Source organism: Chamaea fasciata, unplaced genomic scaffold (genome assembly GCF_029207755.1).
Source record: "Chamaea fasciata isolate MVZ Bird 193981 ecotype frontalis unplaced genomic scaffold, bChaFas1.0.hap1 SCAF_2, whole genome shotgun sequence".
Taxonomy (NCBI): Eukaryota; Metazoa; Chordata; class Aves; order Passeriformes; family Sylviidae; genus Chamaea; species Chamaea fasciata.
In genome coordinates this window covers 110,780,449-110,852,537 of record NW_027094087.1, presented here as the reverse complement: position 1 = coordinate 110,852,537, position 72,089 = coordinate 110,780,449, and the positions used below count along the sequence as shown (strand labels likewise).

Here is a 72,089-nt window from a genome sequence, read left to right as displayed (position 1 = left end):
AAAACCAAGTAAATAAGATGATGCTGTGTCCTGCAAGTTTCACTGAGTTACTTACATAACATTCTTGTCAGTCTTCATACTTATGTTGAATAACAAATCTTAAATAAACAAAGCATTTTATTTGAGTTTAATAACAAATCTTGAATAAACAATACATTTTATATGAGTGTCGAGCATTTAAGGATTTTCAGAAGCTCCAAAGTTCCACTATCTTACCTTTGTAGAGAACTGCTCCCTTCCTTTTTTTCAGTGTGGACTTTTTAATAATTTCTGATAATGTTGTGATACATATCATTGGCAACTTCAAACACTCACTTTTTTACAGATAAATGATCTTAATTATACAAATTCATTCTGCCTAGTGGGAACTTTTTAATATAGCAACATCTTATACATTAACAGTAACTAATTTCCACATATATTATTTATCAATATTTTAGCATCTAGCACAGGTGGTGAGCTTTTCACTGGCTGAAATGGTGAATGAGCTCAGGTAAATTATACTGATAGACCATACGCACCATGTGCATGACTGCTGAAACCTAAGAATTTCACAAAGCAGAAAAAAAGTTGCCACATTTTTTTCCTCTCCAAATGTTACCAGTTTTGGAGCTCATTTCCTTTTGTGCACACAGAGACACAAATTTTTCAGCAACTTTATTAGGTGTATTTATTAAGGATAGAAAACTGGACCTGTTGACGTACTGCACATACAAAGCCATCCTGAAGTTATTAGTGTAACTAATAGGCAGATAAATGATTTCAAAATATGCTTAGAACAGGTAAGATTGCTTAAAGAGGAATCTTTCTGAATTCAGTAACTGAAAAAGGTGGCAGCAAACCCTGTAAATTCAGATCAGTGCAGACTAGAGGACAAAGAGGTGGTTATGCAAAAAATGAGAATTGAAAAAAACCACAGAGTCCTGGTGAAATTCCAAGACAGCAAAATACAATAATTTCTTTGGAGAATGTTTGAGAAGGTTTGTTTCTTTAACTTTATTTAAATTTTAATTTAATATGAGAGTTTCAGAAATTTTATTTTTGGTTTCCTTAAATTAGCAAGATCCTATCCATTTAGGAAAAACAGTGGTGGCATTTCCTCTACCTTGCATTAGACTGAAAATATACATGCTTTGTATAAAAGAGCTTTAAATTACATAGCATAATTTCCTGCCAAAGACTTGGATCTGTTCTTTACTAGGGCTAGTGGTTTGTCAGAATAAACCACACATGTTTTCATGGGGAAAATGCAAGGTGAGCATCATGAGCATGTAGTATCAAACAAGGCTAATTTTATTTAAATACAAATATTTTTTATTTTTTAAATACACATAGATATTCTTTTTTTAAAAAAATATTCTTTTTTTTTTAAATATATATTGAAGATTAAATAAATAAAACCCAACAATTTTGTTAAGTATTTATCTTTGCTTCAGTGGTAGTGATAGCAGAGTGGTATTTTTGCCCCCTCTTCACTTCTGCTGCTTTGGCTGTGCAGAGGAAATTGAGTTCCTAGTTCTGTGGGGTCAGGAGCTTCTGAGTGCACAAATGACTTCTCTAGGGGCTGCCAGGAGGTGAGGCAGGCAGCCCAGATCTTGGGCAGTGGGTCACCCTGCCAGCCTTCAGCCATCCAACAGAGAACTCCAGGGATCTGTGATGGATAAGACAAAAATCATTGCTGCTACAGATTTTCACAAAAGCAGCCTTGTCCCTACAGGGTCTAATTGCAGAATCATCGAGGTTGGAAGAGACCTGCAAGATCATCCAGTCCCACTCTCAACCCGGCACCACCATAATCACCCCTAAACCATGTCCTCAGGTGCCACATCCAGATGGTTCTTGAACACTTCCAGAGACTCCACCAACCCTTTAGGCAACTTATTCTAATGCCTGATCACTGTGTCAGTGAATTTCTTCACTAGCATCTAATCTGAACCTCCCCTGGTGCAACTTCAGGCCATCCTTTCTTGTCCTTTTACTTGAGACACAGCAGAGGACACAGACCCCAGCTCACTACAGCCTCCTCTCAGGGAGTTGTAGATGTCTCTGGGCTCCTTCCATGATCACAGCTGAGATAAAGTAATCTGACAAAACTGAGATAAGGTAATCTCACAACAGAGAGAATTTAACCACTTGCCCAGAGAAGTTTATTTCTGTCTGCCAATTAATCAATCAACCCTGATGAATGAATCTCCAGGAACTAAAATTTTCCTCTATGAATTTTGTCCTCTGTTAAGCCCCCTTCCATTCTAAGCACAGGTGTCACAGAACCAGAAGGTGTGGGTTTTCACTGACAGCAGCCTGGACAACACCAATCTTCCACTGCAAAGAAATGTCCAGCTCCATCTCCCCTGCCCTTCCTCCCCAGCTGCAGGCACCCTTCTCCCTCCTCATATTGGCTTTGGAAATTGTATGGCCTCAGGGCGAGCCCGCTCACTTGACAGGCTGACATATCTGGCAGTAAATTGTTCTTTTACTTGCATATTTATTTATGTGCAGTGTTGGATTTCCACCAGGTCAATTCCCTGAATTGATTTGCCCCAGGGCTACCTGATCACTAGAACCATCCCGAGGGAATGGGCCAGGAGCCTGTGGCTGGGAGAGGAGAGAGGGTGAGGGGCAGGGTCTCCTCTCTCTTCCTTGCAGGACTCAGCCAGATGTGAAACCATAAGCAGAAGATGAAGCTCATTGGCAGCTTGATGTCCTGCCTGCTCCTGTCATACACTGCTACCCCGTCCTTGCACCAGCCCCAGCAGCTGCAGGAGCTGCCTCTGACAAAAACCTGACCCTTCCTTGTTTCAGCTGCACTGGCAGAAAGGCGTTTCACTACAGGGCAGGCAGGCAAGAGCCCACCCACCCTGGTGAGAAGGAGCAGGCAGGGCAGGGGCACGGAACCACAGCAGATAGATAGGACACAGGTGGCTTGAGATGCTTTGGAAGGGCCTCTGAGATGTCCAGAAGAAATCATGAGATCTAGCTGTGGGACTGGCATCCTTGAGAGCCCCTCTGAATGTGTTCACGGTGTCCCTCTTCCCACATCACTCAGCACATCTTTCTCCTCTTAAGAAACAAATGTCTCCTGATGGCAGGAGCTGTGGATTGATTTAAAAACACACGAAGCCAGCTGAAAACAAAATTCGTGTGACAGCTATGACAAAACTGCAGCTCTAACAGTGATGGCTGCCTGGATGTCAAAGCAGTGCTGAAAGAGAGTCCGACTCAGTGCAGTGACACTCGTCAAACCCTGACATGATGGGAAGTATCCTTGCTGTTCACACAGGCATCCCAGTAGCTAGAACTGTCTTTCTGCATCTGCCTTACAAAAACTTGCTTCTTGAGCTACAAGGATCAATTCAGGTTTTTTTTTTCCCCTTCTGGATGATGAGCAAATGTGAGCATTTGAGTTTATCAAGACACAGCTGTGAGATACCTTTGACAGGGGATCTGCAAACCCAAATCCCCCAGTCTGATGAATATTCTCAAAACTAAGCACATTCAGGCTTCTGTGCACTGGATATCACACGAGCTTCCACAAGATGTGAGGGACTGGCAAAACAGCAGTGAGCTTAATTATGAAACAAAAAGCAACTCTGAGAGCAACTGTGCAGTAACTAAGGGTACCCAAACCCCAGAGATTAACTCTGTCTTCCTGAGATATGAAGGACTGGCTGTTACAGGCCTGGTTTATCACTGTGTTAAACCAATTTTATGTTGGTGTAAAAACAGGATGATAGAGCTGTGCTGAATGGACCTAAGAAAGCATCCCCTCTGTTCTGTCATCCACTCTCATAGATATAAAACCAGCTAATGATCGAGAAAACCAAGGGAAAAAAACTCTAAAAATGAAATGGTAGAAATGTCAGGTGCGGGGGAAGAGAATCATTACACTCCCTGATCAATGCACTTCTACTGAAATGATTCGGCCTGAGGGGCAAGAGAAATTTATTGGGAAGATAACATGCAGCAAGATAAAGACCTCTTGCAAAGCAGCATTAAAATATCTTCCATGAGTAATTAAACTAGGCTGAAAGTTTCTTGAAGACTCTAGAGTTAAACATACACCTTGTATGTTTGACCACCTCCATCTCATCACGTTATTTGATTTTTGCAACCCTTTGATCCCTGTTCTGTTGTTACTGAGCTTGTTGTACAGTACTTTATTGGTTTAGGAGACACTTTGATTCACAGTGACTTATTCACAGCATAATTCTATTCAAGAGAAACAAGCATGTGACTCTCCCTATGACAGCAGCACATTCCGAGTGGACAGCGTGGCGCACATTGCAAAATCTATATTCATCACAGAGCATGTGTTCATGCCATGAAAATTCATATTTCTTCTTTAAAACTACACAAGTCGTTCTCAAGCGTAAAAGGGATTAGGAAGTGCACTTGAAAACACTCTGAAGTTCAGGAAATGCCAAGGAGCCTCATTTCTAAGCGTGTCTATTTGCACAGGAACGTCAATATGCAGAATGACTGCTGGGCTAGAACAATGCAGGAAAAGAACTTGCAGAGAGGGGGCCAGTGTGGCTGGGACGGGCATATTGTGAGAAAAGTACACCTTGCATGGTAGCAGGGCTTTCAAATAATGGCTCAATTTAATTCCATCTACGATCATTAACTTTAGCCGTTTAAAATATTGCAAATGTATTCCTTATGAGATTGCTTCAAAGAAACACTTGGCTTGCAATAAGTCAGTAGTAATCAGTGGCAATGGTTCTTTTACAGTAAATGTACATGAAGTTTATGACTACAGAGTAAGACATAAAAATATCTATTTGGAATTTCCAAGTTTTATGGGTTTTCTCCAGAAAAAAATCCTTCTGAGGAGCCTATTCGCCCAAGTAGATATCTATATACACTCATTTACTGTAAGGGAAAGCAAACTTTTGTCTTCTGTAATGTTTACTTTGATTAACTATAGATGGTTTGCCCTTTGATTGCTGCTAATGTTCTGTGGAACCATTTGTTTTCCTGCAGAGTTAAGGGCGTTAAAGGAGGAGATATTGCCTTCTTTTTTAGCATAAATTAATTTTAAAAGAACTTTTGTTTAAAAGGGGATTTTAAAAGCCCTGAAGAAACAGAGATTGCCCAGTCTCTCACCTGTCAGCTTTGGGAGTGTACATGAGCAGGCACCTGGGACATGGACCTTATTAAGGAAGAAGGGAGAATATTTTTGTAAGGAGCACTCTGTTAAGTGCTCAGGACACACAGCACTTTCATATCTACTGGCAAAACCTGGAGGGAGCCTCTTCTAAGTTTACCTGCTATTTAGTCTGAAAGGTTTTAATAAAGACTTAATTGTAGAAGGGTTTCCAAGGAATGACTTGAAAGTGCATGTATCCCTGTCCAGGGAAAATAATGCTTCTGCTGCATAGTTCACAATTTTTGGGATTAAGGATGTGGCCGGTGGAATTTATGAGAAGTAGTGTAAATAAATACATCAAGATGTGATCATCATTTGGAGGTTGTTTCTCATAACTGCTCTTTACCCTCCTTTTGTGTTATTTGTTCTTCTCTGTTGTGCAGCCCTGACCAGTTTCCATTGAGAACTGGGGCAGAGACCTGGGGTCTGGCTGCTGGGTCCCCACAGCTGGGATCGGCTGGTCCCACCTCATTGTGCTTAGAGGGCTTCAGCCTCCCAACACAGCTCCTCAGGGGAAAGCAAACAAGGGAAGGCTCTGGTTTCCTTGTGAGTGTTCAGAGAGATGCTGGACCTGTTGTGTGTGGAGGCTTCACCACCCTACAGCGCTCTGCTGATGATCTTCTTTCCTTTGCCTTCTCTGGAGGAGTTTGTTGACAATGGACTATTTTCCACCTGAAAAATGGAAGCAGTTCTGCTGTTCATCGTCCCTGCTGGAGGCTTTCAATGGCAGGTGTGCTGCAGCAGCCCTGGAGGGCTTGAGGAGCCCGCTGCTCTCACACCAAGTCAGAGAAAGGCATGTGGGCTTGAAGAGCCTTTTGAGAGGCTCTTGAACCTGAACTTGGCTGCTTCTGCACCTGTTGTGAATGAAAGCAAAGAGCCAATCGCCCTAACCAAGTTCATGTTGCAGAAAAGGGAGTTTAAATCCTGAAGCTATACAGACACCTCCACTTGGTCACTGGCCTGTTTTTTTATTCCAGCACTTTGGTAGGAATGTAAATTACAACCAACAAGGAACAAAATGGTTTCTGTTCCTAAGTAGACGCTTCAGTTAAGGCCGTCAGATGCAAGTTTTAATTATTGTTGAGGTAATTGAATACCAACTTTTTTTGCTTTTGTTTCAGGCTGTAATTATCTCATTTTACACCTTCATGGTCACTGCTTGTTTTCATGGGGAGATTTTTTGCAGTCCCTCACACTGACTTAAATAAAATCTGAAATTACTAGTACCATAATTAGGACTGAAACTAGGAACAGCTCTCCCTAATAACTGCAGATATGATGAGTAACTGTGATTTATGTTGGCTTTTTATCACCATGAGTTTTACAAAAAAGCAAACAAACAGAAACAGGTCAGCATCCCCACACTTGCTTTTTGCCCAGTCTGTCCCCTCCCCTCCTGGTTTCTCTGAGCTGTGACCACACAATGGGAAAGGTGAGGGCTGAGCATGTCTGTCTGTCCATTGTTGCTGCACCTCTCCAGTGTAACATGGAGATGAAGCACACTGGATCCCATCCTCCTCATCCCCTCCTCCCCTGTGCCACATCCTCAAGCACTGTCCTGACAGCAGCTCACAAGAGTGTGAAAACTGAGCTGACAAAGCCAGAGGACCCAGTGGATGGGAACCCACAACACTGAGTGTGTTATGAAGCTACGAGGAGCCAACACTGAAAAGTTTGGCCCCAAATCCTCCCGAGTATGTCTGCTGGGCAAAGGTCCACAGCCACCTCTCTCATTTCAAGATATGGTAGAAGTACCTTAAAAAATTAAAAAACTATTATGTTTTTAAAAATAACTATATTTGAGGGAGTTGCAGCTTTGCTTTTTAGACACAACTGTCTAAAACCCCAGATGTTTCATGTTTAAATCACTTACCACGAACTTAGAGGTCTGATGCTGCACTCAGGCCAGTCCCAAGGTTTAGAGGCTTGGGAGCATCTAATAGACCATTCATGTGTTGTCACTCTGTCCTTTCAGTGGTGATTCAGACATTAAAATTCTCATTTTCATGATTTGTCTTTCAGTGGGCTTTTCATTATTATTAACATAAAAATTAACCCCAGAAAGTTATTAGGTGTATGAATGTATCATTAATACAAGTGCTGAATGATTAGGCAAGCTAAGAGTGCTTTTCCCTTCTCATGCATTTCCATGGAATATGAAACTGTAATATGCCTTAAAACCCTCCTTTAAAATCTTGCTTCACAATCACTGACTAAAATGATCAGAACATTTCCTGAAACAATGTGGTTTGCATAAGGTCACAGTAGAGATCAGAGGGAAGAATTGCACCATGCCCCAGTTAAAATATGTCTTTTAACCACTGAATTTGCTCTTTTGTAATTCTGAATATTTCCCCCAAATGAGCATAATCAAGATACCTCCACATATGTTACTGTGCATATATCTGTATTTATATACATACCCATATATATAGCAGATGCAAAGATTTTGGTTGTACCACATGCAAAAGCAAAGTTACTTCAGAAAATTACCCAGTAATAAAATGCAGTAATTTTTCTTAGAAAGACAAGAAAATGTGAGTAAAGATCAGATTTATGAAAGCAAAAATTTCATCTGGAAAACTCTTCTACAGTAAGCAGAATTGTTGTTCTTTATCACAATGTGGTCAGACAGTCACCTGCAGTGTGGCAGCTGAGCACCACTGAGCTCTGCGTGCCCATGGCTCTATACTCCTCTCATAATTGCTAACTGAGAGTTAGGGAAAGGTAAATTAAATAAAATCAAGAAAATATCAAAGAATCAGTCGTAACAGAGCACTGGAAACCATAGAGCCACAATGTGTTGTCTGGCTGATGGTGTATCCAAAGTTCATCTGGAAATTGAAAGGGGCCACAGGAAGACATCAAATACACCTGAGAGATAACAATGTAAATCAGGCTTTGTGGTAATTAAGGTATGTGCGGTGAAAACAGAGGCAGATGCATGGTTAGATTAGTGAGTTGTGCCAGACATGATTGGTGCTGAAACTTCAAGGATTGATTGCCAAATTTGTTGTTATTCCCTTTCTGGGCAGAGAGTTTGGAGTAGGAGAAGAGTCATTAGCAGCAACTCTCTCAACAAGTACCAATGTAAAACATGATTAGTAAAACACCTGGAAACATGCTGTGCAGCCCTCTGGAGAACTGGCTGCTTACATGGCCCTATAATTTTCTCTTACATTTTGTCTTTTACCTCCTGGTGTCCTAAAATGATATTTTTTCCACCTACTTTTGCCCTAACCCCTGATTTTGGAGACTGAAATGAAACATATGACACACCCTTCAGTTCTCAGGGTCAGTAAGAATATTCACTTGCTGAGAGTTAATCACACAGCAGAGGCATTTTGAATGGCCATTTTAACCCTGCAACACTCCGCCATGTACGAAAGAAAACTGTAGTAGCAAGGATCAGTGTTATTCCCAATGTTGTCTCCCCAGCTTTGTTTATGGCAGGAACCTGCGCTTTCAATTTATCATAGTTCCCTCCTGAAGACTGGTGTTGTCATGTAAAGCCAAAGAGAGCAGATGTTGTTATGACGGTGATTATTAACATTAATATTGATGTTTATAAATTAAAGCCTGTTTAGGGGAGCAGTCACCTGCCTGTTTTAGTTCCATGGAACTGGCAGGACCACTGAGGTCCCCACGCTTGATTAAAGGCTGTTTTAAATAGGAATTAACCTGAACATACATTTAATTGCTTCACTAGAAGTATGGAAAGTCTCATTTTCTTCAAAGGATGAACCTTTGTTCCTTCCAGCTGGACCATGCACGCATAAATCACTGAACAGCCAAAGAAGCCTCTCCCTGCAAAAATTCCTGGATTGATCAAACTTAACACCTAATTACAGCGCTGCTGAACCTCCTTACACTGAAGGCGGTTTGAAAGGCTGCCTGAAACATCATGGGTTGAGATGCCTTTGTCGGGAGCATTGTGCAGTGATGTGTAACGTGGGTAGATTCCTGTGGGATGTTGACAGTTTGTGGGAAATGCACGTAGGAGGAACTGGGTTACGAAGACCAGGGGGTTTAAATTTCTCTCTCTCACTCTCATTGTACTGCATGTGGGCTTGGAGATTTTTGAGGTTTGCTTTGTTTTGTTGGCTCTTTAAGGTATGGGGAAGGAAGAGCTTCTGGTTTGGGGAAAATCTGGCCACTACATGCAGTGTGTCATGAGCCACTCGTTCCTGAAGGTTTGAAACTGCACTGGTCCTACCCTCCCAAAAGGATGCTGGTTAATGCTCCTGAAGGCTCTAATGTTCCCTTTTTTTGTGGGTTTTTTTGGTTTTTTTTTGGTTTTTGTTTCTTTGTTTCTTTGTTGTTTTTTTGGGTTTTGTTTTGTTTTGTTTTGTTTTTTGGGTTTTTTTTCCTCATGGCATTTATATTGAGTGCTAATCACTTGTTAAGCTATGGATTTATGTAATTAATTTATTAGCTCTACAACAGTTCCTCCACTCTCTGCCTGCCAGTCTGTCTCTGCTGGGACTTGTTCATTTTTTTCCAAACAGTTACAAATAGCACTCACTTATTATTTTTCTTTTAAATAATTTGTTAGGCTAATATTTTTTCCCTTTCACACCAGGAGTGGATTTTCTCCTACGGGTTATCCCAGCCTGAGGCACAGGGCAGGCATGATGTGGGTCTGCATTGGCAGTGGGTTTTCCACATGCAAAAACACAGGGTTTGAAGTTCATTGGCCTACAGCAATGCGAGGATAGGGCCAGAGGCTTTGCCATTGGAAAAGGATGAATCTTACCTTCCTGAACAACTTAGGCCTGGTGTCAACAGGGCATGAGAGATCCAAAGTCATGATGCCATTAGTTATAGAAAAACCATTTTCATGGCACCCTCCTCCCATGCTTTCTGTTTCCTGTCCTGAATGAATGCTGGAACTGGCATGATATCAGAGCAGGATCAGTTTAATTGAGAGATGGTGTCTACAGCTTCTTCAAAAATATTTCTTGAACTTTATGAATTTGCATATTCTAGTTTTCTTCATATGCATTCAGTCCATTTTAGTTCTGCTCGAACAAAGAATTCAAGGGAATAGTTTTGTATTGGTGTTGTTAGAAAAAAATGCAGTCTTTTATCACTCTTTATGGATTTTTATCATGTAATGTTTCCACATTTTTTGAATGAGAGAAACGTTGAATAGGAGCACAGGATATTTCATTTGTATTAGAGTCATCATATTGAAACCCCTAATATATTCTTTCATATTTTGTCTTTAAATTAAATGGACCTAATCCTTTTTATCTTTTCACACAGAAAATTCTTCATTCCTCCATTTATTTTAATTATTTTTATCTGAATCCCTCCTGTTCTTGTATTATCTCCTCTAAAAGCACTGACCAAAACTGAACACCATGTCCTTGTTGGCAGTGCATTATTCATTTACCTATTACATTATGCTGTTTATAATGTTTTCCACCCTGTCTTACGCCTCATAATACAAAATTTGTCATTTTTTTTCCCCAGATTCAACACTCTACAGAAGCTTTCCTGCAGAGCTGTCATCAGGAGTGAACCAAGCCTTTTCCAGAGTGCAGCAGTTTATAAGTCAATGTGACTTTCCAAATTCTTCTTACTAATTGTTAATGCTCCTCACTTATCAGTATGTACTGGGCTGCCATTCACCTGGCCTTGTTTGGGTTGTCACCACGTTTTTCCTCAATTTTAGCCAATAATGTGTTCAGTTTTGGGCCTCTCACAACAGTAAAGACATTGAGGCTCTGGAGTGTGTCCAGAGAAGGGCAATGGAGTTGGGGAAGGGGATGGAGCACAAATGTCATGATCAGCAGCTGAGGGAGCTGGGGGTGTTTAGCCTGGATAAAAGGAGGCTCAGGGGGGACCTTATCACTCTCTAAAACTCCCTGACAGGAGGTTTGGACCAAGTAGGCATTGGTCTCTCCTCCTAAGAAAAAATTACAGGACAAGAGAAGAAAGTCTCCCTCAAGGGCAGGTTTAGATTGGATATTAGGGAAAATGTCTTCACAGAAACAGTTGTCAAGCATTGAAACAGGTTGCCCAGGGAATTGGTGGAGTCACCAACCCTGAAGGTATTTAAAAGACCAAAAACTGGTCTTCTATATGATATATTAATTATTATATATTAAAGTGTAAGCACGGCACTGAGGGACATGGTTTAGTGGTAGATCAGGCAGTGCTGGGTGAAGAGTTGAAACAGACTCCTTTTCCAACTCAAACAACTCCATGATTCTGCCTGTGTGTGTTCTGCAGATGCTCCCACATAAGCACACATCCCTTTCTCAGACCCATTTCCATCAGTAGCCCTGCTAGAAGACACGAGACACCCCAGCTCAGTTTCTGCCAGGCCATCTGAGTTCTCTGCTCTGCCTCCCCATCTCTCGTTCCTGTGCTGTCAACGCAGAGCTGGCACTGGGGCTCCTGCAGACACAGCTGAGCTCCCCTGAACCGGCTGGCCCAGGTGGAGCTGGCAGCAGTGTGGGAGGCTGAGAGCCTCCCCGAGGTAGCTGTGATGATCTCTGTGCTGATACGCCTCCCCTCCTGCAGCACGGGAGCTACACCAGCAAAGAGTGACTCACGTAAAGCTCCTCATCCTCCAGCTGCACCTCTGAGTGCAACTCCTGCATGGACTTCATATTTCAGCCTTGTGGAGGTTCTCCAGCATCCTGGGCTGCCATGTGTGGAACAACCTTTCCAGGGGAAAGAAAACAACAACAAAACAAAACCCTTTATCAGAGGCTTTTGGATAGTTCTATTGCATAATATCTACTGAGGCAACTCCACTGATTCTAGATTCTTTCAGGCCTCCATCTAGCAAAACTCATAATCCTTTCCTTAATAATATGCTACCACCAGTGGGATTTTTCAAACTGTGCTCACATGCAAATGCATGCTCCTGTATTAAACTCAGTGACATCTTTCTGTTTGAGTACTTGGCTGAAGAAACAAGCTGTTTCATGGAATGCAATCTTTACAGTTTAATTTCTAAAAGGTTCATTTCTGTAGCCTGCAGAGCAGGTTCTGTGGCACTGTGCTAAAAGGCTGCTCACTGATAGCGGGAAATGTTGGCTGCACTACCTTTCTACACTCTGGCCAAAAGAGCATGCAGATTAAGCAATAATTTAAGCAACATCATGAGGAATAGGGAGAGCACATGGCCAGTTAGTCACCAGAGGTACAGACGCACGCAGAAAGTAAATCCCCAACCTGTTATAGTAATGCACTTAGTTACTGGAAATGCAATATGAGCCTACTTTCATGAGCAAGGATGAAAGAACTTGTTTAACCTTTGTACAGCGTTTTCCACCCACACGCAGGAGTGACATCAGATGCTTCGTATAGGTAAAAAAACAAGTCAGCATTTGGGAGACTCCCAAACAAGAGACAGAGATAATCTCTTACCTCTAAGTCTGTGCATTCAACATGATTGTGGTGGGTCACTTGAAATTTCTTGCTGCTTATTCCTGGATCCTAATGACTCTGACAGAAAAAAACCCAAACCCTTCAGCCCTGCTCATAAAGCAGTGGATTCAAAGCACTTACTGGAAGGTATTTTATGTTTGTGCCTGCAGTATAAAGTAGGGCTTTTGCATTTAAATTGGGGGATATTTTACTGTTGAACATCCTGAAGTTCAAATCATTAGCACTGAAGAGGGATTTTCACAAGGCCAGTCTTTAGCTGGCCTTTTAGTGAGATCATAAAGCCTGGGAATGTGAGTTTGAGTGAGCATCACTGAGCCAGATAAGCAGGACAAGGCTGGAAGCATCTGGCTCTGTGCAGCACCTGGGTGGATTTCAGTCCACTTCAGTGCCAACTAAAAGATCCTGCAGGATTTCTGAAGTTCAAAATTTCCTGAGCGACTCCATGCTAACCTTTGTGCTGCTTTCAAAACATGCTGCGGCTTAGTTCCTTTGTGTCCCAACATGCAACAAGAAAGAATCCGGTTTTAATTGATGGTTTTGATTTTTGGAACAATCTGATTCCTCTTTCCTCCCTCCTGCTCACTTCCCACCCCCCAAAAATGCTTGATAAATAAACTTTGAAGTCCTGGGAGAAGCAGCATGTGTTGGTGAAGGGAGAAGGTGGGGGTGGCAGAGGTGGTGGAAGGAGCTGAGTTTGTCAACACAACAGCCAGGAAGCAAGTTATTTATGAGCCTTGTGGTGGAGAGGGGGCCAGCCCACATGTTTTTAAAAAAGGGCTTAACTAATCACATGGTACAGCTAATTCTGGTATTTGTAAATACATTTCACTCTCTCTTGGTGGATGAAAGGAGAGCTAAAAGAGGAACACAGTTCAGGGCATAACAAGTCCATCTCTATGCCCTGTGCAGGTGCCCAGGTTCCTCTGGCCTGCAGTGATGCTCCTGGAAAGGACTTTGCTGTCCCTAGGCAAAGTATTAATGGAGTACATGGGAACTGATGCTTTCTAAGAATTCAAAAATCCTAAATAATGGCTCTGACCATGCTCAGCCTAAATTCTGAATGCATTCTTAAAACCACAGAATATTTCATTTTCAGCAGGGTTTCATGACTGTCTCAAGGAGGAAGTTGACTGTGAGAGACATATGACCATGAGACTATACTTGGCTGGACTGACATCAAAAGAAGTGATTTTTTGACACACAAAGATTTTTAAATCCACTGATTCGGTACAGTCACATTTATATTTATCTTTTTTTCTGTGCAGAGCATATAATGAGCTATTCTTGTGGGTTGAACGGCGCTCTAAGTCCCATGATGGAGGCATGACACAGACCTGACACTGCTGCTACATTCCTCAATTCAACAGCCATGGGAAGGCTGTATCGTCCTCAGCTAAAAAAGGTCCAAAAAAAAATAATCTCCAGAGTGATAGTCTACAATTTAATGCCTGGCCAGGCAAATTCAAATCACATGTGTATTTCTTTATATATACATATACATACATACATACATATATATATATATATGCATAGATAGAAATATACGTATATAACACCAGTATTGCACTCTTAGATGCAGTTATATTTAACTTCACTTTCTTGTTGCAAAAACTTAAATCACACAAGTCCATCTCCATTTTTTTCCTTAAAGAGCAGTAAAAGACATAAACGTGACATAGCAGATATGCAAGTGTTTGTACTTTATTTTTATACTTGGAAAAGCAAATTATAAACAGATACATGTTTAATAATAATAATAATAATAATAATAATAATAATAATAATAATAATTTTAAAGCCATACTTAGATCTGCCTTGTTGAAGAAAAGGAAAGCAGAGAGAAGCTGCAATAGGTATTGCTGTAGAAACCTCCCTGAGTTATGTCCATTTACTGGTTAGAAAACTAAAATCTCTCCAGGGCATGCCCTGGCCTTCATCCTCTGGGTGTGATCCCAGTGGGATCCTGCAGAGCTCTGGAAGTGCAGCAGAGCTCCAGCTGGGGACGTGCCATCACTATCAGGAGCCTCACAGTTGGCATGGAATGAAATTTCTGGGTGAAATTCTGGCCCCGTTGACCATGGCAGGTGTTTTGCAACTGGATGAAAGGGAAGGAGAATTTAATCCTCTTTGTTCAGAAGAGAAGTTGGGAATCAAACTTAGTACCCAGGTACAAAACTGAAGGAATTTTATACTTTTGGGTATCAGGGAACCTGCTCTTGGTCTGGAAGGTCACTGGATTAATCAGGAGAGAAAGTAATAGAAAAAAAATCAGTGGAAATTTCACCGTTTTCCTGGTGTTCCAGAAAGGTGGGAAATTTGGATTAGTAATAATTTAAATGTGCCTTGCCTACAAGATTTACCAGAACTTTCCCACACCTGATACTGAGAGTATGTATCTGAAAACTTTTATCCTCCTTAAAACAAGACAAAACAAAAGACATCCAAGAGCAAACTTACAAAGCTACATTTTGAAAACAAAAAGTTTTAAGAGAAACAAACATCTGGAAAATATCTTTTAGAAGGCACTTTGGTACCCTAAAATGCAGGACACCCTGTCCCCTTCCAATACTGCATAAAAATGATGGAATTTGCTGCACCCCAACATCATCATGAAGGCAGCAGAACATCGGAAGGACATCGAAAGGGGCACTTACTTAAAAGTAACAATTCCTATTTAGCCTGAGAAGTCTTACAAATAGGGGAAGACTAAACAGATTATATATATATATATATGATCAATATCATATCATATATTATATATATATACGATATTATAATGTATATATGAAAATAGATATTTTACCAATCCACTCTGTGTCACTTTTCAGGCCAATTAGGACAGAATGCATTTGGGGATGCACAAAGAAATTATATTTCCTCTTAAGCTTAAAAATGGACTGTACAAACTTCCATTTCAGTCTTTGGTTTTATTTTTAGTCTAATATTTATATTCCTTCACAGAGACAATGTATCAGCAAAAGCTGTCCTGGCCCTATAAAATACAGAAATTGTCTCTAGTAATTTGCAAAGGTATCTGAGCCCAACATTCTTCACTGGACAGTTTGCTGAATGTAACCTTGTGCTGTTCTTCCCAGAGGATCACAAATAATGTCTTCACTGGAAGTACAGGAGACTTCTTGACTTTAAGACTCTCCCACATTCATATCAGGCTAATGTCTGTTCTGTGTTCTTGTGTTACATAAAATAAGTGAAAGCAAGCAACATCTGAGTTCCCAGCTATGCTTTCTGGCTGATATTTTCCCCAGGAATAAATTCAGGCAGTAGAATCTCAGCACTCCCCTCCAGTTCAGTTTGTAAACATACAATTTTATGCTTTCAATGCTGGAGTGCAATTTCTTGGTGTTTTACGTATGTTTTGAACAATGATCAAGAAATGATAAATTGATCTCATCTGCAGATACCATCAGTTTAAAATGTTATAATAACTTTGGCTAATTATTTAAATTGATTGCAAACAATTCTAATGAGACCTTTTTATGTGAATTTATTTTTAAATGATACGTAATTATCTTAAATTGGGACAAGTGTTTAAACTGGCAAGCAAACTAATTGAGACAAATGTCTCAAAGCCATGATCTCTTGTCTAGGAGAGGAAATGTTAAAATAAGACTGACAGTGGATAAAACTATAGGATTTGTAGAACTTACTTACACAGAGAGTCTGTAACATCTTAATGTCAAACCAGTCAATCCATTTCAAGCAAGTACGTTCTTTCTAGGCTGAGTATGGATCCAAACCAGAAGTCTGTGCTTCAGGAATGCCTGGTTTAAAAATTATGATTCTCTACGCATTTTATGGACTTTGACCAGAACTGGATCAAAATTTCCATGCAGAGAAGTTCCAGCACCAGTGATCCATCCGTGAAGCTGTGTGCTAGCATTGATCAGGCTGTGTTGCAAGTGTTGTGAAACTGCAATATTTGTTTTGAAAAGGCCTGAGGCTCGAAAGCCTCAGCCGCTTTATTTTTTTTATTAACAAACTCCTTCTAGCACTGAAGGGCTTTTTTTTTTTTTTTTTAACAAAACATGGCCTTGACTTATTAATGGAAAATTATAATTAGACTCAATTTTGTGTTTTGTCTTTTAGATATCTGTAGGGCAGAGGTGGCATTTAATTAGGGAAGACACAGACCAGAGTTTTTCACTCTCAACCTATGAAGCCGTGGTGCTGCCCTGCAGAAATCTCTCACGTCTCCCATGTACCAGGCAACAGCAAATGAGCCCATGTTCTTCCTGCTCAGATGACCAGCTGGGTAACAGTTAATCCTGACATTTTAAATAGAACTGACAATTCAACAATAGTTGCTACAGCTGTGAGGGAGTTCATTACGCCAAGGGACTGCATCTACAATGCACAATGGAAGTGAATCTGGGGAGGATTTGAATAAAAAGGAGCTGAGCTGTTGGAGGGGAAATGTGGAAGATTAAATGGAGTCAGGAGCATGAAGGCTGCCTTTGTGCAAATATGAACATAGGAAAAGGGGTTGTGGATGGAACTGAGTTTCACCAGGGAGGTGGGATCCCCATGCACAGCCTCTGTGGGCTGAGTTTCCCTTATCAGACCCGGATTTTGCCAAAGTGCAGCACAGCATGAGGAAGCTGCAGGCAGAGCTGTGGTACAGAGGAGAAGCTCAGGAGGCCAAATAAACCAGCCAAATAAATAAAGACAGTGTTGGACACCTAGAAAGAGCACATGTTGTAGCTCTTTTCCGTTCATTTAATGGATCCTAGAAGACAAACTCTCTGTTCAAGATGATCTGTCAAGGCAGATTTCAACCGTGCTGTATCGACATCCTCAGAAGCCCCTTTGCCTAGATGTTGGTTGATTACTAATATTAAGAGAGGTGGGCAGACAGTAATTCACTGCAGGCTAGAAAGCATAATTCAAAAGTATATAAAAATGTGTATTAGGCTACTGGGTGAGCTGTGCAGTTGGTGTTGCATGACCCAGCCTAAGGAGAGATGTATGAAACAAACCTGCACGCAGAGTCCTTAGAAGGCAGGGAGCACATTAAACCACATCAAGGCCTCTGTGAGCTCCTTCTCAAATGTTAACAGGCAGCCTTCTTAAAGAGCAGTGATGATAAGAGAGGCAGAGACAGAAAATGTGATTGGCTAAATGTAATTTTACTGCCAGAATGCTCTTTTGAACTGCTTACTGTAGCTTCCCAGCAAGTTATTTGCAATTTCAGCCTGTGTTTAGCAAAGTTTCATTTGAAACAAACGAACAAACAAAAGGGGCAGCTATAAACCTATGTATCTGCTGAGAAAATAGTACTAGCTGACAAGAGGAAAATATGACTTGGCCAGCAGTCTTAGCAGCTTTTGGTCTTTTGGAAAAACTTAGACTGGATGAAAAGAGAGGGAGTGTGTGAAAGGTGTCTGATGGTGTGTTGCTGAAGGGAGGAGGGATGAGTGGGTAGTTGTTTTGAAATCGTATTATTAAAATGAAATTGTCTTAATAAAATATTAGCAAAAAGGACTCATGTGTCAGTGATATCCTTCCTGAGCTAAAAGAAAGATAGGAGAGAAGCCAGCCCCACCTGCAGCCCATCAGCTCCCATCACTGCTGTTGGGATTAGAGGGATGCAGGGCTGTAGCCCCAGGTGAGATGCTGAAGATGAGACCCTTGGAAGCATCCCAGTGTCCTGGCTTCAAAACTGGTGGTGCACCACAAGCACTGGCATTGTTTCGCCCCTCTGGCATGGGATGCACTCCCACAAAGCAGGAAAACATCATGGAATGGTGTGGATTGGAGGGGACCTTAAAGATCCTCCAGTTCCAGCCTCCCTGCCATGGGCAGAGATTGAGTGGTTGTGATAACCTGAGGCTCCTGAGAAATAATCTCAGAAAGAGTTTTCTCAGAAATAATCTGAGAAATAATTTTGGATCAGCCAGAACTGTGCTTTAATTAGGCACAGTAGGATTGTTTGAAAAACCTGGCAACACACTGGCCATGGCTGATATTAAGAGAACCTCAAAAATTATGAGAGAGGCCCTCGTACATGGCTTTTTTTCATTGTTCTTTATGCAGCCCAGTGCCTTCAGAGAGCTGCTGTGCTGTTTGTTTATTATTGTCATTAGCTTTTATTAGATTCAATGCAACTTACCTCAGAGTCCCTCTGTGTTTCAGTTTCTGTTTTGACACCATTATTTGTACTGAGGAAAATTTCAATATATTGCAGAAATTATTATAAAGTAAATCATTAGAGGATAAATTATTAAAATTTCTTATACCATATTTTAATAAATAATGACCAATTGTTGAAAACATATTAAATGTAGATACTTCTGCAGCTGGCTGTGGGGAGACCAAGCAATTTTAGCAGCTATGAAATGTTTGTTTTAGTGGTATCTATAGGAAAATAGAGGATTTTTTTAATACAAACTAAGCCATACCTTGATTCAGACATGGTTTCGAGGTGAAGATCTGTAGCAGTTCTAGCAATTGGTTGAGTCTGCATCTATCTACCACGGTAGCTAAAACAACTCCTTTTAATAAATGTGAAAATGCTGTAGAGCTGAGTGATATTTGTTTGCTGTGCAATTAAACTGTTAAGGTCGACATTTCAATTACCATCATTAGCCCTCAGACCGAGCACCCCACTGAGAGGGATGGAATCAGCTTACAACCACACAGAGTGTGCTGGCTTCAGGCTCTCTGAAGAGCTGGGCACAGCTCCCTGTGCCAGTCTCCTGTTCACCCAGAGTCTGCAAGGTTGCTCCTATCCCCAAACAGGCTGGAAATGATGGTTTAATTCCCAGTACAACCCCACTTTTTCCCACTGCCAGCCAATTTCAACAACTTCAGGTGCTGAGAGCTGCGATGGCTGCTTGCACTCACTGCATTGCTTCAAGTGAGATCCATGTCCTCCTGTTGTCAACTTCTGCCCCAACTCACTGGAAGCTTTCTCATCATTCCTCTCCTGTACTCTCTATTCCCAAAATTTCTTTGCTTCTACATCTTGTTGCACATGTGCCACACCAGAGCCCTGTCCCACTTTAGAGCCCTGAGAGGCAGCTGGCTCTGGTACAGGACCTGCTGCATCTGCTGAGGGTGTGACAGACACACAGCCAGTATTTTTGTCTCTTTTTTGTCCTAAAGCCACTGCCCCTCCCCAGGTCCACGTTGGCATTTCCATGACCACCTCCCCTGGTCCAGCAAGGCACCAGTGATAAAGATGACACTGAAAGTGGGGGAGGAACAGCCAGCTGAGAAAGGGGAAGGTGGCACATTCAAAAGAGATGCCTTGGGAAGGCTGACCTGAAACAGAGACTGGACAGAGCTGGAGAATAAAGTAGGTATTTATTAAAAGGCCTTTAAGGGTACACCTTGGGCAGCACAAGAGCCTGACCCAAGGTGGACCCAAAATGGTCACAAAATGGACAGCCAGTCACGAGGTCTCACACTTTCAAAAGTTTTGGTCCATTGGCATATTGGGGTTTAATTGTCCAATTACAATTTCAGGTTGTGAACTCCCATCCTTCTTGTTTCTCTCTTCAGTCCACCATTGTTTGTGCTTTTGGGCCTGAAAGCTGTACTCCTTGTCCTTGGTCTTCAGAAGGAAAAGGATTTGTTTTGTCTCCCTACTCTGTGAAGAGAGCTGACTGACACTTAATGTGAGGCTCAGAACTACACCCCTAGGCAGCACAGAATCTGGAAAACATGAAAGCTAAAACTAAAGGCATCAAAAGCAGAGGTGGCAGTTTTGTAAAGCTGACACCAGCAGTGCCAATGCACAGATTACCCAATACACCTCAAAGGTTTCATCAGGAGAAGGCAAGAAACTCTGGTTTCAAGAACGGAAAATTTGGAGCAGCTCTGTCCTGTATGGGGTAATAGTTCAAGGTCTAACACAGATTTTTGTAGGGTACCTCACTTTTGTGTATCATCTCTGAAGTTACTCCTGACTCACATCCAGTTTAAATGCTCTAAATGCAGTTATGAAGGTGTCATCCTCACAGGAGCCGGAGGATGGATGGATCTTTCCAAACCTGCAGGCAGGACTATGCAGAGGTCTCAGGGAGCTGCAAAACCTCTCCATTCAGGATGCCTGACACTCTTCTTTCTCTGTAGCTTTTCTTTTGTAGTTCCCATTCTGCGGGGGTGGGATGAGAACAGACTGCCTAGGTTTTGTGTGCGTTTTACCAGGGATGGATTGGGCCTTTTGGGAGATTTCACCACATTATCATTGCAGCCAGATCTTCATTGTGTAAGGTCAACAATCGAGATTGTGGGGTGAAGAGATGCCCAGCATGAACCCCTGGGGTTCTGGCTGGTCTCCTCACTCCAGCTCAAAGCTGACCATGGATGAACTGTGTGGGTGTCTCCACCCTATGCTTCCAACCCCTGTATCACCCCAGCCCCAGATCCCAGGGAAGGGGGAATTGATTGAAACCCAGAATTACACTACAAGCATTGTACTGGCAGGCCTGCTACTCTGGAGTATCAAATTAAAAGTGACAATAACATTATTTGTTTTGCTTTCTCTCTTTACTTTATGAGCATTTTTCTCATTTTCAAGTCTGGCAAAACTGATGCAGAGATAAGGTGACTTATATAATGTCGCTCATGCAGCGAATATCAGTCAAAATAGAGACTAAGTAGCCTGAATCCCTCAATAAGCAGCTTTTGTCTCATATTTTGGCCTGACTTAGCATCATCTCACATCCCAAGGACTTTTAGGTGTATACTGTCTTCAGCAATGCATGACAGTGACTGCATGACATTTCCCAGACTCCTGAAATCTTAATACAGGAATCCAGTAGTGATTCTGATTTGCTTTTACGTGCACATCAAATCAAACCTCACCTCAGTACATAGGCACATTACAATGTCAGCTTTATCCCCATCATAACTCCTCTGTTTGCTTTAATGGCCCCAGAAACAAGGCTTGGCTGTGAAATGTTAAAGCAAGTTTCAGGAACAGGCTTTTCAGCCCATGTGCAATTATTTTCCATGGTGGCAAGAAGTACATTATTCAGCCCGTGAATGAAACAGAAACACCGACAGCCTGAGTGTGATGCTGAAGAAAGTAGTTTTTTCTTCATGTGTTGAAGGAAAATGAGCTGGCTGTGTTTAAATATGTGGCTAAGCACATGTGATGAGTAACATATAAAATGACTCAAGAAAAAAAACAGGACATTTTCAGTGTTGTTGGGAGCCATGCTTTCAGACCAGAATTCACACTAAATCCAGGTGGTGGGACTTTTTTGGTTTGGTTTTTTTTAAAAAAATTAAATCCAACTCAGGTTTATCAGAACATGGCAGAAAAAAATCCTGTCCACAGCATTTTTCCCTATGGGGAAGGCACGGTGGCAGAAATTTCACAAGGACAACTGGCATCATCCTGTCCACAGCATTTTTCCCTGAGGTGGAGGTCATGATGGCAGAAATTTCACAAGGAAAACTGGCACCAACACATTTCCTCCTTTCAATTGGTTTGGGGCCAAAATAGTAATCGATTTTTCACTTTCTGCTGGCGATTGCAAATATTCATAGTACCTTTTTTTTTTCTGAACGTTTTTTAAATTAGTGTGGCACTAATCAACTACATCAGAACTACTTTTGGTCAAATTTTAATTTCTTCATCTTATTGTTAAATGTAATAATTTCTACTTGGCAGATTCAATCAAATTTGAACTCAGACAAGCTATTTTTAAGGAAATATAAAATAAATTACAAATAAGATTGGAGGCTTTCTTGAGTACTACTGTGAGTACTAAAATCACAGCAAATTGGTATATGAGTATTCATTTCCTTTATTTAAATATCTACAGAGAAAAAGGTAAACAAAAATATGTTTGACAGTGAGTATGTCCAGCGGGAACATTTCCTTGTATTTTACTTTATAGTGGCTAAACATTAAGTCAAGCCTTTAAGTTGAATTTAATGTATTAAAACAATAACAATCAAGGCACAAGGCATTTCCTGGGAATTAATGACTGACTGGGAGAGCTGATGGGCCAACGTGAAGCTGAGGGCCATTAACCTTGGCTAGTCATTAATTTCCCTGAAAATTCCCTGTGCTGAAGTTGCTAGTGCTTTTCATAATCTTCTTATCTGTTAAGTGTAAATATAAACATTTTCCCTCATGTCCAAGAAATCTTTAAATATAATCCATAGGATGGAGCTACCAGCAGCAGTATGGCTCCAGATGTCCCTTCCAACCCCAACCACTCTTCGGCTCTGGGAAAACTGAGAGCTTTGACCACAGAAAAGATTCTCTCAGGAAATCCTCATGAGTAAACGCTGAACTTCCAACATTTTCTAAAGGACCTGCATGGCAACAGGCTCATGAAATCAGATCCTAAAATGTCTCATGGAGTATAAAACCAAAAAGAGCAGTTGTGGTCCTTTATTCTGATGACATTAAGTTCCTTTGTACATCTCCCTTACCAGGTCATCTTTGTGCATAATTAGCTGTTACTAATAAAGTTCACTGCAGTAATATCTCAGGGGCCTTGGGGAATGATTTTCTTTTTGTGTCAAGGGAACAGAACAGACCCCCAGACATTCCTATGTCATCCACAACCTCACTTCTCCTGCACTGCTTGGAACAATAAATAGACGATCCACAGCAGCTCTGAGGAACTGGTGATGGCATTTTTTGTCTGGCTTTCATTTTTTTCCCTGGATGGTATTGATTTAACCTTTATGAAAATTAATCTCAGGAGAGGGACAGAGCCCGAAGATTTTATTTTTAAGGCTCATAATTTGCAAAAGCAATTGCAAGTTCTTGCTCCTCCTGTTTGTTTGTGGTTTGGTTTTTTTGTGTTTTTTCTTTTTCAGGGTCTTTTGGTTGTGTTTTGTTTGGGGTTTTTTTATTTTATGAGGCCTTTTTTAGGTTTGTTTGTTTGGGGTTTTTTTTTGTTGTTGTTGTTGTTTTGGGGGGTTTTTTTGGGTTTTTGTTTTGTTTTGTTTTTGTAGATTAATTTTCTTATTTGATGAAAAGGTTATTAGTTAGTGCCTTCTAACTTTTCCAGCCTGCTTTCAGGACTCATTAATTCATCTTATAATTGGCAGTAAAATGTTCCATCTCATACTGTAGCCTGCTTAAAAATCAGTCATTGCTAACAACAAATGAAAACTCAGCATGTGGAAGTGTTGAAAAAAGATGCTGAACCATGTGTAGGGAATTTTATTCATCCTGATATTTTCGTGCACCTTTGAAGTAATTGGGGAATGCGAGCCCATGATTAAAGGCAGGTAGGAAAGTAACTCCAACCCTGTATTACACCTTGGGATGAAATTACTCACTACATGTGAGGAATAACCTCTGTATTAACAGATTTGAGATACACCCCTTCACCATGGAAAAGTAATGAAAAATTCCATGATTGGCAAAGGGCCATTCCTGTTAAATCTGGAGTCCAGCTTCTGTTTAGGTAGCAATGCTACACAATTTTCCATACCTCTGTCGATTTTCTTCATGGATGCAGCTCTCAAAGTAAGCAGGAAATTGGAATGCAACTCTGGCTCCACCTGATCAGAAGCAAAATATGAGTTATCACCTCCCTCTGTGCCCTGTCCTGACTGTGAATAGGAGAAAGGAAGTCTACAGAGGATCCTAAACCAAAAGTACTTCATTTAGCAGACTCTGGGGAAAGTATGACCCAAGTCACAGTCTGAACTTCGTGGCTGACGCTTCCTTCTTGAACGGGCTAAATTAAAACTTAAAACCCAATAAATGAGGTTGAATTCACAGAGGGGAAAAGACTATTCAAATATATACTGTGTTGCCTTAAACAATGGCAAATTATCCAGTAGGAAACTATAGAAAGCTGTATCAGTGCCTTTTCTTTTTGGCAAAACACCATATATTTGACAAAACTGTTTCCACTAACTGAAACAATTGCCGGTGAGGAGGCTGTATTATATCATTTGAAATGCAGCCCCAGCTGCAAGAGTACTATTAGATCATCTAGCTCAATGTTTTATATATATTCTTATCATTTAGGAGCATCAGATACTCATATCTTGGAAGGTGTCTCTTCAATAAGCGTTTAGTACGCACACAAGTGATAACACTGCATTGGAGTTAACTCAATCTCACAACCTGTGAGTTCAGAGCATTACCATGGAAAGATCTGGGAGTTTATTTACATCAAATTGACCCATAATTAAGTTTGGCACTTGCATATAAAAAAAAATTGTGATTTCTGCAGTGCTTTCTCTCTTAGATGTTCTACAATTCTTCCTTAGGCAGTCAGTCATCTGATTATCCTATTCATTGCTGTTATAAACCCCTCACCTTAAAAATGTATATATTGTATGGGTGTTTAGAGACAGAGCCCTTAGAAATAAATTTAAGAATATACCCTAAAGAGATCCAAACCGCTGGAAGATGAACAGTCCACATGTTGCAGTGTTATGAGCTGAAACGACTGTAGGGAGAAGAGGGACACTGGAACTTTTCCTCTTGTGGAGCTGTGTAGTGTTTGAAGAACTGTAACGAGGCAAAAAGAGATGTTTGCAGAGAATTGCAGTGACTCACTAGGCATGGCAGCTATTTGGTTAACCAATTAAGAAATTATATTGATTTACACAGCAGTTTTTAGAAATGCATGTCAGTTTTATTGCAAATGCTTTTAATAACCAGTGCTGTCTCTAAATAGGTTTGGTGCAGGGAAATGGTTGCATTAGAAAACAGATTAATGAATGCCTTAAATGGTTGATGTGGACAAAAAGGGATATATTTCCCAGGGAGTTATGTGATCATGGACATCTAATTTGTAGACCCGTATTAGCTACAATCCATTTAAAAGTAGATAAAAATTTGTAATGATTTCCCAGTCTGTTGGAACAGAACTCTTCTATTTTAGATGAAAAATATAGGTTTTTTTTAAAACCTGTATTGGAATCTAAATGTAAACTGTACTGCTTTTTGGCTTCTCCTTGAAGAGGGTTTCAGCAAACCCATGTATTTTTTTGGGGATGGGGGGGGGAGGGAAATGTGACTTGAGGTCTACTGAAATCCACTTGGAGAAGAATATGGTGAGGGTTTGGGCAGACCTATGGTGAAGACCATTCTAGAAATAAGGCTGATTCTACTACATGTGTTTAGTTTACAAGCAGCACTGATGATGAAGCTGCTACAGAGACGGCAAGGGAAATACTTAACAGCACAGTAGATGAACTAGGAGAGTTTTATTAAATGATTGTGTTTCTATGGAATTGACACTCGAGCCTTACTTTGCTCATGCTAGATGGTTGCTGGTATTATCATATTCATTGAGTAGAGACCAGAAATAGTTGGTAATGAATAAATCGATGTGAAGGAAAATCGCGTTTTCTTGTCCTGATGATTGGAGATTTTGTAACTCCAAAACAAGGAGTTTGGAATGACCAACCATCAAGTTGAAACAGCCTATTTCCTTAAAATGTTATCCAGGTTTTGCTAACATTTTTATGACTGAACATAACTCTCAGCTATTCTTTTCCAAAGAAGGAGAAAAAGGCTCTTGATGGTCCTATTATTAGAAGGATGATAATTTAACCTGGGAGGATAGACGTAACGTGAGGAAATTGGTTGTTGTTATAGGCAACTGTTATTCATTCCCAACGATTTCAGCTAAAGCAGATTCTTTGAGGGAGAACTTGTTCTAGGGGAGGTGATCAGCTGCCTCCTGGATTTTCTGGCTTGGCTGGAGGCAGAGCCTTTGTAGTTCCATTTGCTCAGATGTAGTGTGCAGGATTAAAACATTTCCTTACCCTTGCAGAGGTCTGGCCACATTTCTCCCACTACTACCATGAGCAGCTCCTTCCCACTGCCAGCTCATTTCCTTTGCTCTGCTGAATCCCATGTCAGGGCATTTAATCTCCTCTCCAATTCTGAAGTTCTCTGGTTTAAATTTCAGTCCTCACTGGCTAATGAAAGTCTCTAAGCAAGTGTTAAATCTAAATTAATAGTTTTAGAACTAGAACTGTATTTTTATGCCATAGCTCTGCCTGTTTTTGTCTCTGGTGTCCATTGGGGAATGTTGCAGAGCTTCGACAGAAGTTGAAGACATTAAAATACCCTCATTGCTCCATGCTGATGTTCAGTGCACATAGCAAACTGAGGCAAGAGAACTCCCTGAAATTAGGATAACTTTCCAGCTGTTTGCACTATGTTTTGCGTAGTTCATAAGGGCTGTTTAACACCATTTTCTCATTAGCACAATATTCTTACATGTTAGATGTTTTATAGAGTATTTTTTGCTGCTACTACGGGCAATAGATGGTTTTCCTATAAGAAAATTGGTTCTTGATAAATGGGCTTATGAAACGGTTTTAGCTCCTTACTACTACTCAGAAACATCATGTGCAATCCTAACTCTGTCTTTGATTGTTTGTGTTCATGTGTGAACATCAAAGAGCCCACACTGTCATTCCTCAACCAGCTGTTGGCTTTACTGTCCCAAATCCTGGTTTCTGTAGGGTAGACTGAAATCACTGTTTAGATTATAAATGGATCAAAATTTGCTTTGTCACCTCACTGACTCTTAGAAGGGGTTTTGCATGTAGAGCAAAAAACCCATACTTTTCTGAGAAGCAGTTTCTACAAACTCCCTTGACACAAAGTGAAAGATCTCTGTGCCCACCATTCAGATTTCCCTAGGCAATAAACAAGGGTGTAGTCCAGCCTGGAAAGTTTAAAATGATGGCTTTAATGTTCTTAAGCACTGTAAGAATACTTGGTGGCAACTGAAACAAGGAGCTAGACCAGAAAACTACTGGAGTGGAAGAGCTTTCACCCGATCTGATCTCAGATGGACAGGGCAGGACATGGTGTGGCAGATGAGACTTGCAGACACAGGATGGTTCTTAGTAAGTTCTGGTGGAAGGGAAGGGAGAGATGATTTACCAGCACAGAAAATAAATGGATGGTGCATTGAGATGTATCAGTAGGAGTACTGAGTCACAGCTCATCATCTGGAAAACTGGAAATTTTCAGTGCTACAGCAACCCATTAGTTGCTGTATGTATTTTGGGAATGAGGGGACAGTGATAAGTAATGCTTTCTGGAGCATATTATAAGAGAACTGGGTTTTATCTTCTGGGTGTTTCCATCCTATAAGTTTTCCTGTCAGATTTGGGAGAACAGTATTTCACTTGGCTTTCACTTTGTCTCTGAATCATTGTTATAATGGAAGTTATTCTTCCAAGCCTGAATTGCTGAAGAAAAAAAGGCAGAGCTGTTTGGGAGGTGGGTGGTATAGAGGAGAGGAGGTGAAAGAAGGGGTCTGTGCATGACTGATCTAATTTTCTTCATCTCACACACTCAAGGCAAGTATGATAGTGTCTGATTAATAGTCATTATTAGGTGACCAAATGCTTATTTTATTGGTTTGAAAATCAGAATCCAGACAGCATTTCTCCTGTGATGGGTTAGATTTAACAGCAGTGTTGTGTAAGACCCAAAAGAAACAATGACTTTTTTTGCAGAGGGAACAGTCTGTGCACTGGCCATGCTTCAGTGGAAAATACAAGAACTTTCTGCTAGCATTTAATAAATTTGCAACAGTTATAGGAAAGACACCTGTTCACAAAACATTATGTTTATGAAGGGCTTAGTGGAAAATTAATTCTTCTGCACTGGAGGCATGTCAGTGTGGTTTCTATTCCTGAGCTATATTTTGAAGAGACACAGTCCTTGAAGTCATGAGCAGACCTTACTCTAGGTAACTATGGAATTTCATGAGATATTCACCAGTTGGCAACTCTTGGTATATTGATAGTTGCATTTAATCAAAAGTTAGGTGAGGAGGCAAAACCAAATAACTTAACAATTTTTTCTCAAGTACTATAAGCTCAAATAGAGAGAAGATAAACATACAATCTAGAGATAAAATAAAATTTATTACTTATCAGCCGTAAAAGCTTGTTCTGTATGTTTAACAAATGTCTTTTTAAGCAGAGCTATGGTACAACCATTTTCAGTGTTCACATTGTTTTCTGAATTATTGCACCAGTGTGCCACTAGGTTGTTAGGTTTTGAATGGAAAGACCAGGAATGTTTTCTTGGATGGAGTAGATTAAAAAACCAATTTCTACATGCCTGTATCAATTCTTATCCTCGTCTTTACTGGGTTAATTGATGCTTTTTTGTTTAGTGCATGCTTTCTTTGATTTTGATATTTTTCATTAGGAATGGCTGCAGATATGATTAGATGTTACTGCTGTTTTTTCATCTAGTGGAATTAAATTGTACAAACTTTTCTCAGTTAAGTACCTCTCTATGTTGCCATCAAAATATGTGTGTTACATTTGCTACTTCTATGGATTTCTGGTTTACTACTCATTAAATATTCAGCTACTCTGGCGTCTCACTTACAAGATGTAAGAAGAGGAACTGAAAATAATCTTAATTCTGCAGAAGACTAGATGAAGAAAAGTGTTTTTATTTTTATAGCTTACTTCTTAATATGGCTAGACTACAGTGTGATATCACAGTTTGTAACATGACTGTATAGATTTCTGGCTTACCTTGAAAAGGTTGGGTCCCAAAATACTAGGATTAGAATAAAATATTTGGGACAGGTAAAGATTGTCTTAAACAAAGTGGAATCCATTGCTGTGGGAAGAATGAATGTAGTATATCTTTATTGCAGAAATTTGAAAATGGTATTATTAGTTTGTGTGATCCTGCATCGATGCACTCAACTCCTCCCAACACTCTTTTACTGGGTTGTGGTAGGGCACATTTTTTTAATGTCAACATCACCCATTTGAACAAAAATACAAACTCAAGAATTTAAAGACATCATGTGTTCCCAAGATGCAAATACATCAGGCAAAAGACAGAGAATGAGAGAAGCGTTCATAAGGATGGGCTGTTCTTCCACCAGTGCAAGAGCTCAGACAGCATGTGCGCAACCTCAACTTCAGCTGCAGTTATAGTTACGACACAGACATTTCCCTAACACTTTCCTGTATTTACCTGCTGTATTTTTTAAGCACCGCAACCCAAATTTTTAAGAGCCGACCGCCTCCCGCTAGGTCATCTCTCAACGCCGGCTGTCAGAGACCCATCAACAACTGGGCTTCCAGCACGTTCCTGAACATGTAAATTATTTGTAGCGGCCAAGACTCCTCGTTTGTTCGGGCGGCAGAGCGGGGAAGGCACTCGGAGCTCCTCCAGCGCCCGGCAAACGCCTGGGCGGCGTTTGTTCGGGGGCGGCGAACATCCACCGCGGCGCTCGGGGGCTGCGGGCACAGGTGGGACGCGGCCCCGCCGTAGCAGCGCGGCCACCGCGGGAGCGTCACCGCCACCTCCTCCCTTCCTCCGCAGAGCCCCAGCCCGAGCCCCAGCCCGCGGGCGGCTCCGGCGGGAGCCGCAGAGCCCCGCGCCGGCGGAGGCCGCTGCGGTGAGCGGGGCCGGAGCGGGGGCGGCTCCGGCGGGGCCGGGGCGCGGACAGGTGGGTGGCGGGCGGTGCGAGCGCGGCGGCGGCGGCGGCGGCGGGGGCGGGCCGGCCGTGGGCAGGCGGCGGCGCGGATGCCGAGCCCCCCGCACGGCGGCGGCGGCGGCGGCGGCGGCGGGAGCCCCGGCCCCGCGATAAAAAGGGAAGGGGCCGGAGGTGCGCGCTGCGGGTCCGCCCGGGCGCCGTGCGGCAGAACGCGCCTGGAGGCGATAGAGGCAGGATAAGCCGGCGGGGGAGCGGGAGGCTGTGCCCAGCGATGAGCCGCCTCCCTCGCTCGCTGCCGCCCGCCCGCCCTCCCTCCCGCAGGAATCCCGGGCGGCGCGGCGGCACCCGGGACGCGCGGCTCCCCCGGGCTGCTCGGCGGCGGGCACGGGGCGAGCCGGGGAGCCGCGCTGGCGAGGAGGAGCCGCCGCCTCATCCTGCGGCACCGGCCCGGCCAGCGCAGGTGGGTGGGCAGCGCCCGCTCCCCGCCGCGGCTGGAGCGGTGACCCCTCGCCCCGGCAGCGTCCCGGCGGAGCCACCGGCGCCGCTGTGCCGGCGGCTGCTCGGGGGCCGTGGGTTCCGGGGGTCGGTGGGGCTGGGGGGGGCAGCGGGGCGGTGCCCGGCGCACCTGAGCGGCCGCAGCCCGGCCGGGATGGTGGCCGGGTCCCGGGGGGGCTCCCGGGGCCGGGGGAGCCTCTCCCGTCCGGTAGTGGCCGGCGCTGGTGGGAAGGTGAGAGGGTTCACCTCGACGTGTGCTTCGGGACGTGGGCAGCCTCGCCGGCGCTTGGGAATTTTATCTCTTTTATTATATCATCTTCTGGATTTTTTTCTTTTTTCTTTTTTCTTTTCTTTTTTCTTTTTTTTTTTTTTTTTTTTTCTATGACCAACTTGTTCTTGGAAATCGCGTTTGATTTCGGTTTCTGTTCCAGCGTGAGGTTTCTGACGGCGGCTGCGGGTGTCGCTGCCGTAGGGCAGCGCAGGGTGCGGGTGCCCGGAGCCTCCCGTGGTGCGGGCACACGAGTTTGTTTCTGCCCGCTCCTGACTCCGGAGCGTTTTTCCAGGGAGATGCTTAGTGGGAGCATTCGGGCGCCCGCTTCCAGGGATGGTGAGGAATTCTTAAGTAGAAGAAAGGAGAAGGCATGTGCGTGCAAAAGCCAGGTTTCCCCCCAGAGCTTGTACTCCGAAACTTCGCTATTCGGTGAAACCCGTGTTCTGAGCACCAGGAAGCTTTGGTTTTTCTAGGAAGGCATGCATTTTCTGGTTTTTTCACATTTTCAGGGAAGGATTAGCGTGAGGGCGCCGGGTACTGTGTTTAGGTCTTATTTTGTTGTAAATGGTTCATTGGGCAGGATCTGTGGCATATTGCGTGAAGTGCAGTAAGCCTGGAATAACTCGAATGGTTTTCTTTTCATAAAAAAGTTCAGGATCACTGCTAATTTCATGAGATAATCTCTCAAATAGTAGCAATTTTTATTTGTATACATTTCCTTAGAACCTATACAAGGTAACTAAGGTGAGCATGGATATTATGTTCCTGTAAAACTATGTTCATTTTTCAGTTGGAAGAACAAATCCAATTAGGATTTTTTGTATTTACCAAATAATTAGGTGCAGATGTTTTTGTATTGCCGCTTCAGAAGTCACCTTGATCTGTCAAGGTTATGATGTGTCCACCAAACAATGAGCCTTAAATGAAAATCTGCAAAGAGTCTGAGAGTTTTCAACGTCCTCTTGGTTTAAAATGAGTTGGGATTTCAAGGTGGTAATTTTTCTTCTTTTTCCCTCAAACGTATTAAAGAAAAAAAATGTAAATAGCTTTGTTTGAATATCTAAATACACCTTTTACAAAAGGGGATGCTTCAAGATGTTTGTCTAGAAAAACAAGTGAGCTGAAACATTGTGCTAATAGGATTTGCAGCATAAAATATGGCTAATTTCTCTTTTATGACTACAGGTGGCAGTGTAGAAGCCAAGAACAAAAATTGGCAGAAATTGTGTTCTCTGTACGAGAATATGAAGAGTGTACTCATGACTAAGCACAGGAACCTGGAAAACCACAGGTATGTGAAGTGATTCATACAGCTGCCTATGGTGCTCCTGGTATTTACTGTGTTCTGATATTCCTGGCTCAATAAGTATTTTTGGACCAATTATCACTTAATGTGCTCGCAGTAAGAGCCTAATCAAAATGTCATGGAAAAATCTATATTTGACTACTAAGAGGAGCAAAAGTACTTTGAAGGCAATATGTGAGGAGAGGTGGGATTTTCCTACTTTTTATGGTTTATTGTAACTATAGAGAATTGGAACACGAAGTAGCCTGCAGATTTTTTTTTTTTTATCCCTGTAAATAAGTAGATTTTATATTGATAACCTAGCAGTGTATGAAGGCCTGAATATCCTTGAAGAGGAGAAACTTTAGATGCAAGAGGCAAGTTTGCATGTCTGGATGTTCTGGATGTCTTATCAGTAATGTTTTTTAATGAGCACTGAGGGATTGAAAGCGTAAGGAAAATTGCTGAAGTAAGAGATGTAATTAAGAATTACTTGTCATTTCAAATAAGTGTCCAGTAGAGATATGTGTACGTTGTTAAGGGTTAAATCTTGGGGGAAAAAAAACCAAAACAACTCCCCCCAAAAAAAAACCAAAAACAAACAAAAAAACAAAACCAAAAAACCACTCTTTTCAATAAAGAAATAAAAGTAAAAATAAGCAGTAAGTAATAGGAGCTCAAGATTAGGTCTCCTATTTCAAAGCCCAGGGAAATACTAGCTTATTTTAATAATTATTAGTTCATTAATTAGCAAAACTAGAGTAAGGCAAAGCTTTTCTTGCATGTTTACCTTGGTGTGCACAGCCTGTGGAAATTAGTCCAGGGGTCTGCATTCCAGGATTCCTGGGAAGCCATGGAGGATGAGACTTAACTGAGAACTGGGGCTTGAGGATTTTTTAGAACTGGTGAGTGGGAAGTTATCCTGGTAAGAAGCGTCAAAGTGGAATTATCACTGTGATCATGGATATATTTATAGTCTTGCACTTCCTTTAGTGGTCTAGGAGAGCAGTTTGTCCAAACCTTTCAGTTGCTCCTGAGGGAATGTGGTTCTACTGCAAATGCCCACGGATGACCAAGTCCCCTTGTGTCAACCCCTCTGCAGGAACTGGCCTTGGGTGCAGTTTGAGTTACGCCCAGTTGCAAAGGAAGCTGCAGAGAGAATGAATGATTTTGCTGTTAAAATGGGCTAAGACTGTGCACCCCATAGGTGCGACCAACCGGCTGCCACCACTAAACTGTTAACTTATAGTGACTGGGCATCTGGAGATTATGGAATCCAAATAGAAATGATTAATTATTTTCACCCAGTGCTTAAGGTACTGACCAGGAAACCATAGTTCAGGTATGGCTTTGTGGGCACTCAAGCCCTGAAATTTTAACGTTGCTTTAGAAAAGCTGCATCTCTGTTGGAGAATAGTAAGACCCTGATCTCTGGTTTTGGGTACATCGTAATGCTTTCAAAATACTATGTGCCTTGGATAGAATACCCTGCAAAGCTTTCAGAGTTCTTCAGTTACAAATGAAATGGTGGCTAAATCTAGGTCTTCAGGCTGGGGTGCCGCAGAGAGCTCCTCTACGCATCTGGCTGTCATGTTTTTTTTGTCACATGTTACTTCTGAGTGAGCATCAGCAGTAACTTCCATAGAGACCAACAGTTCTTTTTATTATTATGTGTTATTGAACAACATGGTTTAAATATCCATCAAAAACTTACATTAATATCCCTGATAAAGTCAGTTGAACTGTTTATGTAGTACAGGTCAGCATATGCTTATGGCTTTGTTGAACATCATTGAGTTCATTAGCTTGTGCTAACACATTGAGAAGAGAAAATGAAAATGTAATTTGTCATTGGCACAAAATTTTAATGGGGTCTTCCATTACATCAAGAGCTGAAAATATTAAAAAAAAAATGGTAACTAAGCAGTATAATGCTCAAGAGTTCAATTTACAGACACTTCTCTGTGCTAATTATGAAGTATTGACATAAATGAATGAAACCACTTGTTAAAGCGCCTTTTTTAGTGTATGGCAGTTATGTGTTCACAAGATGATTCATAACATTCAGCAATTTGTGATGAATTTCCCTGCCATTACAGGAGATTACCAAGTATCTGATGTATTTGCACTACACTGGGTTACTTTAAATTAGATTTGATGGTGGAAAGGGAACTAGAACCATTTTCTATCAACTGAAAAATCAGGCCTATTTTGTGAGTCAGTATTGAATTTCTCTGTACTGTATGGCACGATTTATCCCTTACAATAAAATGCAAATGTTTAAGCATCTTGCCTATAAATACAGCAGTGACAGAGTGTGTGTGTGTGGAAGCTCTCAAGCCTTCTTTTGTGTCGAAAGCTGTGTACATCTGAGCCAATAAAATGCAGCAGACTTGGTGTAATTGAAAGTATAATTCATAGTAAGAAATCTAAATTTGGAATCTAAATGGGTGAGGTCCCACTTTGAATCAGCAAGTCTTGGTTGTGTAGAATACTCTTTGATTTGGTGATGGGTGTGTTTGTAAGTACAGCTCCCGTCAACAGTGCAGAAGAGGCTGCATCTTGAAAAACACTTCTGTGCTTCTGTTTTGAACTAAAAGTTGTGGCTGGTTATGTGTTCTGTTGTCTTAGGGAAACAGTGTTCAAAGGCTTGCACAATCAGTCCTTTCATGCTATCATAAAGTGGCTGTGATCTGTTAGATTATAGAGCATGATTGCCCAGCAGTTATTGGAAATGTCTGTTAATGATACCAGAGTGTTACACAAGAAAAACTAAACTTTCTTAGTACTCCTTACTTTTGTAGGATTGTCTTGGAAATGGGTTGTGGGAACCTGAGGAATGGATTAATGATGCTGAATAGAAGGTAGAGAAGTTATTAACATTTCACAAAATAAATAAATACTTCAAACTTTCACAAGCACAAACCAGTCCAGTATTAAAGATGGATTTTTAGTAAACCACTAGAATGGTTTTAGATTTTTAGAAAACCACTAGAAAACTAATGTCTTCCAGGAGTATGAGGACAGTCAGAACCAAAGTCTCTGGAGGGAGAGACACAAAGTGAAAATGTCAATGGAATACAATGCCTAAAACACAAGCAGTGTGTCTGAGGCCATTTAGCTTAGACCCTTTGACTTCTCAAGCTAGAGGGTGATATCAGATCTCCAGGTAGAAAAAAAAAGTTTACTTGCCCTTAACAGTATGAATGCAGCTGTTAAACCAAAGGGATAGTTATGACACTGCAAGATGCTCGTTGCAGATTAATGCAACTGAACTCTTCTTAAAGTCACAACACACAAAGTGTAAGGAACCTGCTCTCAATTAGCAAATGTGTAAAGCAAACCTCCAGGCAGGTATTCCCACCTCTGTCTCCAGGGAGCCTGTGACTGGGATTCCATGAGGAGTTGCAATGCAGTGGGACATCAGTCCTGCAAAGGAGAAATGACCCTGAAATTACAACAAAAAAAAAATGTAGATGAGACCTTGGCTGTCAGGTGATGGCCAAGTCTCCTTTTGCTCTAAGAATTCCATTGCATGTTGCTGGTTCCAGGTGATGGAGAGACATCTCCTGCTGTGGAGTGTAACCAGGGCTGGGAGGGAGTGTTTGGTAATCTTCCAACCACATGCCAAAGTGGCTTACAGCCACTCCAAAAGGAGTCTAGACTGTCTGTTCCTGGTGGAGAAGTGCTGGTGACATAAAGGCTACCAAAAAAGTGCTGGAAGCAACACACATGAGTTGCTGGATAACGGAAATGTTGGTGAGGAAAACATGTTGAGAAGGACAGATTTTTTTTTTTCTTGGACCTGATAACTTCCCTCCCCCCCAAAAAATTTCAGTTTTCTTTGAAGAATGTACCAGTCTTTACTATACCACATTTTACTGCTGTGGTTTAGTTGATATGGTGATGATTGGCCAAAGTTTGGACTCTGTGATAACCTTGCAGGTGTTTTTCAGCCTTTATGATTGTGTGAAATGTGGAATTTAATGCCTATACAAGGGAATTATGATTCTTTCTTCTGAAGTATCAAGAGCTTTGCAGCATCAGTCTGCAGTGTAATCCCAATGTTCTGCATGAGGGCAAGCAGGAAAGGCACATAGGTCAAGGTGACACTGTCTGTGGCTGAAGAACATGGGGCAGAAGTTGATGAAGGTCATCTAGAGAACAGTGAAAGACTGCTGGAAAAATTAAGTCCTATTTAGGCAGAAGCACAGAAGGACAGGCAGGCGGGCCAAAATGGAAGTGTTTCTATGCAAATGTTGGAAGACTGGAATATAAAATGGAGGGATTGATGGCTTAGTTGTACAGTGAGTTATTGACGGTCCACATCTGCCATAGAGAAGGTATCAAGCAGGACACTGATTAGGGTTCCTGTGGACAACCTGGTAAGAGGGACTGTCAAGAGAATAAAATGCTTGCAGCTGTTGTGGAGAGACTCAGGAAAAAAAAAAGTATATTCCCTAAAAACTGCTTCTCTGACTCTTCAAAAAAGTTTTTAGGAATATTTAGCATGGTTGAGCAAGATGTAAGAAACAGAAAGAGACTCTGCGAAAACATATCCAAAAATTTTTAAAAAGGTGAAATTCACACCAGATAAACATGAAATATACAGTAAAGCAAGTTAAGGCCTGATGTATGATTTGTAATATGCAGAGAAGCTTGTCATAAGTTCTTTCAAAATGATCAGAAATGGGCTGGCCAATGGTCCAATAGATGAATAAGATCTAAAAGTGCTCAAAGCATATTGCACCTGTAGCTAAAGTCATGTGAAATAGCAATGTTCACAGAGCAGTGCAGCTGAGGGTGCCAAAGGTGATGCCAGTTTTTAAAAAGGCTTCCAGAAAGCCTGTGGGGAAACAACAGGACAAGTTTGACTGGCATTTGTACCAGCCAGTTTTCTGGTAAATACAATGGGGAAGAAAACTAAGGCATTCATGGACAATGTGATGTACCAGGAAAGAGTCAGAACAGTCTCACAGGTCCAGTGGAGTTCTTTGAAGGCACTGTTGAGGTGGTGAGTAAGTGTGATATAGCTGATGCAGTACACTGGGGTTTCAGGGAGTCTTGTGAGAACGACTCACCAAAGGTGCTGAGCAAAATGAAACAGCTCTGACATAAGAGGAATTTTTTTGTCCTGGACTGATGACCAAAAGATGAATAAATGTTAATAAATAACATTGTTAACAGAAGGGATGGAGGTCACCAGTAGAGTTACTCATGGATCTGTGCTAAGTTTAACACCAGTAAGTGATCTGGAAGGGAGAGTACAGAATGATTCTAAACTAACGAGAGTAGCACAAATGAAAGCCAATTATGAAGAACCCAAAAAGGAGCTTGTGATGCTTAGTAACTGGGGTCGAAGCTTGCTGCTGATGCCATGAAGTAATGCATGTGGAGGAGAACAATCCTGCCATTATTGAGATTATTACCATGGAAGGAAGCGATGTTGTAGAGAGTTTATCATGCCAAATCCAAGCATTGATCAAGTGTTTGGGATTGGTAAAAAAAAAAAAAAAAGTGAAAAAGGGCTCACAGACCACCAGTCTGCTATGCCAGTTTGTAATTTGCCTGTGCTTTTGTCCTGACCTCTGGGTGCTGTTCTGATCCCTGGATTTAAAGGAAGAATGAGGGGAAAGAAAAGGGAGAGAGAACAGAACTAGAAATGGGTGGCAGTGATGATAAAGAGCAATTAAATAGATTGAGTATCTTCAGCCTGGCAAAGAAACGGCTAAAGAGGAAAATGATAAAAATCTATATAGGAGTGTAATGGAAAAAAATGAACAGGGAATGCTCATTAAGTGTCTCTTGTAGTACAAGGCCCAGAGGGGATCAAATAAAATTATCAAGTGACAGATTCAGAACAAGTAAGAGGTGGTATTTTTTTTTCACAGTGCGTAGTTTAGCTGTGAACCGCTGCACACACTGCAGGATTTTCTGGGTGTGGACTGTCAGTGCAAAAGCATCAGGTGTTGCTTAGGAGAACACAGAGCCCAGTCCCCAAAGCCTGCAGAGGGATCCCAAAGGGCATCCCTGCAAGCTTTTTATGTTGTGGTGCTCTTCCCAGACCTCTGCCTTTGCTACAGACACCGTATGAGCATTGATGTGTCTTTGGCCTGACTGAATGTGGTAATTAATACGTAAAACCAAGAAAAATTGCAGTCTTGTACAGAAAGTTCTGACCAAATGCCACTCCAGATGCATAACAGAAGTATTGGTGAGGAAAACATGTTGAGAAGGACAGATTTTTTTTTTTTTCTTGGACCTGATAACTTCCCAAAGCAAAAAAAAAAAAAAAAAAAAAAAAAAAAAAAAAATCAGTTTTCTTTGAAGAATGTACCAGTCTTTACTATACCACGTTTTAGTGCTGTGGTTTAGTTGATATGGTGATGATTTGCCAAAGGTTGGACACTATGATCTTGGAGGTGTTTTTCAGCCTTTATGATTGTGTGATATGTGGAGTTTAATGTCTATACAAAGGAGTCCAGATTCTTTCTTCTGAAGGATCAGTATTCAGCTTTACTTCTGTCCTTGTTAGAAGTAAGATGGACACTTGTTTTCCCTTGCAGTTTATCTTCAGAGGGACTGAATTAAAAACCTGCATGCAGAAATAAAAATTTTGGTTCAGGATAAAATGCTTATCAATATAATAAAATGAAAAACACAGGTTTTGAACATGGAAGATGAGATCTCTTTTCCGGTAAATATGGTGAGGTTACACCAATGCTTGTTCTTTATTCAAATGCAAAGGGACTAGAGCTGTGTTAGGCTTGAACTGAATGAGAACTTGGAGAGAATAGGTTGTTCAGAATAAACAGCAACTTGAGCATTAGACATAAGAATGGTATTTAAATATTAAAAGTATTTAGAATTTATGAAGCCAGGATTGCATAGCCTTCCAACCCAGTAATAAATGAAATCAGAGTCTCCCAGTGGTTGTGAACACAACCAACCATGAGGCACAGAATCAGCACAAACACCATGCTGCACCCTACAAGGAGTCACAGGAATGGGTGTTGCAGGGAACACAAAGGTTAATCTAACCCAGGAATATTTGTCTCCTTGAGTTCCTGAGCTTGGTACAATAAATCAGCCTCCCCAGTGGGTGATAAGGAGCACCCCAAGCTGGTTTCTGCTCTGAATTGCCCACTGAAGGAGGTTTTTTCTGTCCATGCTGGCTACAGACTGACGAGGGAAACAAAGCAGAGTGGCCTCCCTAAGTCAAAGCTGTCCTTTGAATATACCCATTCTATATGTTACTGTCAGATCTGATTTTTCTACAGGTTTTAGTAGGTCACTTTTTTTCCCAGTGGTACTAAGATAAAAATACATGAAAAGACAATACCAGCTAAACCCATTTTTAAGAGTTTCATGGAGAAACGTCTGCTTCCTGCTAAAGTTCAGATTGTCCCACAAAGTATTCCATAGTTGCCTATTAAGCTGAGAGCCATATTGAAAAACACAAATAAAATATTCTTCTGTTTAAGGAAAAAAAGTAAAACCAGAGATTTTGCTGAGATAAAAAGAAGAGTCATGGAAAAAAAATTATATGGAGTTTCTGTAATTTACAGAATTTAAGCAACAGAGCCCGTTTGAAAGAAGGGATTAATTATTTACCCCACCTCAGACACTCATCTCTCTCATGAGTGGGAGAAGAATCAGTCCTGTCATTAGCTCTGGTATTTTGATGATTCCCTTGAATGGTCTTCAGTTTTCCTATATGTTCAACAAGAGCAAAACAGACTTCTTAGAGTAATTTCTTGATTTTAATTTTCTATGATGGAATGTTTTACTAAAGGAAATAAAAAATATAGGAAGAATCTTGCTTTTCTCTTTATCTGGTAATTAATATAGTGAGGTAATGAAGCTGAATCACTGGCAGTCAGACACTAAAGGAGATTTGGGTCAGCACAGATGACAGTAAAGTTTGATTTTTGTCTAAAAATAATTTGTTACCAGGCACTGTGGAACTGAAATCTGCTAGTGATATAGAGGGTTAGATTTTCATATCTATTTAAAGTCGTACTTTAAACTGTAGTGTGTGGACTTAAGTAGTTAAGGGGATGCACCAGCCATAGCATATTTCCCAAGCAATTATTTGTTCCAGTGTTATCTTAGAAAGTAGACAGTGCTGTATGTTTTTGTTTTCTTTTTGATTGAGTGGAATCAGTTATTTGGGAACTATTTCAGTTATATTTTTCTCATACAAGATCCCCCTAGAAAACAGGTTGTATATTTCAGTTTTATAAAGCTTATGCGTGCATATTTTTGTTTTATATTCCTTTTTGTTATCGACTACACTTGTATTTTTCTTTTTTTGGGGGGGGAGGGTGTCAGGCACTGTAATTATTCTCTGATGCCATACAAATAGTTGATTGTACTTGTTAGTTTTTTTATCTGGATGGTTCTTAGTGTTCCTGATAATTGAGGTGGTTGTGCACTGTATAATGAAAATAATAATAATTCCGAAGTCAAAATGAAAGTCACATGCTGCCTTTGATTCAGATTTCGGCGGTATGAAGTCTGTGTTGCTCACAAAGAAAGTTGTAAACTCTTATGAAACCTTTGATAAAATGGAAGCCAGGGCCCAAAGCAAACCAGAAATCTGCTTATCAGGTCCCTCTTGAGCGAGGCACAGACGCACTTCTGACATCACCTCCTACAGCCTTGCATCCTCCTGAGAATGCACAGAAATTCCAGGTCCTCTAATTTCAGACCCTGAAACTGTTGCTAATTTGCTTTTTCAACTTTGAGATATTCCTTCTTTTCTTGTTTTGTCTTTCTGTTTTTTTTTTTCTTTGCTTCATGGCAGTTTTATCTTTAATCATCAGATTTATAGGTGGAGCTTTTTTTAAATTTTGATCCATCTTGGTGCTTCCTGACACATGTAAACATTGTCTCTGCGGCTGCTTTACCCCATGCACAAATAATTTCTAATTGGAATGAATATTTAACAGCATATCAAACACATAGACATAACAGTGTCTCCATTGACCCAGATTGGGTTATTTTATGAAGTTTAAAGGAGTTTTTTTGTTTGTTCAGTCAGAGCAAGCTGGACTACCCTTAGTGGTGGTGGGCTGTGTCAGCTTGCTGGTGGCAAATGCCTTGAGAGGGTTATTTAATTTAATATATTTTACCTCACCAGATAAACATGTGATCTTTACAGAGACTGAGTACTGACAACTTCTTAAACTCTGTTTTCTCAAATGCTTTCCCATGAGGGCATTTGCCAGTTAAATTTTCCAACCTGTAAAGGTGTAAGCTTTTGTTGACCATGGTGAAGGTGCCTTAGAGCAGGAGGGTTCTCTTGGATGGTTTGTGGAATTTCAAGGAACTGCAGCATTCAGACACAGCAGCTGCTCTGGGGGAATGTTTCCTCATCCTGTTTCATCAACCCTAGGTTTCTTAATTTTAACTCCCAAAGGAAAGGAAGGTCAGGGGAAACATATTGCTTTTTCCTGAGAGGAGGTTGTAGCCAGGGGGGGTTGGTCTCTTCTCCCAGGTAGCAGTGACAGAACAAGAGGAAATGGCCTCAAGTTGCACCAGGGGAGGTTTAGATTGGATATTAGGAAAAAAAAATGTCACGGAAAGAGTGGTCAGACATTGGAATAGGCTGCCCAGGGACATGGTGGAATCACTGTACCTGGAGATATTTAAGACATGTAGACACAGGGGACATATTTCAGTGGTGGGTTGGCAGTGCTGGGTTAATGGTTGTACTTGGTGACCTTAAAGGTTTTTCCAGCCTAAACGATTCTATGATTCTCTGAATTTCTTGCAAAAATGTCTCATGAATCTTCTGTTTAACAAAGTCTGTGAGAAGAAATATTTCCCCCATGCCCCGCTCCCCTGTAAACAGACCTAGAAATCTCAGCCTAAAAGAGAATTGCTTTGTATTTCTGAGGCTGGGGAGTGGAGGAGAGTGGAAGTAGTGCTTGTAATGACTTTTAAACCTTCAGAAGGTAGCAGTCCTTCCAAGAAGTCTGCTGTAGCTCCTTTGATTCAGCAAAACCTAGAAAAGTCATAAGAATTTGAAGCCAGGTGGATTACTTGATTAAATAGATTGCTGATTTCTGACTGGTTCAACAATTACTTTAGGTTTTTTTCCATTTTAATGATTCAAGTTAGAAGAAAGTTTTGTTCCACAGAAATTTCCTTGTGTTTTACTTCTCATTAATAATTGTCTTGGAACATAGTGAGGACCTCATCAAACCTATGGATGATAAAAAGCTGGGAAGATGGAAAATTCTTAGGTAGTTAGAATTAAATCAAACTTAGCTGTGAGGTTTTTGGGGAGTAGTATGGTGTAAAAAATGTGTCTGCTCTAAAAAGCACGAACATTAAGTAACTTGGTGAGCAGTGGCACTTAGGCAAGAATTTTGTAATTAGCAGTAAGAGTTGAAATTGTTCAGTGGAAAGGAGGAATATGTGCTTAGATTTCATGTCCTTCGATCTCTTTACATTTCATGCAGTCAGAGGTTAGGGCAAAAATTTATCAAAATGTTCACGGAATAAAGAACCAAACAACAAGGCTGGGCAAAAGATGTAATGGCTGAATAACTAAACAGGTATTATTAAAAAGGTCCATTTAAAAATCATTTTGTCAAATGTCTTATTGCATTATTCCAGTTTTACATCTGAATTTTGGCTGCTACCTGCTTGCTGAAGATTATTTTCCTATTATTCCTCATGTGTTCAAAATATGCCCATCTAGTTTTCCACATTTGAACTGGGGAATATTTTGTTCTGAAAATGTTACAGATCTCCAACCCTTAAATTTGGTATTTTATGCAGAAGCGTATCTGAAGATTAAAAGTTTCATCTCTTAGACCAAAAGTTTCTGAAATAGCACAGGACTTTCCTTGAGTGGCAGCTGTGTGTTTTCTTGGTTATATGGAGGAAGAAATACTTCAGCCTTCCTGTTAAAGTTCATAGATGGCTTTGTTGCCTGCTCTAATTGTCTCAAACGTTCTTCTACTTTTGCCGTCTCCACCCTGTTTTAGTCTAAGGACCCTGATGAAGAAGCTCCTCTTATTTTACAAGCTAATTGCAGTTACCATTTAGTCACTTGGGTTTTCCACCAGCTCTGCTCATAAAGACATGTGGCCTGCTTGGCACCTTGAAGATCCAGCACATTTTTCTCTCCCAAGGCAGTCACTTTACTGAGATTTTTAAATTTTTTTATTATTTTTTTTTTTTTACACTGAATGTTAATCTCCCACAAGCTGGTCTTACTGAAGTGTTCTTCATTATCACCCTTTTCCTCCCACTCTGATAAATCCATTTTATGCTCCTGCTTTGTCAGGAAAGACTTTCCCTCCCTCTGCCCCCCTTTTAGGCAGCATTATTTTCTGCTGGGGTATTGGTTTAAGGGCGTTAGCTCTGACTTTGGTGGGGCATTCACAAAGGCTGCCCTTAGTCTAGAGGGAGCACTGACTGTGTTTCCTCCCTGGCTAGTGGAAAATGTTTGGGGTTTCCAGGGCAATTCTGAGTTTCTAAATTGGGGTTTTTATTCTGAATTGCCCTCCAGAGAAGACCACTGACTCCTGCTGCTGCAGCAGGGCTGATTTGATGGTCATTGGTGAGGAGCTGGATCTCCCTGCCCAAGGTAGCTCAGTGTATCTGGGAAGGAAAAATCAGATGAATGATTGAGAATGACACCTTTTTGTTACGTTACAGGGTCTGGGTTGGCTTAAACTGTGTACACTGATACAGAGTTTACCCCTCAAGTGTTTCAGTGCTTGAGTTGTGTTTCCAGTGTTAGTGGCTGTTGGAAAGTGCAGAATCCAAAGAGCTTAGCTGGAATTTTCTCAGGGGGCTTCTCATTTATTTGAGCTGCAAGTAATTGGTGGCTGGTATCATTTGCTTCATAATATAGTCATTAATTTTCATCACAGTTCCGTAGAACTTGTCCTGTTCTGCCATGTAGAAAACTGTGCTTTTTATCTTGCCTGAACTGAAGAGATTCTTGAAGCTGGTACATGGTTAAAATATTACCTGGTGCTTTTACAAAGTCGTCACTAATGAATTAATTGCAACTCAAGAATTTCAGTTCTTGTAGAATGTAGCTATCTCTGTTCTTGTTCTGGAAAAAAATGAGACTTCTGTGGAAACAAAGCTGGCTTTGAGACCTTGGAGGCCTTACTCCTCAACCCTTTGTTTGGTTCCAGACTGTATTAAATCAAAAGTTAATGTTTGCTACTGAGGATATCCATGATGCTTCACAATGCATGGATTTTGGGACCTTTAGAAGTAAATGTTGGGACCTTTAAAAGTAAAATATCTGGTCTCAGGTAGCTCTTTGTAGAATAAGAAAGACACTAGACAACAGATGAAGCCTTTGCTGTGTATTCTTTTGCTGTCTCTTAATTCATTTTTTTCTCTTTCCTATCATATTCACTGTCTAATCTCATTCAGAGAGTTTGCCTCAAATGCATAACTTGTGTATTTTAAAGCTGAATTCCAAATTCTGATTTGTAATATTTACTAGTTTGTACCTCATGTAATTCAAGTAGAAACCCACTGATGAAACCTGAATGATTAACTTAATTGCATTTCTCAGTTTTTAATGTGAGTGGGTTTAATATTTGCACTGCTTGACCTTGCACTTCCTTTGCAATTTTTTTTTTTTTTTTTGCTGCCACATTTCTACATGTATTTTCATTTTCTTTTTTATGTTTTCGTTTTCTGCACCTACTGGGAAGGGATTGAGGGTGCCAAAAGGATGTGAAGATGCTCAAAGAACCATGGCCTTGTGAGACACAGGATTGAATTGTTTATTTGGTATTAGTAACGTGCTTGATGCTATACCTGAAACCTACATTTGGAAGAAGAATGCGGGGAATTCCTTTAAAAAGTGGCACAAAAGCAGGAAAGAAAGTTAGCAGACAGTGATTAATTGCTTTATTGCAAAAGGGGAGCTTTTTGTATCTCCTCTTGGTTTGAAATGAGTTGCCATATGTCGAGAAGGTGGAGACTGGCAGAAGACTTTCCTGTCTTACTAAGTTGTGACATCAGGAAATAACTAAATTTACCATGGGGAGTTTACCTAACTAACCACAGCCTTTTACTGATATGTTAACTTCGTCTTCACATACAAATTTTGAAATAAAAATGCCAGTACTTGGTGTGTCACTGATGGGAAGTAAAAGGCAATATTTTGGTCATAATTTGTAGGAGGCGAGACTGACATTCACATAAATTTTCCCCAATTAGAGAATGAGCAGAAAATATTTCATAGAAATCAAATTATTTCTTAAAATTTCTGTCAAGCTGACTTGGCATTTGTAAATGCTTGTGCTTTCCCCACTCGTAATGCTTAGTGTCTGAAAGTGGGTTTATTTAAATGAGAAACACATTATTTGTTTAAAGCATTAAATATTTTCTTTAGATTTCAGTCTTCAGCTTTAGCACAGCCCTCAGAATTTTGTTTTCAAGGCCAGAAGGATCCTCATGCTGTTTAAAAACATCCTGCATGCCAAAGGACACAGAAATATATTCTGCAATGATTCTGCTGTGTTCAGTATCTTGCAAAAACTTAAGGGGATGACAGAGAATCCATCACTTAGCCTGGTACTCTGTTCAAACAAATTATCCTCGCTGATAATTTATACAGACTTAAATCCTTAACTCTCACTTGAAGACACTTTGGTTTTATCCCTTAAATCACCTGGGGCTCCTTCCATTTCTTCTCCACTTTTATTTAGCACCTCCTGCACGCAGTTCCAATGTCTGTGCGTTCTGGTATTGTTCTCGCCATGCAGAGAGAGAGCAAGATTGGTGAGCTTGTATCTGTTGGGTGTCCGAGAAGTGCCCTAATCCTTCTTTTCCACAGCACAGCCTGCCAGGCACGTGTTGAGTAATTTATTCAGTGATCCTACACCTCCACGAGAGCAGCGTCAGTCCAGGCTGTGGTCCCAGCTTTCAGACTTGTACTGTCTTTGCGTGTTCTCAGAGGAGCATGGCCTTGCATTAGCTTTAGAGTTTGCCTTCACTGTGTGTAACTTGTGTCTGCAGATGGGATTTTGGGGAAATACCAGGCCTGACTGGAGATAAATCCGCTTGTATAGGGTGTCTGAGTCTTGTAACACTGCTGATTCTTCTGTGTGAGTCTTGAGAGCAAGAAAGCAGTCCTAAATTGTGTCTTCTGTATCTTCCTTGCATTTTGTGATTGTTTGAAAATGAGTCATGTACTTATATGCTGGCTTATCATTATGCTTTGCAATTAAGTCAAACTGTACTTTCCTCTTGTGTAGGGAAAAACTAGAAAAATTTTTCTCTTTTTTTCAGCAAACTCTGACCTCTTGGGAACTCCCCTGTTCCCAGCTTGCCCTTCTGCAATCTGTTTCTGCCTTTCTGACAAGTTAGATTTTAATTTCTTGGCAGAGCTTTCTGAAACCTGTGTCTGGTAGTTTGTAGCTAAAGACAGGCAGACTAAACCAGGCTTTCCAAAGCTGCTCCTCTTTTATAAATAGTCTAGTGTGATCCTCTGACTCAGTGTCATGGATGGTGGCAATGGCAGCTAAATAGGTCCTGGGGACTCAGCTGTGCAATGTCCTTGAAGCTGTAGCAGAGCACCCTGAGAAATTTGGGAGGGGAGAAGCAAGCAGCATTTCTGTCCTGGCAATGTGAAGTGAAATGTTGGTTTTTCCGTGAATAAAGTTGGAACTATTGATCTGTTTTGGGCAAATGACAAGTGAAGATGATCACAGAGCTGTTTGGCTGCATTCACACGAGCCCTTTTTTGTCCATTTATGTGCTTTGATAATGGTCATCTTTCCCAGCCACCAAGAATTCCTGGTATGTGGTGGCTCCCTGTAACAAGGTGAGCTACCAGGAAAAACACTGTAGAGCTTCAGCCTGAAGACTTTTTCATACCAAAACATACTCTCTATTCCTGTCCAATATAAACTAGACATGGGCTGCTCTGCTGCTGAAATCCATATGAGGTCTTACCCAAAGGCTTCTTCAGTGCTGACCCTGGACTTGGAGGTATCACCCTGCTAACTCTGCAGTTTTCCCTGCTCCCCCTCTGTTGTCACTCTATTTCTCCTCTGGAAATGCTGTGGCTGCACATGGGTTGTCACCTCCAGCATAATTGTTTGTGTGGGTCCCTTCCTTATCTGAGTGTGAATTGTTGCTGGGGGATAACTGAGGCTGCTTTCGAGTGGAGTGAATTATCCAGGCTGCAATTGCCCATTCCTGGCCATTGACTTCCCACCCCAGAGGGCAGGTGAGGATTCAGACTGTGTTGTGTAACATAAGTTCAGGAAGTCTAAAGCTTTGAGAAAGCAGCCAGGATTTGCACTGGCTGTGTTGTGCTCGTGGGGACTCGTGCTGCTGGGATGTGCAGAGCCCTCAGTGCAAATGAAGGGTGTTGTACATCTCACAAGATGTTCGTGAGGCTGAGAAAGGAGGTACAACCTCATGGTGTTTGGCATCTTTTTGGGTGTGGAGCTTTGAGGGGCTGGAGTTTTTGCTCCTCAGCTGGTCCAGTTTGTGAGGTGGCCATGAATGCTGGTTCTTGGAAACTGGAAAATTGAGTTATAGTGAGAAAACTGACTCCCTTCTCTGTCCCCCATTGACATCAAGTTGCCTACCCCAGCAAACCATTTTTTTAGATGGGTGGGGAAATTCAGAACCCCCACAGTGGCTGCATTTGTGCTTTGCTTTCACCCTTTGGAGAAAGGCAGCAGAGTGGCAAAGCAAGAAACTGGTCTTGGGAAGGCACAAGGACCAATGTCCAGCAGAGCTGCTTCGTGCCGGGATGCTCAGGGGAGACAGCCCAGAGTGACACTGAGCAGGGCACAAGGTCACCTGCTGTGGCTGGGGAGCACAGCAGTTCTCTCCTGGTGTACTGCATCTTCCCCTTGCTGTAAGGTTTATCTGTGTGTCTGCAGAAGGGCAGGTCATGGGCAAAAGAGAAGGAGAGGTTACCTTTCTCAGCAGCTGTGAAGGATGTGTGGGTTACCCAGCTGAAGGAAAATTGAATTTCTAGAGGAGAGGGCAGTGGAAAAGAATGATAACTCACAACGGAGCGAGTGTACATGAGCAACTCCTACAGTGTTAAATTGACTTTGAAATCAAAGATGCCCTTTGAGTTGAGTTACTTTGAGTTTCTGGAACTTAAGTGTACAGCATACTAGAACTCAAAATGGAGTGGGGATTGAAAGGTCCAACGTGGTTGTAATTAAAGTGAGCTCATGTACAGACAATTAAGGCCTCTGAAAGCAGAAAACCAGCTGCAGGGAGTTGAATGGGTTGCTTCAGGTACTATTCACTAGAATACACTTAAAAATAATGAACATATTGATTTTTTTTGGCAAAATAAAGAGCTTGTTTTTGGAGCTGTTTAAATTCATGGCGGGTGGGAGGGAATAATACTATTGTAAACGTCATGAAAACAGAGGAACAATGTAGATCTGAACTCTTATTCCCAATAGGTTTTTTCTTTTTTGTGTTCCCTGGTACATGCTAAAAATATTTTCAATATCTTAACATCTGCATTGTTATGAAATATGGCACATCTTTGTTTTGTTTTCAGCTGTGTCATTCTTCCATTACATTTTGTTCCATTTGCTCTCTTCAGTTGGGATGTGAAGTCATTTTCTTTTGTCAGTTTTAGGCCTAATTGCCTTGACTCCAGAACTTCACTGTGCACCACTTGGAAGAAGTTATTTCTTTTGTTCTGCCTCAAAACAAACCCCAGGCTGCGTTTTGGGGAATATGGATTGTGAAAATGTCTTCTGATTGGCAGAGACAGGCAGAAAACAGGGTAAAAAGAAGGCAGTTAAGCCTCTTTCGAGGTAGAAAAACATGAGACTGAAGAAGGGCTGGGTATACCAATATATTTTGGATACTTTTGTGTAGTAGCACCTCTTACCTCAAGTGCAGCCTCATGTCCCATTGATTTGACTCAGTTGGAGGATGGGATGATGGATAAGGCAGACCAGATCTCCAAAGCTCCAAGCGGCAGAAGAAGATGGTGAATGAAGGTGGGAAGCAGTTCTGATTAATTTGCAATAGAAGCTGCAAAACAGGCAAGAAACAGGGCCAGACTTGCTGTGGACACAGGAAAGGGAAACATTAGACTGGTGATGAGGACATGATGGCAGAAGATGAGGGGCAACCATAGGGAGTTGGGATGCTGCTGCTTCCCAAAACACTGCCTGAAACACAGGATTTGTGTTCTGCTTTCTCTCCTAGCCTGGGGCACTGCACAGTGTGACAGACCCTGGTTTTGGCTTCTTGGTTGACTCAAGCAACAGCACTGGGTCTTCATGCTCTCACCCTGTCTCTCAGGTGTGCAGTTGTCGGCAGGTTGACCCAAAAGAAAACAAGAAAGGAATTTGCCTGGTTTGATTACTTTTTTCTCTCCCCTGAGTTTGGGGACACTTTGCATGTACACTGGGCACTTTTAAAGACTCACTAAGGTGACAGAGCCAGGCCACCAGAACTGGGGAATGCTGAAATCAAGGTTGCATGTGTTACTTTAATTCTGTTTTCATGGGTGTGTGGGCTGTAGCAAAATCTAAATAAATGATAAGTATTGGAGACTTTGTTGGGGTTTTTTTGGGTTTGTTTGTTTTCTAGGAGAAACACACCTGTGATAAAACTATGGTGTTTATGGGATGAATCAGGGATAGGCAGTTAATGAGATGTTCACAGGTATTTCTGAGATTTTTTTTTTGCACAAAGCTGTGACAGACATTTGCCCTTGGCAATCTTCTCTTCCCAGGGGTTCCTGCCACCTGTCTCTCTGTGCAGCTCCCCTCTTACTCATGGCAGCAGCAGCTTCTGGGACTTGCTGAAAACCCCTGGAGGGAGGTGGTTCCCTGCTTTGAACCCTTGTCCAAAGGAGATGCTGGGCTCTGCAGGCAGCCTCCATTTCCAGTTTTGAAGTATCCAACATCCCACTAATGCCGTACTCTGAGAACATCTCATCTCTGGACCTCTCCTTGTCACAAGAGCAGGAAGGTGTGACTGACAAGGCACAAGGACAGGGAAGGGTCTCCTGGCTGAGGCATCAGGTGCTGTGAGAGGGAGCTGGGCTCTGGCTCTGCTGCCTGTGCCACAGAGCTCCTGCCTGAGGCTGTCATTTTGTGGCCAGCTGCTCAAACGCTGGTACGTGTCTTGTTTTCTGGATTTCCAAATCAACTCCAGGAGCCACGTGGTTATTCAAAGCCAGTTTTAGATGATTTGCTCTGAGGAATTCAATAAAAGGCACAACCACTATTAAGGAGTAATAGGGAGTGAGGCTTAACTATTGAATAGATTACGTGAGACTGGAAGAATCAGACAGCCTGAGGTCTGGAATGGTCTGGCGTTTGAATTTTCAATTCCAGGTCAAACATAACTTGCTGAAGTTCCCCTCCTCCCTGCTCTGCCAAGTTTTTATGTTCCTCAGAGTGCAGTGCACTTAAACAGAAGTGATTGGAACAAAAAAGGCAATAGATGTGTCAGTTAATCTATAGCTCTTTTCTATATTAAGTTAGTTTTAAATAGCATTAAAGGCTCAGTTTAGTGAAGCACTTAGTAAGGCATCTAACTGCATATTTGAATTGAGGCCAGCATTGATAAACTTGGATACTGTGTGATAATATATTCTAATAGGAGCACTGCATCCACTGTGGTTAATGTGTATGTCCCAAACATGGCTGTGTTCTTCTTTCTGCTCAGGCTCAGGGTTGCAATTTAAAGCTGGCTTATTTGTGGGTTTGCTTCACACTTTTCCAGTAAAAGTGGGATAAAAATGAATTTTATTTATTTTTTAAGTGATGGATTTATATGCAAAGAATATTCTCTACCTTCCCAAAATACCTGCTGTCTGTCACAGACCTCACTCCTGCTTTGATTCCTTTAACACTTCTTTAGTTTTCCAGTGGATATTGGACAATTTGATGTCCCTGTATGAGACCCAGTTACAGAAAGTTTTCTGAAGGAGGGTTCTGAGACTTCAGGAAACTGGAAGGGGAAAAACCAAACATTCTTTAAGTAGACCAGCATTAAAACAATGCTCATTCTTAATTTATGGAGAAATACGTAAATTGTGTCTGGAGGGTCACTGTAATGAGGCCTTTGCAATTAAAAAAAAAAAAATACACTATTTGCTGGTTAAAAAACCCCAAACACAAAACCAAACAAAACTACAAAAACATTAAGGCTAAGACTTTCACAACTTCCAGAATGCAGACCTTTGGACAGTTATCATCTTAAACCAAGGGATAAAAAATAAAGTCTCCAAAACACATGAAGTAAGAACAAGAAAAGTAAACTTCTTGCAAGGAATGAGTGCAATCAAGGACCTGTCTGTGTAAAAGGCACAAGATGTACCTAAAATATTAAGCGGATTTTTGAAATCTTGTTTAAGCCGTGTCAACCTGAACCATTATAAACAGAAATTAAATTAAAAGACACATTCTTTTAACCTGACAATCCACTGAAAAAATATTGACTTCATTTTGTATTTAATTCCTGAAGAACTTTTCAAAGTTATTTCCTGTGACTTGGGGCAAGAGCAGCTTGGCAAAATGTTATTGAAAACGTTGTAAATCCTTCATTAGTTTATAGGAAATAATAATAGATTTTAAAAAAAGCACAAAACCTTTCTTTAAATTTTCTTTAGCCTTTTGGATTAGTTATAAGTTTAAATTTAAAATAATTCTCAGTGATTCCATTTCCTTTAGGTCTCTCTGTAAATCAGATCAAGAATCCGAAAATGCCGCAGTTTTCTAAATGAGGATGCTGCCTTCTAGAAAATAGCATCTTTAAGATAAGAGGAAATTTAACCAAAGTGTTTACATTCAAAACAAAGTAGCTGTTATGTGCAAGGAAGTGAATATTTGATTATTTTACAGTAAAATGTAATTGCATTTGTTGTTAAGAGATCAGTGAAGTGGATACATTGAGAAAACCTGTGATTGGAGAGAATGGCATTTCCCACTGTACCCTCATAAAACTAAATGAAGCAAGTAATGTTTGGTTTTCCTGATGCATTTGATCATCATGTTAAAAAACATTATTTGAATTAGAATTTAATAAGATTATTACCCCTTAATTTATGGAAAAAGAAAATGTGTCCTTTTTTTTCTTATTTATGATCAGCAATTGCAAGATTCTGTCTGGAAGTTCTCCTACAAATTGAGCATAACAGCTGATAAAATACAAAGTACTGTTTTAGTGTACAGTGATAGGGCACTATGCTAGTTTTAAGTCTTAATTTTGAAGTGCTCTGGTGACAAAATTACTCCTATTTTCTGTATTTATGCTAGTCTTTCAGTGAACACAGCCAAATCATAGGAATATTTAATTTCACATTTCTTCCTTTTTCTTTAAAAAGAAAACCTTTGTGAATTTTATGTAAATTACTCATAAATATGTGTCTCTGCTAAGCAAAATACCAGAATAGCAAAATCCAACTTTTTGTCCTTCTCTTGAGATCTTATTGGAAACGTTATGATGTACCTCTCTATTTCCGCATCTGGGCTCTTGTTCTCCTTCTGCATGAATAAAGGTCTAACTCCATTTTACAGACAGACAGAAAAAAATCCAAACAAAAAAACCCCACAGGCCACAGTGGTGTAAAGATTTAATTTCTATTTCATCAGGACTGTATATATATATTCCTGTTTTGGCCCATTTGGGTAGTGTGTTTTTCTCTGGTGTGTAGCCCCGGCTGGGTCATGGTTGTAGAGAAATTTTGTGTATATGGGTATCTGATGCATCCATAAATTAGGATATAAATAAGACTAAGCTTTAACCCAACAACATTTAAAACAGTAATCTGTAGTCTTTCCTCTCCCTCCTGGAATAATTGTTCCATAACAACTTTTTTCACCATAGTTTTCTTCTGTACCATTTTAGACTCCAAAAAAAAACCAACCCACCCCAAAACGAACAAACAAACAAAGAAAACAAAACCCAAAAAGCCCCCACAAAACAAACAGAAAAAAGCACCCAAACCAACCTAGCTAGTGACTATTGCCTTAGTGAGTTTCTTTTTTAATTTCTATTTTCTGTCAGCTCTCTCAAATACATTAGATCATTTGAATTTTTTGTTTGACATGTATCCCTTCTGTTTTGTTTGTGTGTGTACCTATACATAAAAATATGGGAGGGGTTTGTATATCTATATAAAAATATGGGCTGTACATATATATAAATAAAAATATGTGGGTGTGTGCATATATATATGTTCACACACGTATATTTAATACCTATCCAACCTCCTTCGGTTGTTTCTATCGTTGTGACTGAGACAGATGGGGTTTTTCTTCTTCAAAGGAAGAAAATCACCTCTCTCAGTAGGGGATTTGTAAATGAAGTTGTCCTGCATCTCTAGTTCCACTTCTGGAACTCCCCCTACAGAGAACATATGAAGGGAATATCCCTGGGTGATTCATAGGAGCAAATTATGAGTGGGGGTAAGATTTTGACAGAGAGAAGTTAATGACAAAAGCCCTGTTGACTCCAGTGGGATAAGAGGATTCATAGTAAGATACCAATGTTTTAAAATACTGCCATTCCCAAATATAATTTGTGCTGCTTCACCACAGTTCACTGACTTGACCTTACTATGCAGTTTATGAAAACTAGCTCAACTAGTCGCAAAATTCAGCTAAATCTCAAAATTTACTAGTGCTTTTGTTGTCCTTATTAGGCAGCAACTTAAAGTACTATTGAAGAGGTGTTAAAAAAAATCAAGCTTGGTTATTTTTAAGTGAGGGATTTTTTAGCACTTTTTTCTCTCATGTGCTTTTACTTCTGTAGAGGAAAAAAATAATTTCCCTTCAGTTCAAATCCACAGCAGAGTGGAGATCAAGAAGAGCATTGATAGTCTGCTCAGACTGGAGAACCTTAATGGCATCACTTGATGAGCAGAGAAATAATATAAGGAATTTGTTAAACATTTATGCACATGGCTGAGGTCTGCCCTCTGTTCTGTGACTCCTGAGTGCTCAGATGTTGGACTCAAAGCGTTTTTGTCTCGTGGGGGCTGGTGCTGCCTTTGTGAACCTGCAGCCCAGCTGGAGGGGTGTAGATGGTACATCTGGTGTTCTCCTATGTGAATTCACTGAAAAATGGGGCAGGTTTGAAGCAGAAACCCAAAGTTTTGCTGTAAATTCAGTGAATTACCGTGAGATGTCACAATGCTGCCTGTTGCTTTTTGCCTGAGGAGGGATTGCTGCATTGCTCTGCAGAAAGCGATAAAACTAGAAGACAGCATCTAGAATATCAAAACCTCACATTTGTGGCAGTAGAAACACCGAACAAAGTAGAATTACAATTTTAAATACTCCATTTATTCAGAACATAGGCACCAATCTTGTTTTGAAGACTTAAAGCTGCGTACTTGGTAGTTTAGAGATCCACCAATTTTGCAAAGAGTTGCCAAGAAGAAGTTGACAGCTTGGACCAAGGATTGCTGTGGTTGCTATGTGCAAAAGCCTAGAACAAACCAGTGGGAAATAATACCAGGGTGGGAAAGTATTGCTATGGTTACAGAGTATTTTCTTTAAAGGAGAGGTGGATAACACAGCAAGAATCACTGAAACTTAGGTAATAATGCATTATGCAAAAAGAAAACGACTGAAAGATAATAACTGTCTTCTCTTTAATGGCATTTTGTTAGTTTCCAGCAAAGAGGGATTTAATTAAAGTAGGAATAATTTGTGAAAGCTTGGTTAGAAAAGTATCCTTAGCATTTATTTTTTAAAAGTGGAATGCCAGCGCAATACCTTGCATATTTTGGCTCAGTGTCTTTGTTTTTTAAAACAAAAAAAGATTGTGGTTTTTTTTTTTAAATCAAGGAGATTAAGAGTTCTTTTAAAAATAATAAAAGTGTAATTATACACAAATAATTTCGTTCATATAAACTTTTAAGGTAGGCTTTCAGGACACTAAAAACTATAAAATAACTGAGTTTTGCAAAAGATGTATGCAATATTAAGTGAGTACAAAATACAATAAAAATTATAATAAATTATAAAAGCCTGCTTTAAGTGGTGCTGTAAATCTGAACTAAAAAAATTCATCTGGGAAGCATCCTGTTTCGCTTGTAGATGTCCTGCAGGATTTAATTGTAATCACCTCTGTGGGTCTGAGCCTGAAAATCAGGAAGTAGAGGATCTGACTGTGCAGCTCAGAGTTGTGTCTGATGGCGTGGGCTGGGCCATGCCCACCTCCTGCTGCCCACAAGTGCTCTGCTGGGAAAGGTGGGGCTGGAGATGGGGTGGGTTGACCTGGGCTGGATTCCAGGTGGCCACTAGAGCCACCCTGTCACTCCCTTCCTCAACTGGACAGGGGACAGAGATTGTAAGGAAAGGCTCATGGGTTAAGGACAGGGAGAAATCATTCACCAGTGACTTCATGAGCAGCCTGGTGGGAGGGACAGGACAGATCTGTGCTCTAGGACCAGGAAAAGGGAAAATGTAAGAAGTGGACTCTTTTTTGTTGTTTCCTGGGGCTCCTGTGCTGTGTTTATCCTTCCCTCTGACATCCATGCCTTGGAATGCTGCCTTGGTCAGCTGCTCTTTGAGGCCACCACTGCAGTTCACTGGGGTGTGGCTGATGGAACCAGATGCAGCTCCCGAGCCTTGTAACTGTGCTGAAGGTCTGCACCCGACCTTGGGTGATGTGTCAGCTTCATTCTTTGTCCAGAGACATGGAGGAGAATTGATTGTGCTGGGAAGTGAAGGCTGGAAAGAGAATAAATGGACAATTTCTCTGTGCTCAAGAGCCTGCTCTCCTTCAGAGCATGACTCCACCACACCACATCAATTGTTCATCACATCTCTGCCTTGGGCACAATTTGTTGAAGTTGAGGAGGAGGAATTAAATTTTCAGCTGAAATATGTTCAGCTGCTTGTGACTGTTTTCTGTAGTTTTAGTTCCATTTTGCCTGTACTCTGGATAGAGATTTGAGACTTGGAGGTGAGGAAACATCCTTTCACTTTGCTCTTGTCAAGTATAATTAAACATGAAAATAACCCACTGTACATAGCAGTGCAGGTCCTGGATACTAAAACTGACATTGAAGACCTTCCTCAAGTTAATTTTGTAGCTTTTCCAGCAAGTTCCTGGCTTTTATGCTGTGGACACAAAGACAGACTGTGGAGTACACAGTGGGGAAGGAATGGTCCTGGTGGGGACTGATTATACCAGGGCTGGACTTCTTCTGTATAAAAACACTGAGACAAGGGTCCTGACAAGTCCAGAACAAAGATCTGAGATGAGGGAGAAGCAAGGGAAATTAGGTCAACTGGGGAGATGAGGAATGGCGATTTTTTCAGGAAAATAGGGAAATTAAGAAAGAAGTCTTAAGAGAGAAAGGAGAACTAGACCAGAAGCTGGAACAAAATGAGGAGCTGGAGGCAGTGAGAAAGCAGGATAATGATGAGGGCTGGTGCTTGGAAGCTTAAGAGTGGATGAAGAACAGATCCAGGAAGGAAAAAAATGAAGAGTATAGAAGCAGAAAATGTCAAGGCTGAGGAAAGGGATCAAAAGTTGTGTGCAAGTCAGGTGCACTGCTCCCTGCAGTGAAGAGCCAAAGATTTCTGAGCAGAGCCTCCTGCCTTTTCCTAGATGTCTTGTGTAGCTGACCCACTGTCAAAATGATGGCTTGCATGGATGAGAGCATCTCACTGCTGCAATTATTCCCTCCATTAGTACAAATGACAGAGACAAATATAGTGTGGATTCAGCTGTTCCACACTGGGCCATTTCCCTCTGAGCATTTTTGTTCTACATTTTTTCCCTGGGGTTTTAAAAAAATATGCTGAATAAAAACACATTGCATATTAAGGTAGTGAAATAATAAGGTAGGTGCTAAAGATTATCCAAAGTTGGAATTATTTTTTCCTGTGCTGTCTTAGCTCACTGTAGTTCTGATTATATAGCCACGTTAGAGGATCTAATTACATGTTCACATGATATTTATTCCACAGGACTTCCTTCTTGCACTCACTAGCTCAGGTAAATTTGCATGGGGGTACCTCAAAATTTGAGAGCTATAGATTCTGAAAGATGTGCTGTGAAAGAGAGAAGTTTGCAAAGGAAGAACAACTCCCTTAAGGACAGCTGAGGGCTGCCCAGGGACTCTCCTCCTGCCTCTCTCCCAGAGGTCTGTGGGACACTCCAGTCCCTCACCACGGCTGGAAAGCAGTTTTCCCTACTCTTTTATCCCATCTTCATTGATGGGATCAATCTGCTTGAATGTTGGCATTGCTCAGCAGCCTCTCCTCCTCCAGTGAGGTCAGTGGCAGCTGCATTTTGAAGGTCTCTGGCTCCTGGTGGGAGACACCTTACTCATTCATGGTTGCCCCCAGCCAAGATCTGTGGCAGGGTCTTGCTGTGGGCATGGCTGGGATGGTTTGGAAGCAGCTGAACCATTTCAGGACAGCTCAGCCTGTTGTGACCACACCCGGCACCATTTCTCATTTTCTCTGTGATAAGCTTAAGTTGGATGACCACAGTTATCCAAGCCTTGCTCTCTTTATACCTCAGTACCCCAGGTGTGAAATTAAAAGTTCTTCTTCCTTTTTTCATAGGGAGGTGGTGCTTACAGATATTGTGGAACTCATTTTCCCAGTATCCATGCGGTTGTGATAAACCCATGAAGAAATTTGTGGTCTCAAAGCTGGAGTTAAATAGGAGATGGCAGGAAAGTCTGTGGCCATCTGCTGAATGGCAGAGTAAACTGGAATATCCCTTTGCTCATTGAGCAAGCAGTCAATGATCTTGTGCCCTGACTGGGATGGACCTGTTCAGGAAAAAAAAATAAAAAAGAAAAAAAAATCCAGGTTTGGAATAATAACTGATGATTTTTATCATGGTGTGTGCACACAAAGCAAGATGGATTTACAGGTGCTCAAGGGTCCTTCAGTGTAGTCCCATCTGCTTTTTGAGTGCTCAGATTCACATTGTTTAAGATACCTTTTTGTGCATTGAACATCTTTAGAAACACTGATGCTTTACAGACCTGTGTGTCTCCATCTGGCTCACAACCTGAAGGACAGATTCAGAAAGTAATTGAGATAATTTCTTTCAAAATCATGGCTTTCAGTCCTATTGTTTAGGTGCAATGGACATTATATTTAATAACTTGCATAAGCAAATTTAACATTCCTTAGGATTTGAAAGCTCCTTTCTCTCTGTCCTGTTCTTGCTCTCCACTCTTCCTTGAAATCTGACATTCATTCAGTTTTCCAAGTCATCTCCTTTCATTTGTTTTCCCATGGTTCTCAAATAAGACTTGATTTAAATAATGACAAGCTATAGAAAAGAATTAAGCCTCTAGCCATAAAAACTGCGAACAAGCTATTTGAATTTTAATTAATACCTCACATTTGTACAGGACAAATTTTTGAAATAAGCTGTTGAAACTTTTTTAACTGGAACAAAATAATTACAGTCTTTCAAAGACCAGAAAACTTCACCTCTCATTTCTTCTCTATATAAAATTAAAAAAAAAAAACAAAAAAAAAACTTAACCAAAATTAATCTTTTTTGATGTTGTGTAGCATATTTAAATTTTTTTGATACATCATCAGTGAAAGCCAGTGCAGTTCTTGTTGATGAATGTCACTACTTATTAATTATAGCATTGATTGTTTATAAGATAGCTTGGTAGAACAAAACAGAGACCAGGGTGCTGATCATTGATCATCAGTCTTGTTTATGCTGATAAATTTTTGATGTCTTGAGTAATCCCAGTGAGACAGAACTGGAAAAGAACAATAAATGGGAGGCCCTGAAATCTTCCTCCTTCCTTTCTGCTGAGAATCACTGCAGGACTCTTCATTTTTGAGTGTAATCATTGCTTGAGATGATGTAACGAGATACAAGTGTGCTGAAAAATACTGAGCAGATGTTTCTGTAGACACATGCAATAAATATTCTTCTTGGTTTTGTATACATGGGGCAAAAATTCACTTGTACAGGAACAGTGCAGGTATGAGAGAGCTGTTACAGTCCTGTTTGTGTGCCTACATCCAGCACAGTGAGATTATTCTCAGCATATCACATTGTGGCCATTGAACCCCAAAAGGAGGCTTAAAGGGTGTCCATTGACAACAAAATCCCCAAAATAATATTGTGTATCAAACAGAAGATGTCAACACCAAAGCCTGAAACTGCAGCACCTGAAAATACTGCAGTAGTAATGAGAGTAATTATTGGTGCTCTGCTCCTTGATTGGCTTTATTGGCCTCTCTAAGGAAGGTGAATAATGTCAATATACTTGAACTGGTGCTGGTCCCTGAGGAGCCAGTTCAGAGCTACGAGATGCCTGCACCTTTCTGAGCCAACTGGTTGAGTTCATATTTTTCTTAGAAATGTTGGTCTGGAGAAGCTTTTAATTTTTTTCAGAAGTGTATTAATAGCAAAGATGAAATATTTGAAGATACCTTTCCTCTTTTTTTTTTTTTTCCTTAATTAGAAAGATCATGGGTGTGCAAATATTTCAGAGTATAAAACCGGATTTGAAAATATGGAGATCACTGGAAAAGATATGAGGAGAATCCAAGTCTTGGCAATGTAATTTATTTTATGGGGCAGATTGTATGAAATTTCATTGGGAGTATGAGGCACAGGTGCAGAACTCTTCTGTTTTGGCTGATTTTTTTGTTGTTGTTGTTTTGGCTTTGGGGGTTTTTTTGTTTGTTGTTTGTTTGTTTGTTTTATTTTGGGTTTTTTTGTGCTGCCAGTGTCTGAGGGGGTCTCAGTGAACTTTGCGCTGTAAGAAAAATCACTTGCTCTCCTACTTTGGAAACAAACCAGTTTGTTTCCCTTTTTATGCTGTGGTAAGGTGGCCCAGATTTGCCTCTGTGAAGGCAAATTGTTGAATTATAAGTAGTTTCCAGCTTATGGCTGAGCATAATTGCTCTTTCTTTGGGGCAGGCAACATATACATTTATGTGATAAAGAGATTCAGGGTCTTGGGCACACATCTTGCCCAAATGATTCAAAAATGAGCATGAAAAGGAGTCACATTGTAATTTGGGGTGCTTAGGGTGAGGTTTGGTGCCTACACATCATTGTTTATTGCTCTTTGGGGTGCTGCAGTGTGTCCCGGACCTTTGCATGGTGTGTGCAAAGCTCTGGAGCAGATCCTAAACCCTCTGGAATTTGGAGAACTGGCTGCAGGAGGTCAGGGGAGAGATGGCACCACAGAACTGGACTGGAGGAACTGAATTGCACCTGTAAGGTCTGAAGAGAATTTGTGGTTACTGTATTTGTGTCAGAGTAGCTGTTTGTTTGCTAGCTAGCTACCCCTTTGGCAGTAGATTGTCTGATAAGAGGACCCAAAAGAAAACATTTTCTGCTCTCCTTCCTATGACAGTTTGACATTTCAGAGTCTGCAGTGGGACCCTACCAGTTCATCAAACTCAGAGAGCTTTTGCTGCTTCACTTCTGTTGGAAAACACCATGAGAACCTCCTACAAACAAATACCTGAGTGACTTTATTACTGTTAATTATGGAAATGTTTTATATATATTTCCTTTCGAAGTTCTCTGTTCTAAGCCCACTCTCTCAAAATGCTGGAAAACTGTGGAAGAGGCAGAAAATGTCAAGGTAACAGAAATGAACTGTCACTAAAATCTTACCTTTTCTACTCCAGGGAATAACTGGTATTTGAGAGAGAGAGAGGAAGAGAATAGTGAGGCTTGAAGGATTCTTTGTCAGGAAGGGAAGGGAAGCAAAACCTCTTCCAGGAAGTCCAGCATATTTCTGAAAGTAAGAAACAGTGGTGTCAATGAAAGCAATATGCACCTTAGTCCAAGGATGCAACTTTTCCTTTCTTCAAAGACCTGTACACCTGGAGGACCTACAGAGGCAAGCACAAAATCCTGCCCCTGGGGTGGAGCAGTCCCATGAACCATCCAGGGATGAGCAGCTGGGAAGCAGCTCTCTAGGAAAGGCCCAGGGATGCTGGTGGGCACCAAGTTGAGCATAAGCCAATAACGTGCCCTTGCCTTGTGCGTCAATCAATGCAGAACCAGCACCCCTTGAAAAGGACTAATTGCACCCTGGGCTATGTTAGGAGGAGTGCTGTTCAGCAGGGGAAGGAAGGGGTGATCCTGAGGTGATCCTTCCTCTCTACTCAGCCCTGATGAGGCCACGTCTGGAGTGGTGGGAGTCCTATTTTGGACTCCCCAGTAAAAGAGAGATGGAGCTACTGGAGACTTCCCTTCAAGTGAAGAGACGCAAGAATGATGAAGGGTCTGGAGCATCTCACCTGTGAGCAAAAGGCTGAGAGAGCTGGGACTGTTCTGCCTGGAGAAAAGAAGGCTTTGAGGGAGGGGCACAAACGTGTTCAAATGCCTAAAGGGGTTTTGCAAAGCAGACAGAGCCAGGCTCTTCTCAGTGTTGCTCAGTGACAGGAGCAGGGACAGTGGCCCCAAACTGAAGCAAAGGACGCTCCATTTGAATGTTAGGAATAACTTTTTCACTGTGAGGGTGATGGAGCACTGGCACAGGTTGCCCAGAGAGGTTGTAGAGTCTCTGTCCTTGGAGGTGTTCAGAAGCTCTCTGAAAGTGGTCCTGGGCAATGGTCTGCAGGTGCCCCTGTTTGAGCACAGGGGTTGGACCAGATGACCTCCAGAGGTTTTTTCCAGCCTAAACTACTCTGTGATCTTGTGGATGTGCTGACATGCCTCCTCTGAGGTATTTCTTTACAATAAAAAAGTGGAAATCACCTTCACTACTCTTGCATCTGCATCTGTTTATTTAGCCCTCAAAATATCTTCAAGAAGTTGATTTTGGATTTATAAAATAATTTATATTGATGTCTAAAAACTTTATTTTAGAAGGCTTAAGTAATAGTTCTGTTCCTCTGGAAGTCTTTGAGTAGTTCAGTGCACAATCTACACAACTCTGGTGTTTGCTGATGCAAGTAAACAACAGTGTGGCAAACACCACTGCTCTGTGGAGCATAAATTCACTCACTGGAGGTAAAACAAATATCAAAACTCTCTAAAAATATCTAAGCTCCTAGATATAAATTTGTATGCGTTATCTGACCACACTTTTGGCATACTGAGATCGGATGGGTTATTCTTGGATAGCTGAACACGTTTTTCACCTCTGATTTCTTATTATTTTATCTTTTGCACTTGATTGTCACCTTATCATTACACTGGGATATATAATTCCATTCATTCTTGCTTGCAGTCATAATGTAGTTTTGAGACAGTTGTGCATACTGAACAATGTTCCAATCTGATTGTTACTACTCTACAAGTCTCTCCTGTCTCTTCCCATTCCCTCTCCTTCTTGTCCAAATAGCAAAATGCTGATTAAGTTCCTTTCACTTGGAAATTTTGCCCTGATTACAGACATGATGACTTTTTGTTTTCTTTCATTTTTATTTTTTTTTTCTCACCTACTTCCAAGTAGAAGTAGTGGTGATCTTATTTTCTCTGAAGTAATTTATTTGATGCTGTTTTTTCTGTGGAACACTTGTGTTTAGGTAGTGACTCAGGAGTCTGGATGCCCTGGTGGAGGTTGCTGGTTTGGTGGATGCATTCATACTGGTTTATGTCAACACAGAATTTCTCCTGTAATATTGACTCAGGATAAATATTTTGAAGGAGATAAAATTGAAGTGTTCATAGCATTTCTTTCTATAACTGTTTGTTTGGGGTTTTTTTTTCTCTTTTTTAAAAAAGAGAACTTCTTCCATTTTTGGAAGAGTTATCTTAAGTATTTCTTGGGTTTTCCTCCTCTTTCTTCCTGCCACAGCTTATCAAACCATTAATGGTCATTTGTACTGAAACAGTCTATCAGTTACAATAAACCTGCTTGCTGTGAGCTGGGCTATATTAATTATATCTAACAACAAATTATGGGGTTTTTTATATTTGTTTTGCAGTTCAGTTCTACTCATAGTTCCTTGGGGACTGAAAACTAAAAATATGTTTAACTGTACAGATTGTTCTAGCTGTTAAAGAGCATTTCCTTACTCCTGTAAGGACTTGCTGTGGGAGCAGCTCTGAGTTGACTGAAGGGCAAATTTTTTTGGCAGAATGAAAGTCATCCATCTAATACCAGATCAAAAGAGCATCTCTCTCAAATAGATGCTATTGAAATTTTTTTAGACGTGAAAGGAACCTAGAAATTGGAAAGTCACAATCAAAAATGTGCTTCCCAATGCTCTGCAAAGAACCCAACCTGCTTAAAAATAAAAAGCACAGCAGCACCAGTAAGTTGACCAGTGACAGTGTCTGATCTTGCAGTTACACCTCATGTTTTCATTCCATCCATGATGCCTTGGGGGCATGTTTTTGCATCTCAGTATTAATGGGCTTGCTACCACATAATTGGTGAACTTGTTGCAATGAGAGCCTTGGAATGACAATTGTGTTTGAATTCTTCCCAATAGTGTGAGAGGGTAGGACACCTAAAAAGTGACCCATGTAAGTAAGGATATTTAGGATGACTTTTGCTCAGCATTATGGAATGCTGTGCCATTGGCAAAATGTCTTAGGGATACACTTTCTTCAATTTTAAGAACCGGATGTTGGTTCAAATTAAATCTGAGAAGTTTATTAATGTTAGTGTACCAATTTTGAATGTCTTGAGAAATTTGAAAGTGTATGTTAGAAATAAATCTCTTTCCAGGCACTGTATGTGTGTTTCCTGCAGCAGATAAAAGAAACATGACCAGATGCACTTTGCTACTCTAGGGCCAAATTCCTTTAAATATATTATTTAAAACTTAATTTTGCACATAATTCTGGTGTGATGTGGGGTTAATGGTTTGGAGTGTTCCTCTATACCCACAGAAAATGCGTGTGCACCACTGTTCATTTTATTAGGTTAAAACCTGCAGGACTGTTGAACTTTTTGATGTTTGTTAACAAAAAGCAAGGAAGTTACTCTTTTTGTTGGGCATAGGACTGGTAACCAGGGCATGAAGCTCTATTCTTGCCTCAGTCTCCAAGCCTTCCTGTGTGACCTGGAGAGAATAATTTCGTTTTCTTGAGGCCTTATGTTCAGCACCTATAAACAATGAGAAAGTTCTGAAAATCCACAGAAATGGGGATTTTTAATTCCTGGGCATTTTCATGATGCCTTGGGATCCTGAAAAAGAGGGGACCAGACAAAGGCAAAGAACCGACTGCCTTTATTTTTGCGAAGAATATTTGTCGGTATTCTTCCTTCTCAAGATTCAAAAGCACAACTTGGAAAAGCCTCTTCAAGTCTGAAGTCTCATTTCCTTAATATATCCATCATCAGACATAAACACTTTTTTCCCCTCCCTCTCTCTGGCTCACTTTTTAGCTTTCATTTCTTACTTCTCGGGAAAGTCTCCTACGAGTGGTCCGTGTGTTTCTGCTGATTACTACTTGATGCCATTTTAGAAAAATGAAGGATAATTAAGTAGTAAGAGGAACTGGGCAGTAAAAGGGGTAGCTTTTGGACAATTCATGAAATAGTCGGTGCCTTTTAATGGTAGGGTACTTCCTCTGCTCATGAATTATTCATTTTAATGCTTTTGTTATAATGGCGACAGTGTTCGGTCTCTGAGGCAGTTCTGGACAGCCTTCCTCTGCTGAAATACTGCACAGCAGCAGCTACCAGTTATTTTATAAACTAGTGCATCTAAGTCAGTAACGCAGTGAGTAAGTGTATTTTCAAAATTGAGAAAATGAGAGAAGTGGACAGATAACAGTATTGTAACGAAGGGGATCTGTTTTGCTGAAGGATTCAGTTTGTTTGCTTTTCTGGGAACTATTTGGGGATGTAATTTAAAATAAATATTTTTACAGATTATTGTGTTTAGTATTAGATTCAAATTATGTCTATAATGAAAACAGACATTAGTGTCTCTGCTTTATAGAGCACTGTGCCATAAAAGGCAGTTTTAAAACATTCACTGTACATAAACACATCGAGTTTTTTCTTACAACTAATGTTTAAAGGTCTCTTTGAAACAGTTTTTTAAGATGAAACATAACACAACCACATAACCCACACAGAAAATGCATCTGAGTCATGTGCACACAGAAATAAAAGTTTCTTTGTGGTATCTAGTATCAGTCTTTCATTAAAGCATGGACTTCCCTGAAGAGAAATTCCAGTGCAGGCTCTTGAGGGTTCTCCCCATCTTCCCCTACCCCGCCTCCCTACGCTTCCCTGACTCTGGGCTGAGCCCCTGGGTCTTGGCAGGCTGTGTTAGGGACAGTCCCGTGAGGAGGAGGGAATTTGGGGCTGGGAGCAGGGAATTTGGGGCCGCGAGCAGGGAATCTGGGGCTGGGGGCTCCGTGGTGCTGTTCCCAGCGGACACAAACGCGTGCTCCCGGCAGCGCTGTCCCTCTCTGATGTGATTTTAGGAGCGGTGTTTCCTCCCAAGCCCTGTCCTCACTCCTAAAATGCCTTCGAGCAAGAGATAAGTGCGTGTGGGGGACGGAAGCAGTGAGCAGATAGATGAGTGATTAGGTCATTGGGATGAGGACGGAGAGGGGGTTTTTTTTGGGGTTTTTTTTTTTTTTTTTTTTACGCCGAGCTCCCTTCTCGTTTGTTGCTGCTCAGATTCCCTGCGAACACGGAGGGCTGAAACCGAGTAAGTAGAGGAAACAAAACTCCAAAGATGGATAAAGCTTGCAGAGCTGTAAGGAGCGGCGGAGAAGAGAGAAGTCTGAACTGAAAGTATATGTGGTTTCGGGGAATCTGAATCACGCAGTATTACTTTCACTTTTTCTAGGCTCGTATTTCCTACGAACAAACCATCGGGGAGATAGAAGTTCTGATTTAGATAATGTCTTGCAGCCTTTGGAATAACGCATTCTGCAGGAGGGGGAATCCTCTCGGCAAAGGTCGAGCTCCGTGAGCGGGGAGCTTTCCCCGCTGCCCACGACCACATTGTTTCTGCTGGGAATGTCAGCTCCGGGCCTTTTCCTGCGGGTTTTTTCATATATTTAGGTGACCACCCCGTGTAAAATGGAAGCACCAATAGGAACCCCTCCTTTCCTTTTTCCTGTAGCTCTGCTCAGACCATTCTCTGTTAGCATGGTAGTGGTACAAAGTGTGTGGTCTCTCAGCTCTGACTAATGCATTTTGTGCTGTGTGACTGAAAATGTCTCGTAGTCTGCCAGGGCTGACTGAGGGTTGTGGAATGCGGTGCTTTTCTCTGTTTTTCTCTGATTTATATTTTTCTTCCCCTTTTATTTTCTTTTTTTTTCCCCAGTACAAATGTGTAGGCAGCTCGCTGAGAAACCTCGGGATGCAGGGGAAATGCTTGTGCGTTGTGGAATGCGGCTTCCCCTGGGAGACCCCAGCCAGGCGGGCAGTGAATGAGCAAAGTGGAAGAATGAGAAAGGGAGGAGGTCGGGAGGCAGGGACAGATAGGAAAGAGTGAGCGAGGAGGAAGGAAGGAGGTGGAAACGGAGGGGCCCATTTCCCTTTTTTTCTGAAGCAATGACAGCTGGTCCTGTCCCGCCTCACATGACAAAGTGCTGTGGAGAGGAGTATTAAAGCTGGAAGCCAGTGAGCAAGAGTGGTCAGCTGATTATATTTTAATTTCTTTCCAGGCTTTTAGTCAGGTGATCCCTGATGAGTAGCCAGCCCACCAAGAAGGGAGTTCAGCACACAGGTAAGAGAGAAGCTGAGTACTCTTACATGCAACTGGGGGGTCCGGGCAAGAAGGTAAACAGCTCTAACATTGTTTAAATAGTTAAAAAAAAAAGAAATCCCGACTTGCTTGGGTGTGTAATACTGTGATTGTCTCTTTCAATGATTACTTCTGCTATTCAGTCTTGTTCTTGATTTTTTTTTTTGAATCTGTCTTTAATTAGAGGCTTTATTGAAAAAAAAAAAAAGAAAAAGAAAAACCCAATTGTGTGGTGTTAAATATAGACCTGGGTATTGCATGAATATTGCATTTTGTTACATTTTGAATAAAATAACTTTCCATAATGCAAGTGTGTCAAACTCGTATTTAGAGGGGAATTCCCAAATACTTGAACTATGAGTCATAAAAAGTTAAAGGACCAGTACAACAGTTCAGGATAAAAACTCCGTTCAGCCTTGGATGGCTGCTTTTGTACATGTTGGTAATAAAATATGTCTTTTAAAAACTCCAAAACATTCACAAAGCTGAAGCTCTTTAAACTCTGCTGACCACAACCTGAAAGATAGAGACGAAACAGGTGACTGGAGAGGAGAACTGTGCAAGTGCTCTTGGTTTCATGCATGTCTTCTTTCATTGTGTCTAACAACCTGGTGAATAAGTCTTCTTATGTGCTGAGGGTGCTTCAAAGGGCTCTGACTCCTTAATTCCTGTTATATAATGTCTTAGCAAGAAAACAGACTGAAAATCAGCAATAAGTGCACTTACTATAAATGAAAAAGTACAGAATAAAAATGCCTGGTGAGTGTGACAGATAAAAGTGGGGTTTAACTTGTTTTATGTCTGGATATTGTGCCATACCCTCTTCTCTTTAAACATAACTAAGCAAAATTTTCTTTCTTACGGTTGTTTTTCCTTACTAGAAGAGCTCAGATACTCTCAAAAGTTCTGAATTACTCCTGTTTAAATATGTGTTCAGAGTCTTTTAAGATGAAAAAGGCAGGCAAATGTTCCTAGCTCCCACCTGCAGCTCTGATAAACTCCTCACAGTCCAGGGTTGAAAACTATTTTGAAAACCTGTCACATGAATTTCCATGTTTTACTGGTAACATTGCTCCTGATCACTAATTTACAGCACTTAAATAAAAACCACTTGAGCCATACTTTTTTGCTGAGAGTCTGCTGCTATACACAAGAGTAATAAAGATGCATGACTTTCCAACTTTTTTGTTTAATTTCATGATGTTTCTCTTTTTCTCATTGTTAAAAAGTCTCTGCTTGTGACAAGCTGGCTGTGGGATGTTGGTATTGTCTTATAACAACAACTTTTTCTTAGATGCTCAGATATCCTGAGGTTTGATCTGTGGGAAAGCCCTGGAATGGGGCTGTGGGGTAGGTGGAGGAGCATTTCTGTTGGCTTTGGTGGACCTTTATCATGTGCAAACCTGAGGAAACACCCAGGTTTGAGTGGAAATCTGGGAGGGTAATTGCAAAAGCATGGGAAGCATCAGAGGGGTCGAGGGTAATAGTGGATTTACAGCAAGGGATAAGAGCTGTGAAGTTGGATTTTGCACTAGATCGTGGCGCAGAGACCTCTCTTCAGTTTCAAATAATCCTTGGCAACAGTTTTCTACTGAAGGTTTTCAAGACCTGCTTTTCCCTTTTTGTGGGATGGGAGGAGGAGAGGTTTCATGAAGTGAGGAAAGCTTGGTGTAGTGAAACAATGTCGAGCAATATTGGTTCTGGATAGCTGGGGTTACTCTGAAGTGGCTCCTCTGCTTGCCATGAGTGGCCCTTGGTGTTCAGTGCCCCCCTTCCCAGTAAGAACTGGGAATTGCATGGGCTTGGGGCTCTGGAAAATTAGGCAATAGCCCTGAAAGTACCCCAAGTTCCCGCACACCATTCCACATCGGCTTCATCTTTAGCGAAGCGATCTCTTATGAATGGATGCAAATCTTGTTAAGCTCCCTGCAGTTGTCCTTAGGGGAATTCCTGGCAGGTGGGCTTGTCCGGGCTGCACGCTGCAGAAATGCTGCCAGGGCACACGCAGGATCCCGGCGTTCATGTCCTCACACAGGGGTGGAGTGAAAGAGGGTCAGACGTGTGGAACTGGAATGTGTAAAAACTTTCAGAGAGTATAAGAGTATTTATTTATTTTTTTCTTTGGTCTTTTTTTTTTTCTGTTTGCTTGTTGTTGGCTTTTTGTTTTTGTTTTGTTTTGTTTTTGTCTTGTTGCCATTTTGGTTTTTGGGGTATGTTTCATTTATTTTATGGAGTTTAACCTATTGATTATCTGCGACCACTAGCATCTTTAATAATGTAGACTGTCTAGTTCAAATATATCTCAGAGACAGGAAATGTTTTAGTTTCAGGTCTATTTCTGCCTTTTCACTTGCGTTCTTACTATGTTTTTGTCTGAAGGGAGGGATTTGTTTGAAATATTTCAGGTGCAGTTCCTAGATTTCCGCTTATTGACATGAGAATATCTCTTTCACATAACTTTTGACTTGTGATCACTTTAGGTCATGTTTATTTAACCCTGGCAATGCCTAATGATCATGATTGCCTTGAAGGTCAGTAGGAAAAAAATAATTAACTTGCCCTGCAAATGAGGAACTGATTCTGTGTATATGGCATTATAAAGGATAACATCTGCAGCATTTAATTTTCCTTAGAGCAGTGGAAGAAGTATTAAGAGTTTAACAGCTGTACTGAGTAAACTTGCAAGAACATGAGCTCTTAACACCTTTAAATAGAGAGATGCTTACCTTCATTTAAAAAAATGGTCTAAGAATGTAAAAAAAAAAAACCTCAAGAAAGTTGAATCACAATATTTTAATGAAATGTTTATTATAATGAACTGGTTTACTATACATCTTATCATCGATTGTTATTATTAACTTTGGAAAATGATTTTTTGTTTTGCTTTTTATTACTAGATAGAGGGCAGACCCTCCTGTTACTCATTTAGTAAGATCTCTGTACATTTTAGGGCTTAACTTGACACCAAAAGAGTCATTACTAAAGTGCTACATCCCACTTGTCTTGAAATTGGACAGCGCTTTAGCTGCTTAAAACCAAAACCCTTCATTCCCCTCTTTCCTAGTTATGAGCACAAACATCTGAAATGGGATTTTCCACTCCTGCCGCACTAAGAAGCTTAGAGCTTTTTGGTATTATTCACACGAATCTCTCAAGGCTCCCCTTGCATACTAACGTCCAGACAGCCCCGTGAGGTTTCACCATCACCTGGCAGAATCCTCCTGGTGCCTTTGGGGTGCTTGCAGAGGGGTTTTGGGATGGTTTTTGGATTGTTTTTGGTGCTGGTTTGGCTCCAAGGTGGTGCAGAGGTGTGGTAGTTTGGGAAGAAATTGGCGAAGGTGAAACCGCTAGGCGATGGTTTGCGCTGGCAGCCTGGAAGTGGGCGGGGCAGTGCGGCTGTCGCCCCCCCGTGGCAGGATGCGGTAGTGCACCGCCCACGCCGCTCCGCCGCCTTGGGGGAATCACACCTGGAGAAGCAAATGATGAACTCCATCACTTCTCTGCCTTTTTAATTTTTTCACCCTCGGAAAATGAAAAAAAGAGAACTGTTAGAACTCCAGCAAGTTCAACGTTTCTCACTCTCTAGTTTCTCTCTTTTCTTTGATATGATGGAGAGGGACTTTTTATAAGGGCGTGTAAAGACAGGACAAGGGGGAATGGATTCAAACTGAAAGAGAGTTTGGATTAGGTATTAGGAAGAAATTCTTTACTGTGAGAGTGATGAGGCACTGGCACAGGCTGCCCAGGGAAGTTGTGACTGTCCCATCCCCAGAGGTGTTCAAGGCATGGTTGGGTGAGCAACCTGATCTGGTGGAAGGTGTCCCTGCTCATGGCAGGGTGTTGGAATTATATAGGCTTTAAGATCCCTTTCAGCCCTGGCCAATCTATGATTCTATGGTTTTATGCATTTTTTCTGTATTGGTGCAGGTTGTGTGATAATCACTACTGTAAATGGTGATTAATAGTGTGCGGAGATATACTAAAAAATGCCTCAATGAAAACTGATAATATGCTGAAAAAATAAAAAAAAAAAATCTTTGGAAGTCTCTGTTTACTGAAATGTGACATTAAAGTTAATAAACCAGATTTAGCCTTGCTGCAAAAGCAGAATGGTTTTTAACAAATCTGGATTACTCAGGCTGGTTGTGAACTTTGCATAATCTTTTGGACTGTAACAAAATGTTGGGAATACCCAAAGCTTTCTAAATCAAGTGTTTCATGATAATATTTAATATCAATATATGTGAGCTACTTCCCAAATCAATTTTGCTTTCCCTGTTAGGAGTTGAGAAGAAAAAAGAAAACATTCCCTCACTACTCTGTGCACTGATAGTAGTAATAAGCTTCTAAAAGAGTCATGAGTTCTGACACTTAATCACTTTTTGTGATGAATGATTATTCAGAAGTGAAAGTCCTGCCACAACACACATTTCATCTGAGAGCTGTCACTGCGCCATGTGCTCTAAACCTCAGTTCCACGAGCTCAGTATCCAGTCAGTTCACCAAGGAAAAGGCACAAGCAAGGAACTATCCTTGATCTGAAAATGCGTCTGTACCTTTGGAGCATCTTAAGAATTAAGGGCGTGCTCAGAGAGATGAAAGGACCAGGCATGTGGAGCTGCTTTGCATGAGATTTGTCCCTGGCAGCTTTTGCCATCCTTTCTCTCCCCTGCCACCACATGCAGCACTTGGACCAGCAACAGCAGATTGCACTCTGTGGAAGCTGATGAGAAGGATTTTTTGTGAGCCTGAACACAGAAGGTGGCATAGCAAGCATCAGAAATGTCCCATATCATAAAAAAAACAAAAGGCGAGAAAGTAGGAAAAGAGTTAGTAGTCATGCTAATGATGTCCCAAGTTCTTCAGCAAAATCAGGACTCAGACTTGCACACAGAAAGCAGAGTATATCTGAAATGAAGAAGAAAAAAAGGCTGCAATTTGAATGAAGCAAACAGCATCTTAATAACTTTTGGGGGTTTTAGGGTTTTTTCCCCCCATTCATTCAGATCATAGCTGGCTTTACGGTGAATCACTTTTCTTAGGAATTTGTGTGTGTGCATTTTTTAAAACAGTGTCATGTTTTGTCGTTGGTAAGACAAGAATATGGGTAAACCCCAAAGCAGTGACCTGCAAATGTGGCTGACAATCATTTACATCTTAAGAAGAGGAATGAGGAAATCCACATTAGGGGTTCTTCCCAGGTATTGCATTCCAAGCACTTCAGTAATACTGTGTATTCTGAAGCTCATCTTTATTTTGTTATTCAGTTGAAAGTCATACCAACAGAAGCAACGTATTATGACAAGTTAATGTGGTTTCTACTGCGCAGTGCCACTGCTCAAGGTGTTGTTTTCATTAGAATTTTTTTCCCTTAAAAATAGAGACCTATTTTGACAGCACATCTTGTCTGTCATAACAATGGAAGCTCAAGACCTGCTTTTGTAACTGTTTCTCC

The 72,089-nt window shown here is 41.1% G+C and overlaps 1 long non-coding RNA gene across 2 annotated transcripts; it reads left to right on the top strand.

Annotated features, from left to right (window-relative positions):
• The first annotated feature begins 29,872 nt into the window (after positions 1–29,872).
• On the top strand, positions 29,873–67,472 carry LOC136285638 (uncharacterized). 2 transcript variants are annotated; one of them, XR_010719503.1, is made up of 3 exons: positions 29,873–29,982; positions 31,922–32,027; positions 66,555–67,472. It is a non-coding gene; the product is annotated as an uncharacterized lncRNA (long non-coding RNA). The 2 variants fall into 2 exon arrangements; XR_010719502.1 differs by lacking the exon at positions 29,873–29,982 and adding an exon at positions 30,201–30,430.
• The last annotated feature ends 4,617 nt before the right edge of the window (positions 67,473–72,089 follow it).